Raw genomic sequence first — 60,948 nt, forward strand, 5'->3', positions numbered from 1 at the left:
AAGAAAGTAGTGGACTTGAGGCCACAGTGGAAGAGAGGGAGGGAGTTGGCCTCAGGCTACAGTAAGGACTGTGGATTTTATTCTAAAAGGAATAGCCTAAGGAGGCATTGAGAGCTTTAACTGAGAGCAGTATCAAAATCTGATTTATGTGTTTGTGTCCCAACTGCTGCTGTTTGGAGAAAGGATTGTAGAGGGAAGCCAGGCATCCACTGAGGTTGGGAGACTTCTGCTGTAATCCAGGGGAAAGTTGGTAGACTGCAAGCTCTAGGGGGTGGGGTGGGGATGGAGAGAAGTGAATTGTTCAAAAGACATTTTGGAGGCAGAAACAACAGGTTTCAGTGGTGGACTGGATGTGGTCAGTGAAGAAGGAATCAAGATATGCTGTGTGTTTTGAATTTGAGCCAAAAATGGAGGTGCCATTTACCAATGAAGACAGGAGAAAAAAAAACAGATTTATGTGGTATTGGAGAAGAATATTAAAAGCTCTCTTTGGGAGAAAGTGAGTTTAACATGCCTCTTAGGCATCTGTGTGGAGATATCATCAGAAGGACAAATGGAAATACAGTCTGAAGTTCAGGGGAGAAGGGCAAGCTGTCTCCATACAACACTGAGAATCAGCATGTAACTGATAAACCATGGGATTGGGAAAATAGAGGGGGGAAAGATAAATCCCCCCACTTCGAGAGGTTTGGTTGAGAAAAAGGAGACCTACAAGAAGCAGCCAATCTGTAGGAAGAAACGAGGGGAGTGTGTTGTTAAAGTTAAGAGAGTATTTCAAGGTGGATCACCTTTACCAGAGTTTCAATAAAACGAATGTCAACTGCCAGGAGAAGAAGCAATGCGAGTGAAGTCGTGCTCTGGAAGCTAGAAGGCCGTGAAACACCCTCTCAGCTCCTCTGCAAGACTGTCTTTTAAACTTAGGGCGGTAAAGGCGGGAGGGCAAAAGCAAAGAGAAAGGACTTAAAGGGGAAGGTATGGGAGGGACTGGCTCTTTTAAGTATCAAATGAGAAAACGCTGAAAATGCAATTAGTAAACCACCTAGTCCTGTGCTGATGTCGTTGTTAATTGTAATGAGCCGGGACTGGACTGAGACAACCAGTGATAGAAAGCAGATAAGACATATGGAAAGAGTTCTGGAGGAGGAAATTTCGTGGTGAAGAAAACCCGTTCCTCCTGAGAGCTTGCGTGAAAACCAGGCTTTGGGTTAGGCGAGGAGATCCCGCAGCGGTGTTGCGCTTCACTCGGATTTGACCCCAAGGCGGCAGCAGAGAGCAGGAAACCGGCGGATACGAAGACTGGCCAAAGCCGAGAGGGAGGAAGTCCGGCCCCAGATTGAGGAGTCCCTTGGGCTCCGCCTCCCTCCTCCACCGGCCAATCAGGATCCAGTTGGTGGCCGGCGGCGTTGGGGCGGGGAGGAGGGCGGAGTCTGGGGACCGTTAATCCACCTCGAGGTGGTATCTAGCTTTCCTTTTCCAACAAGGAGTCACTGCTAACCTCATACGCATACAACGACTGAAAAAACAGACTCATATAAACGAAATATAAGCTCCATGAGCCAGCAATTTCGCAGCTAGGTATTTATTCAAAAGAAATTAAAGCAAAAATCTCAGAAAGCCCAGATATCTATCAACAGGAAAATGGATAAACTGTAGTATTTCCATACAATAATATTCAGCATTAAAAATGAACCAACTGCTGGTTTGGGGAGAGGGAGGGAGGGAGGAGTGAATAGAGGGAGCACAAGGGATTTTTAGGGCAATGACATTATTCTGTATGATACTATAGTGGTGGCTACATGTCATTATGCATTTGTCAAAACCCATAGAATGTACAGCTTCAAGAATGAACCCTAATGTAAACTGTGGACTCTGGTTGATGATAATGTGCCCAAGTCGGTTCATCGATTGTACCAAATATGCCACACTGATGAGGGATGTTGAGGGTAGGGGAGTGTATATGTGTGGGTGGGAAGGGCTATGTGCGAACTCTCTGTATTTTCTGCTCAATTCGGTTGTGAACCTGAAACTGCTCTAAAAGAATAAAGTCTATTTTTTAAAAATGAACCAACTACTTATACACTCAGCAACATGGATGAATCTCAAAATCATACTGATGAAAGAAGCCAATACACGTAAGAATACATATTGTATAATTCCATCTAGAAGTTCTAGAACAAGTTAAATAATCTATAGTGAAAACAAAATCGGAACAGGGGTTGCCTGAGGGTTGAGGGTGATTAAGAAGGGTCGTGAGGGAGATTTTTAGGTGATGGTAATAGTCTTACAAGTTTGTGCAATGAAGAAAATGTCCTGCATCTGTTCTATATCCTAATAAGGGTTTAGACCTCACAGCTATATGCATTTGTCAAAACTCCTGTCACAATAAGCTTAATATTTGTGCATTTCACTACGTGTAAAATTTTCATCAAAAAGGTAAGCATAAACTCTAGTTAATGCAATGTACGTTGAAGTATTTAGATGTGAAATATACTGTGGTCTGCAACTTTGAAATGCATAACACAAGAGTCATTGATGAAAGGGAGGATGGTTAGATGGTTAGAAGTGATAAAACAAATACAGCAAAATACTAATTGTAGAATCTTGGTGGTAGGTATATGAATGTTCACCATAGAAGTCTTTTAATCTTTCTGTATATATTAGATTATTTTTGGAATAAAATGTTGGGGGTACCCGGGGCTGAGAGGAGGGAGGAATGTAGAGTTATTATCTAATGGGTACATAGTTTCTGTATGGGAATAATGAAATTTTTCTGGAAATAGTGGTGATGGTTATACAACATGTGAATGTACTTAATGGCAATGAATTGTACAGTTAAAAATTATCAAAATGGTGAATTTTATGTTATGTATATTTTATAATTAAAAAATGTTTGAATGCCAAAAGAAAAAAAAAATGTTGGGGGAAAATCCACGTAGAAGTCTCCATGCTTTCTCTAGAACCGGTCTGGGTTACTTACTACAGAGAGAAAGGAGAAGAGAGCAGGCTGCGTGAGTGTGCTAGGTCCACACTGAGCAGAGGGTCGTGGGAAGAAAGAGCACAGGCTTTGCAAATAGACAGATGTGGGTTCATAATCCCAGCTTTCACTTTCTAGCTGTATGACTGTATTTGTTTCTTATTGCAATAGCTGCTGTAACGAATTACCACAAATTTTGTGTCTCAAAACAACACAAATGTATTATCTTGCAGTTCTGGAGGCCTGAAATGTGTCTCACTGGACTAATATCAAGAGCTGTGTTCCTTATGGAGAATCTGGGGGAGGGGGAGACCACCTCCTTACTTTTCTAGCTCCTAGAAACTGCCTGTATTCTATGGCTTGCTCATGGCCCTTTCCTCCTTTTTCAAAAGCCAGCAGTAACATCTTCAAATCAATCTATCTCTGTGACACACACACACACACACACACGCCCCTCTGCTTCTTCATCATAACTTCTTTGATTCTCTAGCCTCCTTTTTAAGAGTCCACCCAGATAACCCAGAATAATCTCCCCCACTGCAGATCCTTAACTTTTCACATCTGCAAAGTCCCTTTTTGTCATGTAAGATACCATTTTCACAAAAGGAACTTGGGGTTAGGATGCACACATCTTGAGAGGGAGCCATTATTTTGCCTACCACAGTGACATTAAAATTTTGTCCTGTGCCACTAGCACTCACAAGTCAAGACGACACTGAAGAGGAAAAATATTTCTCAGGATTTTTTTCTAACAGTTTTATTGAGATATAATTCACATACCATACAATTTACTCATTTAAAACAAATAATTTGATGATTTTTAGTATAGTCACAAAGTTGTACAATCATTACATTTTCAAGTTTCTCCATTTTTAAATATGAGGAAACAAAGGCTTGAGACATTAATGAAACTTGCTTAGAATAACATCTAACTGGCAGGACTGGGCAATGCAGTGGCTATCAAGAGCTGAGATTCCAGTCCAGGCCTGGACTCCCTTCACTAAGTCAGACGGGTCACTTGAGAGCAGTGTGGTGTAGTAGTTAAACAAGCAGGCTTAGATTTGGGTTCAAGATTTTGTTTTTCTATCTACAATCTATGCAATATCTGATAGAAGCCTCGGTTTCCTCATTTGAAAAATGGGGGCAGTTCAATAAATAAGGCTTAGATTTGGGTTCAAGATTTTGTTTTTCTATCTACAATCTATGCAATATCTGATAGAAGCCTCGGTTTCCTCATTTGAAAAATGGGGGCTGACTGACATAGGATCCCTTCCAGCTATGTCATTCCAAGACTTTTAATGAGGAGGAAAAAGATAATTAAAAATAATTTCCCTAAGCATCCAGTGCGATGACAAGGTTACGAATTCCCTGAAGACAGAGGCTCACACACTTCCCTTGTACTCTGAGCACCTGGCCACAGGTCTCAGTTCCTCACTGAAGGGCCTCAGCCTGGTGGGAAAGGCAAATTCGTGTAACGATGCTTACAAATGGAAAGAGTTGGCGAGTGGGGCAGGGAGAGGCGCAGGCAGCTGGAGCGGCAGGCCGTGGGAGGGGTCTGCCCAAAAGTCGGCAAAGGTCCTGTGAGTGTAAACAGGGATAGGAGAGATCAGAGGCAATTCTTCCCCAAGGCCAAGTTCAGCCGCTGTGTTAGAGCTAGAGGGGAGGGAGAGTGTGTTGCAGGCATGGTTCTGAAAATTAATCTTCAGAGATTCCATGGGTGACAAGAAACCACGAGCCGCCCAGCTGCAGTCCCTACCCTCTCCCACCACGCCCACTCGTCCACCCGACTTGGTATGCTCCGCCACCACTATAAGCCTCCTTCCTTCGGTGCGCTATTGGTACTGCCCAAGCTCGGAGGGTTAAAACCCAGAGAAAGACACGCCCATTGTCACGCCCCTGTCTCTGACTGGCTGGAAAATTTAAAGATCCGGCCGGTGATAGGCTGATTTTCTACTCCCAGGATTTGAAAGTTCCTAGTGTATTACCTTCGGCTGCCGGTCGGCTCTGATCAGCTTGTTCGTCCGCGGGCCGGCGCAAGTGAGTGTCCACTCGATCCCAGAGGTGGGAGGCAGAGAGCCTGCTTCTTCAAGGGGCTAAAGTGCATACGAATGGGTCAGATGGAGGGAGAATGGCTTTCGGACTTCAGGATCCCTCCGCGATTTCTCTAGCCTAAGATTCTTACCCCAACTTGGAGATGGGAATCACACGAGCCCAGACTCCTACCAGCCGCCGTTGGCCTCTCTCAGCCTGTTTTCCACTTCTGTACACGGGGAATAGTGAGACCTGCTTGGCTGTATATAAACCAGTGGACCTGAAAAACGAAGGCGCTGATTACATGTCAGTCTCCTGCTCACCTCCTCACGTGAGAGTCCCTTGCTTCCTGGGGAGAGGACTCTGAGGATTCCCGTGCCTGTCCTGGGTCATTTTGAAGCAGACTTCTTTTCTATTCAGAGGATCCCTTCTTCTGTTACCCTAGTCGGAAAGCCGAGGTTCCCCAATCCCGGGTGCACTTGACGCTGCCTATCCACCACTCTGGAAAGTTTTGTGTAGGTGAGTAACTTCTAAGAGAATTTCCGGTTTGCCCCAGGGCCCTTTTATTGTCTCCGTGATCTCCTGTTACCAGTGACAGTCCCCGTGACCCTATGTGGACTTGACTGGGCTCCCCGTCAAGGCCTCTATACCGCCTATGATGTCCCCTGAGTCCCTGTGATCCCTGCGCTCTGGTCTTTTTGCAGACCTGCAGAGGCGGTGGCAATGCTGTCGGGCACCCAAGCAGTGGCAGCGGAATGCGAGGACGCGGAGCTGCAGTGCCGCGTGGCTGTGGAGGAGCTGAGCCCGGGCGGGCAGCCACGAAGGCGCCAGGCCTTACGCAGCGCGGAGCTGAGCCTGGGTCGGAACGAGCGCCGCGAGTTGATGCTGAGGCTGCAGGCGCCCGGGCCCGCGGGGCGGCCGCGCTGCTTCCCCCTGCGCGCCGCGCGCCTCTTCACCCGCTTCGCCGCGGCGGGGCGTAGCACTCTGCGGCTCCCCGCCGACAGCGCTCCCCGGGCCGGCGCCGTGCAGCTGCTGCTCTCCGACTGCCCCCCAGACCGCCTGCGCCGCTTCCTGCGCACGCTGCGCCTCAAGCTGGCCGCGGACCCCGGTCCCGGGCCGGCCTCCGCCCGCACGCAGCTGCTTGGCCCGCGGCCCCGCGACTTCGTCACCATCAGTCCCGTGCAGCCCGAGGAGCTGCGGCGCGCGGCGGCCACCCAGGTCACGGACACCACGCCAGTGAAGCGGCCCACGGAGCCCCGGTCAGAGACCAAGCCCAGCACCGTGAGGACAGGAACGGGGCGACGCCTAGGGGCGTGGGTGTGCCACTGAGATGGAAGAGACCGAGGAGGCCCCAGTTTGGGGGTGGGGGGAGATGGTGGCTGTATTTGAGATGGCTGCTGGTTGTCTCAGAGAAGATGCCCACTGGATTTATGAGTATTACAGGGATATGGGAACTGTGCCTGTGTTTCTCATAGTGCAAAGCCTGAGACGGGGCAAGCGATAATAGGAAAAGGGGACCCAGGCCACATTAAAAGAGAAAGCAGAGAAGGTGATTCAGAAGAAAAGTAGGAATATGGTCGCCCTGGAGGAGAGGAGCTTTCAGAGAGACCGAGAGGGTCAGCTCTGTCGGGGCAGATAACAGGTCCAATCAGATGGGGGGACAAAGTCTGGGGAGGCAGGGAGTTGACAGTGTTTGCGAACTGGAACAGATGGATCGCAGACCACGGGGGTTTGAGATTAAGCTGGTGAGAAGATGGAGATGGGGCCCTGGCTAAGCAAGGTTTTGCTTGGGTGTTTGGGGGTGAGAGAGAGGTTTGTGACAGGAAGAGTAGTGAAAAGGAAGGATGGGTAAGAGGACCAGGATAGTTAGGGAACCCAGGGGAGGGAGCTGAGGGAGAATCTGGACCCCCACACAGGGGTCTTCACGGCACCAGGGGTCAGTGGAGACCCAGAGACCCAGCCTTGGCCCCTTCCTCAAGGAGAGACTTGGACCCCTAAGGTTACTGGCAAGATCTCCAAATAAACCAAGGCTGCCCAAGGCCTCTACAGAGCGAAGCAAGCAGAGACACAAGGGTCTACCAGGCCAAGAATGGAGGGGACAATGCCTAGGGGATGTGGGGAGGCTCTGAGACAGCCCTGTCCCCTCAGGAATCCCCAAGGTGGCCCATGCCTGTGAAGAAGCTGAGCTTGCCCTCAACCAAACCACAGCTTTCCAAGGAACAAGCTGCTGTGCTGAGGGTCGTCCTGAAAGGCCAGAGCATTTTCTTCACAGGGAGTGCAGGTAGTTGGGACAGAGTGGGTGTGGGGAGAACGGCGGTGCGCTGGGATGGAGGAGAGGTGGCCCTGACTTTGCCCTCTGCCCAGGGACAGGGAAGTCTTATCTGTTGAAGCGTATCCTGGGCTCCCTGCCTCCCACAGGCACTGTGGCCACTGCCAGCACTGGAGTGGCAGCCTGCCACATCGGGGGTACTACCCTCCATGCCTTTGCAGGTAAGTGAGAGCCCCTTGGGCTTGAACAAGGAGCAAGCCAGGCTGGTGGGAAGGGAGAGGAGGTCAGTGTTGAGACAGGGCTGGGCTCTCAGCCCAGGCTGAATAGTGTTACTCACAGGCATTGGCTCGGGCCAGGCTCCTCTGGCCCAGTGTGTGGCCCTGGCCCAGCGGCCAGGTGTGCGGCAGGGTTGGCTGAACTGTCAGCGGCTAGTCATTGATGAGATCTCCATGGTGGAGGCAGATCTGTTTGACAAGCTGGAGGCCGTGGCCAGGTCAGTATGTGCCATGAGGGCTGGGTTCTGGTGGTCCAGATGGAACCCACCTGCCCCAACCCCTAAAGCACCCCGTGCTCCTCTTCAGAGCTGTCCGGCAGCAGAACAAGCCATTTGGAGGGATCCAGCTGATCATCTGTGGGGACTTCCTGCAGCTGCCGCCCGTAACCAAGGGATCCCAGCCCCCACAGTTCTGCTTCCAGGTACCACTCACCCTCTGGACCTAAGCCCCACAGGAGTTTGCTCTGTTCCCTGACACCCCCACCTTGCCCCCACCAGGCCAAGAGCTGGAGGAGGTGTGTCCCAGTGATCCTGGAGCTGACTGAGGTGTGGAGACAGGCAGACAAGACCTTCATCTCTCTGCTGCAAGCTGTGCGGCTGGGCAGGTGGGCCCTGGAGAATAGAGAAGGGGCCATAGGATGAAGATCCAAGCGTGGGTCAGAGAGGAGCACAGAGACCCAGAGAAGGAAGAGAAATGCTTCACTGCTCCTTAGGAGACAGTCACTCTGTGAGCGCTGGGACCCAGCCTCCCCCAGGGTTGGGTCCCTATCACCCAGCACAGGGCCTGGCACAGAGCACATCCCAGGGAAGTATGGGCACATGGAGACAAGACTTATTCAGAGATGTTAACACTCGCATTTCACAGATTCAGAAACTGGGGTTCAAAGAGGTGAAGTGACTTGCCAAAGTGGCTGAGCTGGAACTTGACCATAGGTCTGACTCTAAAACCCAAGTTCCTTCTACTTAGAGCCTGTGGTGGGGGTCACTTGGTGGGGAAAGGGAGTTTGCTGACATGATCCCACCCCAGCTGGGACAAAAGGTTGAAATGCTACAACTACTCTAACATCAGAGCGGAAAGGAAGGAGGAAGATACGGGCCAGAGCTGGGCATTGAGAGCCAGGTCAGGTTGGGATGAAATGAGGGGGGGGGTGATGAAGGGCTTTCTATGCCTGGGGACAGGAGGCAAGTAGGAAGGTGCACAGCACGCACCAGCAAGTGTGGGGGACAGGAGAAAGGCTGAGTGGCAGAGCAGTGAGAGGTGGTCCCAATCTTCCCCCTCCTCCCACTTGAATTACTGCAGCACCCAGGCTTCCCCTGGAGGAGGACTTGAATTGGGGGAAAATAGAAACGTAGGCTAGATTTTTTTTTCCCCTAAGGCAGTAGGCAAGGGGCTAGAAAATTGTAGCCTGGAGGCTAATCTGATTATAGGGTACCAGTATTACAGGGTTTCAACCCCAATGTCTCCTCTAGGTCTCTAAATTTCTAGCCTGTGCTTGCTCCTCATATCCAACTTCCTCAGGAGCCCTGGGGCTGGGACGGTGGCTAGCTCTGACCTGGAGCAGACACAGAGAAGGGTGCACACTCACGATCACAGCCAAGTGCCACCCCCATGCTCCAAGTGAGGAAGGAACAAGCCAGCCTGGGGAACCAGCAAATCCTGCCCTGGTGTCCACATCCAGTCCCCAGGCCTGACCCATGGCCACAGCCTGGGACGACCGCCCAAGTGCCCTGCCTTCCCTGGTGTTGAGGTATCACACCCTGATGGCCCAGTCTCCGCAGGTGCTCGGATGAGGTCACCCGCCAGCTCCGGGCCACAGCTGCCCACAAAGTGGGGCGAGATGGGATTGTGGCCACAAGGCTCTGCACCCACCAGGATGACGTGGCCCTTACCAACGAGAAGCGGCTGCAGGAGCTACCAGGTGAGCAAGGAGCTAGGTCTGGGCAAGACCAGCTGAGCCCAAGCAGCCTGGGCCCTTGGCAGCATTTGCATATCTAGGCCCCCAAACTCTGTGGCCATAAAGTCCCTTACGTTTACAGATGTAATTGTGACTTTGAGAGATGTGACTTTGCATGGGTCAAGATCACTCAGCCAGCAAACACTGCAAGTGACACTTGAAGCCAGGCCTCTGATTCCAAAGGCTCAGCTAGTCCTCACTACCTCTGCCATGCCCTGGGTCTGATACATGTTTTCAGAAATTGAGCCACTAGTCAGTGGCTTGTAATTAATCTGTTTGCCTGACTCTCTTTTCCCAGGTGAAATACACAGCTTTGAGGCCATGGACAGTGACCCTGAGCAGGCCCGGACCCTGGATGCCCAGTGTCCCGTTAGCCAGCTCCTTCAGCTAAAGCTGGGGGCGCAGGTGAGTGGGAAGCAGGGCCCAGATCCTGGGAGCTTGGGCCTCGCCGATCCTCGCCCCTCTGCACAGACCATTCCACAGGCGGAGGGCCCAGCTGGGACCACAGCAAACTCCTTCCCTCCTGTTACCACCCGCCTTCCTATCTTCCGCTTTCCACTGCCCTCCTCTTCCTACCCCAGGAGCTCTAAGCAGTGTTGCTTTAGACAAATCCCTTTCCTTTGCTGAAGCTTGGTTTCTTCATCTCTAAATCCATAGTAAGATACCTCCCGCACATGGTTGTCTTCTGTAGTGTGCCCTGTCCTGTGAGCATCCCCCTTCCTTCCACAATGGTGAGAGTGGCCAAATGGGAGCCTCTCCTCGGGTTCCAAAAGGCACCCAGGGGGAAATGGGAGGCACAGTGGTTGGAAGAGGGCTGTCCCTCAGGACTGTGGCCCATACACACACTTGTAACAGATGTCATTTTCAGAGTCCTGCAATGTCTGTCACCTTATTGTTCTTTACCCCCTCCTTCTGAGCAAACTGAGCAAATGTCATTCCCCTTTGACACAAGGGGAAACTGAGATCTAGGGAAATAAAACAGCTTGCTGCAGGGGTCCCAGCAGACTCAGCGCAGCTCCATGACATCCCCCAGCCTCCGAGAACGGCTGCAGTGACCCTGGAGCTGAGGCCAGGCGTAGGGATGCACTGCCCTCCACACCTCCAGTTTCCTTCCCCTTGCAGGTGATGCTGGTGAAGAACTTGGCAGTGTCTCGGGGCCTAGTGAATGGCGCCCGAGGGGTGGTAGTCGGGTTCGAGGCCGAGGGGAGAGGTAAGTGACGGGGGAGCAGTCCTACTGGCTGGGGTTGCAGCAGGGGCCCTGGTTAGTGTGAAGAGGAAAAGGCTAGCATGGGAGGGTGAGGCTGGTCCTCACCTCGGAGCCTTGAAGCAGAGCTGAAAGGTGGGACTTCACACCTCCCTCAGGGCTGCCCCAGGTGCTGTTCCTGTGTGGAGTCACCGAGGTCATCCGTGCTGACCGCTGGACGGTGCAGGCTACGGGGGGCCAGCTCCTCAGCCGGCAGCAGCTGCCCCTCCAGCTGGCCTGGGCGATATCCATCCACAAGAGCCAGGTGAGCAGCCAGTGAGGGGGAGGGGTCAGGACATGGCACAGGGGGACAGGATGGGCCTGGGACATGTTGAAGGGGGTGGGGAGGGGGGTCTTAAAGGCTTTGTGGGGATTGAACTTGCCCTGGATGGAAAGTTCCAGGCCAGCTGTAGAATAAACCTTTCGTGCATTTCCCATCCCGCTTCCTCTCTTTCCTGGATACGTACACTTTCCCTCTGTCATCTCCTGCCCTGCCATTTTCTGAGCCACTACCAGATATGTTCATTGGTATCCTTATGACAACTACATGAGGTATAGGTGACATAATCATTCCTATTTTACAGAAGAGGAAACCAAGGCTCAGAGAGGTTAAGTAACATGTCTAAGGTCACACAGCTAGTGTGAGAGAAAGTCAGGATTCATTTCCATGCCTGTCTGACTCAGACCTGAGCTCTTTCCTTTCATCCTTATGCCTCCAGTCTTATCCCAGATCTCTGTCTCCTGGGCCCCACGACCCCGACCCAGACACCAGTCGGCTGTCAGCCTGTCTCTCTGGCTTGAGGAAACTCTGGACTGGGCAAGGAGATCAGGGGCAACAGCTGGGCCAGTGGACATGGGACACAAATTAATGTTGAGCTGGTTCCAGCCCTGTCCTTCCATCCCCCAGGGCATGTCCCTGGACTGTGTGGAGATCTCTCTGAGCCGTGTGTTTGCCAGTGGCCAGGCCTACGTGGCCCTTTCTCGGGCCCGCAGCTTGCAGGGCCTGCGTGTGCTGGACTTTGACCCTATGGTAGTTCGCTGTGACCCCCGTGTGCTCAGCTTTTATGCTACCCTGCGGCAGGACAGGGGCCTCAGCCTGGTAAGAGGAGTCACCCAATGGTGGGCCATGTGGCCGTGGGCAGCTTGGGAGCTGGGATGGAGGGGAGCCCAAGGGACCCTGGGCTGGAGATGGCAGAGCCTCCTCTGGCTCCATTGCGGAGGGAGGGGCAAGAAGAAGGAAATGCTGGCCCCCAGGCTGTGGCTCTGGCTCTGGGGGACAGCACAAGCCCATGACTGAGTTTCTTTGGCTCTGGTCCAGGGGTCCCCAGATGACAGTGAGGCAGCCTCAGACCAGGAGAACGTGGACCCGAACCTCTGATCTGCAAAGAGAAGACAAAGGATGGTCTTCACTCCTGCTCCCTAGTGGGCTGGCCCCAGGGTGCACCTGGGGGAGGGTAGTCAGTGTCCCTGTCTCCCTTCATCAGGGGCTCTCAGCCTTCTGGCAGAGCTCAGGGGAGAGTGCTTCCCACTCATTTGCCAGCTGTGCCTCAGTTTCTCCCCTTGCCCTGGGGGAGATGCTTCCAGGGTCAGGAGTTGGGAATGGGCCTGTGGTGGGGACTGGCGTTCTAGGACAGAGCTCTCTGCGAGGTGTCTGCCTCGGGGCCACACGCTTGTGAATGGCGCTCCCTTTGGGCTGCAGGGGGGAGAGGTGGTGAAACAGGTGCTCCAAGAGCAGGAACAGACAGGCAGGGTCCTGGTGGAGGACTCAGGCAGAGTACAGGCCCCAAGCAGAGACGGGAACCTGGGGGCATCTTCACAGCTAGACCCAGCCCAGCACTAGTCAGAACGAACCCCCTCCAGACCCCAACCTGAGAACACGCACTGCCTCTACCTGAGGCTGCTCTTTTGGGGAAGAAATCATGTGTTGGGGTATTGAAATAGATGCTCTCAGACTGTATTTATTTAGGACAAATAAACTCATGAATTGTGTGAGGACTGCGAGTTGTCTTCTGCTCTCCAAGAACCCCTGCCTGGGACACTGGCTGACCCTTTCCAAGGAGGCCCCTGCCCCTACCCACATGCACAAGAGGTGTCTGTTACAATGGCCGAGCTCACAGTGTGCATCCTTATGTGAGGTTTTGTTAATATCACTTGTAATTTGGAAAAGCTGAGTTACCTGAGTGAGGCTGGTGACTCACAATGAAATGACAAGGTGAATCGCCACCACCCAAAGTCAAACAAGGACACACACTAGAGACTCTAGAGAATTCTCATGGTGGGAAATGGGCCTGTCACAGTGGCTAGATGCTGGGGTCCTCGGTTGAAACTTTCTCATTTCGTGCCTTGCTGGGGCTGCAGCTTGGATCAGCATAGCTTTGGTTCATCAAAAAGCCTGATGGAAACTGCTCAGGGGCCCTCATACGCTGGCAAAGACTATTAAGGGTCACTGCTTAAGAGTGAAAAGGTGTCAATCCTGGTTGGTAAATACGGGTTAAAGTGGAAGCACGCATTAGCAGCTTTAGAGAGCAAAGGCTATTTATTGATTTATTTATTTATTGAAGTATAGTTGATTTATAGTGTTTCAGGTGTAAGCAATACTATTTAAAAGTAAAACTGTCAATGGTGGAAGGAGTCAAGAAGGATGAAACCATGCTGGTTGCTGGGGTACATGAAATCTTGGATGCCTTGCCTTCCAAAAACCAGCGGAGGCCCCGGCGCACAGAGTGGGTGCTCAGGGAGTGTCTGGTTAAACGGGGGCTCAGTGCTATGGTGGTTCGGAGGGTCTGCAGGGCCTCAGAACTTCACTGTGGGCTTCATGGAGACATGGAGACACCGGAGACCCCGGAGACCCCACAGCAAACCAGAGCGACATGGCCCTGCCTCGGGATGCTCATGGTTACAGGAGGGAGACCGATTACAAACAAGCAAGCAAATAACCTCAAACTGTTAGTAAATGATCGACTAACAGAACTTGCAGGGGGGGGAGCGATCGCTTTGAGGATGGTCGGAGAAAAGGACTCTGGGGTGAATGCCTTCCCCTCACACCTCCCTGACTTCACTACGTGTTGGTAGTACATCTGAACTGCCCAGATTCACCCTTCATGACTTGTCCCGACGTCACCTCCTGTTTCCCAGCACTTAGCCCCGCCCCTCTCTAGGCTGAATGGTCGGTTCCTGTCTCTGAGCACATACATTGTGCTGTCCTTTGCTGTGGGCCTGTCTCCTGCACCAGAACATTCTCAGAACATGACTGAGTCTCCTGACTTGCAGTCCCAGGGGCCAGCTCAGCCCCTGGAATGGGGCAGGCAGATAGCAGAGAATAAAGGAATGAAAAGATGTGGAAAGCCTGCAGTTAGGGGACCAGGAAGGCCTGCCTGCAGCCTCCCTGAGGCTGCGGCCCTGATGATGAGGGTGTCTGTGCTGCTGCTAGTGGGGGACAATGGGGATGGAAACCCCATCAGTTTCCTTCCTGCTTGCCTAGTCGTGGGGACTTCCTACTCTCCCCTCCACTCCAGAAGGAAGACTGAAGATGAGTTTGTCAGGCGGACAAGTTGGAGAAAGGCTTTTAGGAAAAGAGAACTCTGTAGTATAAAAGTACAGAGGCGTGGAAGATGGATGGAGCTCACTGGTCCACTTTAAAGACTTTAAAGCAAGAGAAGATGGGAGTTGAGGGAGTAAGGCCTATCCCTGAGGGTGCTCAGCACGGGGTGAGAGCCCCTGGGGTTGGGGGAAGAGGGGTTCCTGTGGGTCCCACGTCCTGCTGGCCCCCATTTGTCTTGTCTCCCCTGCCTCAATGCTCCCTCAGTGCCTCTGTGAGTAGTTAGCAATTTCCATGTCTGTCTCCCCCTAGAATAAGGTGGATCTCTTGGTATTAAGAGACCTGGCTTAGATGTCTTTGTGAGCCAAAGCATTCAGCATGATGACTTTAGAAAGGAGACACTTCATAAAATCTTTGGCAAATTAAAGTGCCATCCTCTGATTTCACAGAGAGGGTAGCTGAGGCCCCGGGGGCTAGGCAGTGGTAGAACACTTGGTGTTCGTGGAGCTGTCCGAAGAGAGTATATGACGTGGGGCTGAGATGGCAGGACCACTGGAGTGCCTACTTTCACCCTACCCTCAGTCAGGAGGCCAGGGGAGGGCCTAGCTAGGCATGACCTCCTTTCTGAGGTCCTGGCATAATCTGCCAAACCCAGAAGGGCCAATGGTGGTTCTCAGACTTCATCCCAGAGTAGCCAGGCCCTCCTGCTCCCCAAGTACTACACACTATGCACCACTAGGTGGCAGCAAGTGGTCATTCAGTCTCTTCCCAGACACCTGGTGGGTCCTTTGTCTCCCAGTCTCTGTGCCTGGGAGGGCCACCCCAGGAGCTGGGCAGACAGTAGGCTTAGGGAAGGGTAGTTTCCTTTGCTGAGAAGCTTGTACTGGGTATCTTGGATCTGGAACCCAAGTCCCAGGGTCCTGGGTTTTTTGCAGTCAGCAGAGGGTCCTGAAGCCAGATATTGGCTCCACCACGTCCCATGTAACCTTGGACATGCTGCCTAAATCCTCAGCCCAAGTTTCATCATTAGCAATGGGGATACAACAGGTAAAGAGCTGGGGTGGGGACAGGCGTGTGGTAAACCCTCGTGGTTAGTTCCTATCGGCCTTTATTACACATACCTGAGGAGGCCACCCTGTAGCCTCCCTCCCCTGTCCCTCCCCCTCTCCCTGCCTCTCCAGTGGCCAGCGAATAACAAAGAGAACTAGCAGGAGCCCAGAGTAAAGGCTCTCTTTCAGTCTTCCTTCCCAGAGGACCTAGGTTGTGCCCAGCCTCTAAAGGCGAGGTGAGAATGAAGTTTTATCCCTTCTCCTTCCCACAGCAAACTGGAGTCCTAGCCCGGGTCGACGAGCGCGCCTTTTCCCACATGTGCCTGTCAGTGGGCGGGCAGGTGGGAGGCCAGGGCGCCCGGTAAAGGCTTGGGGCGGGCATCCTGGTGGAAACGAAAGTGGCTTCACGGCGCCTGCCTTTCCTAGCAGCACAGATGCGCCCGCTGGGCATTGACTTCTGTTCCAGGAGGGCGTTCTGTGGGAAGGGAGCTGCTGAGGGTGCGTGTGTGTATAACCGCCCCCCTCTTCTTGCCTCGGTCCACCTTCTTGTCTGAGCGTCTTTGACGACTTTATGAGGGGGATCTTTAGTTTACAAAGGAGATGCAGGCTCACAGAAGGCAGGCAGCTCAAGGTCACACGGCTGTAAATGGCAGAGCCAGGAGGGACATGGGTGTCTGAGGCCACACCTCAGAGTTCAAGGCCTTTGCACAAAGGAGGAAGCAGGCGTGCTTCCTTGCCCCTAGCTTTGTCCCTGAAACCTCACACTCTTGACTCCATTTCTTTAGGATTCCAAGAGCATCACCTGCTGAGACATAAATGGCTGGGAGGGGCTGAAATGGAAGGGGAGGAGCTTGGAAGGAGACCCTGAATAGGGTTGTAAACCCAGGTGCCAGGTCAGCCCCGCCGGGAGGAGGCTGACAGCCAGCCCACCTTCCGCTCCTCAATCTCGTATCCCCTTGGCTCCAGCTCCCTCCATCAGCCTCGCAGCCTCCCGGGGCACGCGTGCCCCAGGTGCCCCCTCACGGCCCTCCCCCAGCTGGTGTTGGGTTCAGTAAGCAGAGCCCCAGCTCACCTGGGAAGCTGCCGAGTGAGGAGGGCGTCCAGTTACAAGCTGGGGCTGGGAGGACAGGCAGGGGCAACCCAGGGGCAGGAGCCAGAGGCCTGGGACCTGGTGGTGGGGGTAGGTATCAGAGCGAGGCCCCAAGACCCCCCTCACCCCCGCAGAAGCCCCATCCCCGTTGTAGGAGGTCTTAGCTTCTGGGCCCCTTGCCTCCCGGAACACCTGCTCCCAGCTCCTAGGGGCTGCAGGAAAACGACCACGGCATCCGCCTCAGATGCCGTGTGGCAGCTAGCACACCCGTCAGCTCCCTGAGCTGGGCCTCAGTTTCCCCTGCCTCAGAATGGGTTAGGCTGGGAATAAGCCCTGTGTGACCAATCTACCGCAGCCAGGGACTGAGCTAGGTAAACGGTGAAGGGCTGTGCACACCCCTGGGGAGGGTGTTCTCTCCTTCAGCGCCACTCCCTTCTCTCCACCACCCAGGGTGGCCTCCTCCCCCGCCCCACACCCTGGGCCCTGGCACAGCACTCTATGCCTATTTAAGGCAAATCTCCTGATCTCCTTTTAAATAACATTCGCTCCCTGTTGTGAAGCAGGCAAGAAGGGCCAGAGCTTGGAAGAAAGGGAGGGAATCCCAGCTATCCCATCAGAGAGTGGGGGGAAGGGGAGCTATAGGGGTGAAGCAGGTGTGGGAAAGTCCTTGCACCGCCCCAGCCTCCCATTTAGCCCCTCACTGCACAGGATTGGCTTCAACCCCTCTAGAGGGGCTGAGGCACTCGGAGAAGGCTTCCCTGCAGCCCCTCGCATGCAGTGGGGTGGGAGGCTAAGGTACACTGCCACTCCCCGGGCCTGGGAAGGGTGTGCCTGGGTAAAGAAGTGTCACTTGAACAGCAAGGGGCATGTGAGATTCTTGGGTAAGATTGATACCTGATCTCAGCCTGCCCAGTAAGGATGAAACAACTGCTATTTGGTCCTAGAATCATCGGAGGCTCAGAGAGGCCAAGAAACCTGTCCAGGGGCACACAGCTAGTGAGTGGAAAGATCTGAAACCCAGGCCCAGCCTGGATCCACATAGAATGCTTTCTGCCCCTCCATGCCAGGTCTCCTCATGCCTGGGACTGTATGTGACAGCTGACAGTGACACATCAGGGACCAGGCACCATTCAAAGTCCCCTACACACACCCTTTGCCTGTATAGCCCCCATGCAGGGACCCTAACTCCTTCCCTTCTGCCTCCCTCCTCTTTTCTCCAGGCCGGCCCTCCACACCTCTCCTTCCCCTCCTCCTAGGTCCCTGGTCCAGGCCCCCTACTTCTGGCCTGGCCCCCAGAACAGCTCACCTTGACTTGGTTCATATGCTCAGAAACTTACAGCCAGAAAGTGGGTGTCCCACAGCCCTCCACAGGAGCGAGGCTGGGGCACCTGCCCACTGCCGGATCCCCGCAGGGCCCTTCCCAGCAGCTCAGCTCTTCCCCTTGAGGCTGGGAGACCCTCCTTCTCCTGTCACTTCTCTCCCTCTCCCCAGCCTTTCCTCCAGGTGCCCTGGCCGCCTCCCAGGCCTCCCATTTCAGCATAGCTAATCCCCCTGTGGTCCTCACATGATCAAGACGGCCCCTTCAGGGTTCAAAAGGAGAGGGTCAGGGATCCTTTACAGATCATGTTGCCTCCTCAGGACCAGACGCTCACTTCTCAGGCATGTGAGCCCCAGCAGGCCAGCCCCACTCACATGGCAGTGTCAGGCTGGACTGGGGGCTGGGAGACCAGAGTGAGGAAGAAGCATTAGCCTCATCTTCCTCCGGGCGCTTGGAGCAGAAAGGGGCCACAGCCGTCAGCTTGCCCAGTGGCCTCATTTCCCAGATGAGCAACTGTGGCGCAGGGAATGGGAGGGGAGGCCCTCAAGGCCCACAGTGAGACGGAAGCCGAGCTGGGTCTTCCTGGGACCCCTGGTAACCTCAGGGGGGGCTTGACCCCTGGGAGACAAGGATCTATCATAGGAAGAAACTTGGTTCTGTGTTTAATGGGGCTGTCCTTGAGCTTTTCAGGGTCTTTCTAGCTTGACTCTACCATTCACCTCTTGTGTGACCTTGAGCAAGCCCCTTTCCCTCTTTGGGCCTCAGTTTCCTTGTGTAAAACAGGTGAGTGGGGCTTTTATGATCCCTTCTTGTACCTCCCATCACCCCAGCCCCACCCCACCAGGCCTGTGCCCAGGCTCTCGTCCTAGCCCAGGCCTGACTCACAACCCCCCAGTATTGCCCTGACAGCCTCTACACTGTCTCTGGCCTTCACTCTCTTACCCTCTAATAAACAGCCCCGCACGTTGCCCAGGAAAACTCCCGGGGCTCAGGAACCCACGTGGCCCACTGTGCCCTCCTTCAGAACGATCCAGCTCATCACCTGGCATTCAGCACACCCCACCGCAGGCTCAGTTTCTTCATCTACCAGGCCCTAACAACCCCACACTCACGGGCCATGGTGCAGACACACAGTGGGACACAGGCGAGGAGCCTGGGAAAGGCTGGATGGCCTGAGTGGCCTTCTGGGCTTCTCTGTACTGGAAATGCTGCCCATCGCACCCCTACTCCTTCGTTCAAATTGGCAAGGTGCTCCAAGGCTGGTTCAAGTCCCTCCCTGTCCTAGACAGGCCAGGCTCCCTCGGCGGCCCTGTCGGAGGTGACCTCACCCTGGTGGAGTTCCTGCAGGGCTGGATTTCCTCACCTGCAGGCATCTGCAGCTCCCGCCATCCGGTGAGGAACACAGAACTGGAGGCTCCTGGAGAAGCAGCCCCAGGACACTTGCTGAGGGAACGGCTGGGTCTGTTGGCTCCTGCCCATCCCGCCTTTCCTTCCCCCAGCGCTGTGTTTTTAGCATGGGATCCTTCTTGGCCCTCGGAGACTTCCTCACTGCCAACTCCTCAAGCTCCCAGCTGGGCCTCAGGGCAGACTCTCAGCTGCAGGTCTTAGACCCTGCCTTGCTCTGATCCAGTGACTGGCCAAATGGACGCTCAGAAAACTTCCCCAAAGTTCCAGGAAGGAGTGGCTGGCAGGAAATACAGGTTATTATAGAAGAGACTGCTGAGGGAAGAGAAGACAGGACCTAGAAGCTTGGAGACTTCCCACCCTGGGGTCCAAATACTGCTTCAGCCACTTAGTAGTTGCAGGGCCTTGGGAAGGTTCCCTGGTGTCTGTGAGCCTCAGTTTCCTCATCAGGAGTAATAACAACTAGCTCATCCCACGATGAGAGAATTAGATGATGCATGCAAAGCGCTGAGCTCATGGCCTGGGCGCCTCAAAAAACGGTAGCTCTGATCCTTAATGAGGGGCATGGGTCAAGGCCCCCAGCTGCCAGCTGAGGGGGTGAGGGCTGTTGCTTGCTTAGCCCGAGGTAGGCAGCTGGTTAGTAGCTAGAATGAAAAACACAAAGTCCCAAGCCTGGTGCTAAGCAGTCTGCACACATTATCTCATTTAAACCTCAGCCTCCTCCTTGGTCAAAAGTAAGGGTTTAGAACAGAAACTTCCTAAAGGCCTTTCTAGTTCAAATCAAATGTTGTTCATATTCTTGGTGGGGAGGTAACTAGGTTTACTTATTTATTTTTTAATGGAGGTACTGGGGAATCAAACCCAGGACCTTGTGCATGCCAGGCATGTGCTCTACCACTAAGCTATACCCTTCCCTGGCCTTTCTGGTTCAGTGAGTACTTACAGAAGGTTTGCAGTTACAAAGTTCTATTTATATTACAGAGCCAACCTCTCATCCTGTGAGCGTTCTAATAGTTGTCAATTGTCACATGACCAGATCTGGGACTAGAACCAGGAGATGGCTCCATCTGTCCCCAGAGACTGGTGGCAGACTGCTGGGATGGGTGAGACCTAAAAGCCCCACCAAGGGCCTAGGGAGGGGCACAGCCCTTGAAGACGGCGGTGTTATGGAAGCTGGGCTGTGGCTCCTGCCGAGCATCCGGTTCTGCCAGGCTGTGCCGGGGCGGAGGCCCGGGTCTGGAACTCATCAGCCCCACCTGTCAGCCCTCCCCTGGCCAGAACGCGGGGGCCTTCGGTTATCGCTAAGGAGAGCGTGGCTGAGAGTGAGCTGAGGATGGCCTCACTTCAGGGGCCTGGGCTCCTTTCCCTGCTGGGGACCTTCGGGCAGGGAGCTGGGTTCCCTCAGCCAAGCACCTCCAAGTTGACCTAGCTCTGTTGTATGACAGGCACCATGAAATATGCAAAGACCTCACTTGTTCAATAAATATTTATTGAACACCAACAGTGTGCCTGGCCCTGAGCTGGCAGTGGCAAATTGGACAAAATTCCGACCTACGTTCTAGTAAAAGCCATAAAGGAGAGCAGAAGTATTATGGGAAATAAAAGAGAGTAATTTGCTTTACACAGGGTGGTCAGAGAAGGTCTCTCAGCTGAGGGAGGGAAGTACAGCTAGAAAGAGCATTCCAGACAGAGCAAAGGCGCTGTGATAGGAAAATCTGGGGTGTTTGGAGATCAGCTAGCCTGGTGTGAGGTGGGCACACAGCGAGCTCGCCCTCCATAAATGCCAGCTGAACAAAGGAACAAATAATCATGAGGATTTATGTGTCCAGCTGAGATGGAGCAATAGGGATGGGATTTATATCCCCACCTAAACAATTAAAATACCCCACGAAATACATGAAACAGTGGTTCTCAAGACACTGGATGCCAGACAATGAAAAATAGTGATTTCTGAAAGTCAGGAAACAAATGAGATGAGCCCAGTGAATGCCCCATCTCACTGCTTGAAGGCAGTCTCCAGACCAGAGTGCAGCCAGGGGAAGGCAGGTGAAGCCTGGCAGCCTCCCTGAACTGAAAGGACGAAGCTGGGAATGCGGGACACAAGGCAGAGAACTCCACGGCTCCATATGGGGTACCACTGTAAGTAATTCTGCTCTGTGCCTGCCTGTGAGGAAACCACCAGAAACCACGGTAAGAACCACCCTGAAGGATGAGAGAGAATAATCCTTGAGCTCACACAGTGCAGCAAACAGTGCTGGTTCCCACAAACCAGAGTGGAAACCGCACAATTAACGGTACATTGGGTAGAGCAGTCAGTGGAGTTTTTGGCTCAGGAGTGGGAGAAAACTAAATGCTGCTCTGGCTCCATCTAACAAAAGTAAGATCTGAAAGGACCAAATTGTTTTCAAGCAACTTTTGCACCTCAGAACAAAGCCCAAGAACATTTATGAGAGTACAAAGATATGCAGTACCAGGGAAGGGAGGGCATAGCTCAAGTGATAGAGTGTATGCTTAGCATGCATGAGGTCCTGGGTTCAATCCCCAGTACCTCCTCTAAAAATTAAATAAATAAATAAACCTAATTAAAATTTGACTGCCTTAAAAAAAAAATCCAGCAGCCAATAAAACAGAATTCTTAATGCCTGGCAACCAATAAAGATTAGCATGTATACAAAGAAACAGGAATATGACCCATAATGAAAAGAAAAACAGTCAACTGAAACCCACCTAGAAATTACCTAGATGACAGAATTAGGAGACACAGACATTAAAACAATTATTCTAACTATATTCCATGTATGCAAGAAGATAAAGGAAAGACTGGCCATGTTAAGTAGAGATACAGGAGATATTCTTTAAAAGACTCAAATTGAGTGGTGCAGCCACTATGGAAAACAGTATGGAGATCCCTTAAAAACCTAAAAATAGAGTTACCATATGATCCAGCAACCCTACTCCTGGGCATATACCTAGAGGAAACACCAATTCGAAAAGATACATGCACCCCAATGTTCATAGCAGCATTGTTTACAATAGCCAAGACATGGAAGCAACCTAAATGTTCACTGATGGACGACTGGATAAAGAAGCTGTGGAATTTATATATATGTTTATATAGCTATATATATAGTTGTGTATGTGTGTATACACACACACACAATGGAATACTACTCAGCCATAAAAAAGAATAAAATGTCATTTGCAGCAACATGGATAGACTTGGAGATAGTCATTCTAAGTGAAGTTAGCCACAAAGAGAAAGAAAAATACCATATGATATCACTTATATGTGGAACCTAAAAAAGATAACACATATAAACTTATTTATAAAACAGAAACAGACTGACAGACATAGAAAACAAACTTAAGGTTACCAGGGGGAAAAGGGTAGGAGGGGTGGAGGGATAAATTGGGAGTTCTGGATTTGCAGATACTAACTACTATATATAAAATAGATAAACAACAAGGTCGTACTGTATAGCACAGGGAACTACATTCAGTATCTTGTAATAGCCTATAATGAAAAATAATATGAAAAGAAATATATATAATATATATACAACTGAATCACTATGCTATACACCAGATATTAACACAATACTGTTAATCGACTATACTTCAATAATAAAAAAAAGTAACTCAAATAAATGCCAGACCTAAAGGTAAAACTCAAAACTACAGATACTCACTAGAATTTCTAAAGTTATAAAGACTGAAACCAAGTGTTTGGTGGGGATGTGAAGTAACTACAACTTTCATACTCTACTGGTGGGAGCGTAAAACAGTGTAAGAACTTTGGAAAACAGTTAGGCAGTTGTTTAAAAAGTAAAGCACAGCGTAACTTCCATATGACTACCCACCATATGACCAAGACATTCCACTCCTCGGTATGTCTGTAAAATAAATAAAAACACATAGCCATATGAAGACTTATACATAAATGTTCATAGCAGTTTTATTTGTAATAGTCAAAACCTGGAAACAACCCAAATGCTCAACAAGTGATGAACGGTGAACAGGTTGTTGAATACCCATGTAACTGATACTACTCAGCAACAAAACTGACCTATTAAGTTATGCAACATGGATGAATCTCAAAATAATTATGCCAACTGAAAGATGACAAAAAAGTATGTATGTACAACTCCATTTATATAAAATTCTGGAACATGGACAATAATCTACAGTGACTGAACGCAGTTCAGTGGTTCCCTGGGGTGAGGGTCGGGGAGGAGCTGGAAGGATTAAGAAGGGGCGGAAGGAAACGTCTGTGGGTGATGAAATGTTCATTACCTTGAATGTGATGCTGGTTTCACAAATGTAGACCTATGTTAAAGCTTATCAAATCGCACACTTTACATAGGTGCAGTTTATTGTATGCCAATCACACATCCACCAATCTGTTCAGAACATGGTTTTAAGGAGGTATATGTGATGTGGTGTCTCTACTGTTAACTCTTATGTGACTCCAGACATGCTGGTAAGCTTTTCTGTGACAAATTTCTTTTTCTATACAGGTCAGAAGGTAAGAGAACTCACGAGTGTTAGTTCAAGTCAGAAAGGGAATTTATCCAAAGGAAGCTTCAGAGAATGAAGGAACCCTGCAGGGTCCCAGGAAGCCTTCCCTGTTCATCCCTTGTCTTTGCTTCTCTGATCACAGGTCTCTGTTTCCTATTTATGTGGTAGGAAACGAAAGCTACCAGCTTCTGAGTTTCACATGGTACAGGTTTAATTACTCAGAGAGATGCTGAATTTCCTCCCTGTCAATCCTAGGCCCAAGAGTAAATCCTCAAGGAAAGACCTTACTGGCGCACTTGGGTCAAGGACTCCATCACGCACCAAGGCGTGTGGTCAGCGGGTAGGGCTACGTGGTGTGAACCTGGCTGGTCTTGCATTCTACAGATGGAGGGCAGGACAAGTGCTAGGAAAGTGCTTGGTGGGTAGACGAGAGGCATGTCAGGAAATACTATCAGGACACTGGCTAGAATTTAGGAGATCTGCCCTGTCCTGTACTCAGCCTCTAGATGGGGGACGCACTGCCACCTGGGCAATCTGGAAAGGCTTCATGGAAGAGGTGCCATTGGTATCAGGTCTGTGAGAAAAGTTATGTCCTGCATTTGTGTAGCCTTTGAAGTTTACTAAGTGTTTTCATATCCTCTCTTAAGAGTACAGACCTATCCTCTCAACTCCTCGTCTAGGGTTACATTATTATACACCCCTTTGCACATGGGGAAACTGCTGACTGGAGACACTGAATGGCTTGCCCAAATTCACACAGCTTGGCAGGACAGCAGGACAAGCTCCAGGGTTTTCACTCTAGAGCCCTGACTTGGTCACTATCCAAGGATGACTCCAATGGGGCGAAGGAGAGGCGGTTGGTCTGTGAGTGTTCAGCAGCGCGTGAAGAGGGAGAGCAGCTCAGGTAGCACCTTCGAGCTTCTGTGCATGCTGCATCCTCCAGAAAATGTCCCACCCCAACCCTGGCTCTGGATACCCAGAGACCTTTTTCCTGCGGACTCTCAAATCAAGAGTTTCCACTCTGGGCCTCTTTTTTGACTCCTAGTCCTGCAGCTCCAACAGGACTCAAAATGTGAACTCAGCAGAGTCCTGTAGGATGTTAAAGAAACCTCAGGTCCCATCCCAACCACCTGCTAACAACACAAATAATCAAAATCGTGTATATGGCGGCTACCATCTACATACACAGGCCTTGAGCTGAGTGTGTTACACATGGTAGTGCGTTTCATCTTCACATACACTATGACCATCATCATTTTACAATTTGGGAAAACTGAGGTTCAGACAGTTTATGCATTGTCCCAGGTCCCAGAGCTGATAAGCAGTGATCCAAGTCTATCTGGTAACAAATGAACCATCAGCATCCTGCAAAATCGTTTCCTCTTCTCAGCCTGCATGTTTCTCCCTCAGCAGCACCAGATCCCCAGGTCTGAGACTCTATCATTCCCTCCAGCTTCAATGTCTCACCAGCAACCCTAGGGGAGCTGGAGGCTTGGGGTGCAGGCAGGTGGTCCACACTGGGGCAGCGGGAGAAAAAGCAGGGCTTGGTTGCTCCATCTGCTAACCACAGATTTAATGATGCTACTAATTCTTTAATCCTGACTATTTAAGAGTTAAATTTCATTGTCGGGTTGTAAACCCTGGCGGTTAAGAGCAAGGAGTCTGAGGTGAGAGACACTTGGGTTCTAGTCCAGTCCAGGCTTCCCTACTTTTCTTGCTCTGTGATCTTGGGACAGCATCTAAACCTCTCTGAACTGACTGTAGCTTCCCCATCTGCAAAAGAGATAGAGTCCCAACTTCCTGGGTGAAAATGCTGTGAGGGGAGACAGTAGTGCTAGAGATGGACAAGCCTCAGGCCACACCTGATCCTGACCCAGCACACTTAATCCACCTATCCCTCAAACTGAGGCCAGTTTACTTCAAAACACACACGTGTGTGTGTGCGTCTGTGTAATATATGCATACATATATATATTTAACTTTGACAGATGGTTAAATCTTTTTCATGTCTGCTTAAGTTTATTTATTTGTCTGGAATGTTCTTCCAGGAAGTCTATGTGTAAGTCTCAGTGAGCCCCTAGACCCATATTGAATGGAGCTAAACCAGTCTCTTCTGCCCCACCTGCCTTCTTTCAGAGCCTTTCACATGCTAATTTGTAAACCTTCCAGAGACCACTGGGGGTGGGAGGGAGCAAGGGAGCCTCCCACACTTCCTGCAGCATCCACCAGCGCCCCTCTCTGCGAAGGCGGCCACTGCCTGCCAGTCACCTGGGGCAGTCTTTTCCGGAATCTCTCCCCAGTTCCAGCCTCCCATTTCCAACTGCTTGAGAAACAGACTTCCTAACAAATGTGACTTTCTACTCTGTCCTGCCCTAGGCCCCTAGTGTCACTGCCCCCCACCATTCCTCTCCCACAAAGCTCAGGGAGGCCCGGTGCATGCCCCTAAGGCCCTGCCATTGTCACCTCCCGATGACCATTGGTCTAGCTCCCCCCACCCCGCCCCAACCACCTGCGGATCCAATTTGCCTTCTTGCTTTGCTCCTGAGAGCTCCTCTCTGTTCACCAGAACCCCCAGTCAAGCAGGCCCTGCACGCCCTGAGTTTTCCCACACCCACGTGCCTCCCTCTGCCCGCAATGCCCTCAACTGCCCACCTTCAGAGTCCGGCTCCAGTGCTGGGGGTCCCAGGGGCCTTCCCAGCTGACCTGGCTGAAGACTGCAAGGGGCCTCTCCTCCCTCTTGGGCGCAGTTCTTTGTCCCTGAAGCTGCTTCATCACTGGTGGGGCCCAAGTATTCTTTTCTAATTGAGGTACAGTTGATGTACAACATTGCATAAGTTTCAGGTGTACAACACAGTGATTCACAATTTTCCAGTGTAGTCTTTGGTATGCAGAAGGTGCCCATAAATGTCTGTAGTGGGAAAGAATCAGTCTAATCCGATTCCTGCATTTTACTGGAGTCACAGAGCTGTGCTTGACCCACCGCCGCCACCAGGATTCAGGGCTGATGGGGTCTCCTGCAGGGCTCTGCCCCAAGCTAGGCTTTTTCTGCACTGACTTCGGGAAGGAAGTCCTCCAGGGGCCAAGTGGGCCACATTTTGGAGGGAGGAGACGACCATCTTGAGCTCACACTACAAACTCTGGAGGGAGGCTGGGTGGTCTCTTGTCAGCCAGCCCCTCAACCACTGTCTCAGACGGTGCCATCCATCCCAAAAGTCTCCGATTCCCTCTGCCTCTCAGGGCCTTCCCGCTGGCAGGCACTCCACAACTCCTAGCACCCGACCTGGTCAATATCTGAGGCAGAAGGGGCCTTACAGATTATCCATCCAGGAGGTCCACAAAGGCCTCAGAAGATCCCTAACCGCAGCTGTATGCACCACTGTGTCTGAGTGTGTGTAGACTTCTGGAGCAAACATCCAGAGACACCATCTGTGTCTCAAAGGGGGTCCAAGACCCAAATGAGATACAGAACAATGATTTGTTGAGCCTCTCTTATAAAGGTGCTAACGCATATAAGGTTCTTAGAATTGTACCTGGAGCATTTTAAGTGCTCCCTAAGGCATGGGTTGGCCCACAGCCTGCTTTTGTAAATAAAGTTTTATTGAAACATGGCCACGCCCATGTTTTCCCCCCGCATTGTCTGTGGCTGCTTTCCTACTACAGCTACAAGGACAAAGCTGCACACAGATGTTAACTGTGTGCCTCACAAAGTCCTCGACGTCCTCCACAACCCTCTAAGGGTTGGTTGCCATTAGGATGATGATCACATGAAAAACAGCAGGCCCTAAGCCACAGACTAGTAACCTGGGGCCTGAACGAATGTTTCTATTCAAGGATTCTGTAACACACCTTTCTGCCTCCTCTTCTTCATTCACTTTAACACAGTGCTCACTCATTCATTCAGCAAGGCTCAGGGAGCCCCTGCCATGTCCTCAGGGCTGAGCTATTAGGAGCAGGGGAGGGAGGGAGAAGCTGACCTTTTAGCATTGCAGAATGACCTCACTCTGCCTCCAGGGCCCTAAGTGACTATTAGCCCTGTGCACCTTTGCCACCTCGTTTGCTCCAGTCCCACTGGCCTTCTTCTTGTCTCTCAAATACACACATTTTCTTCCTACCTCAAGACCCTTGCATATGCAGGTTTAGTTGGCTCTTTTCTGTCATTCAGGTCCCAGCTGAGACATCACCATCCAGTTATGACATCCAGGTCTCAGTTGTCTCCTGCGTAAAACTATGTATGATGGAATGTGAAAGTTGGATAAGTCCCTAACCTTTTGGTTTGAACATTTTATGATTTGAAAGCACTAAGCCTGCGTATGCAAAGATCCCAGGGGCCGCCATTGGTAGATTTGGTGGTAACAGGTTATATATGTGAGCCTCAGTCCCAGCCCGAGGCTCTGGGGGCTGATGGGAAAATCTACTGAGAGATGAGGAAAGCGGGGGGGGGGGGGGGGGGGTGAGTAGGAGGAGGGGGATCCAGAATCAGGCAGGCAGGGAAGGCTCTGGGAGCTGCAGGCCAGGGGCCAGGGAGAAAGTGCCCCGACAAGGGAGGCAGATGAAGAAGGAGCAACTCCACCAGAGGTGTGGCATTGGGGTTGTGGGGAGGGCTTCTTCCATTTTTTGGACAATGAGCTTCAGAGTTGTTTGAAATTTATATAACAAGTATGCATTATTTTTGCAACTGGAACAATTAAAACGCACATGCCCCTTGACCCAGCAATTCCACTTGTAGGAATTTCTCCGCAGACAGAGGCACGTGTGAAATGACCCGTGTGTAAGGCTATTCACAGCAGCCTTGTTTGAAACAGCAAAAGACTGGAAACAATCTAAATGTCCATCAGAAGGGGACAGGTTAGACAAACCACAGCACGTCCACAACATGGGACAGTATAGAGACATTAAAAAGAAGGTGCTGATGTAGAATAATCTCCAAGATTTCTGCCAAGGGAAAGAAACAAGGTGACAGAACAATACACACAGGATGCTACCATTACCATAGCGAAAAACTGTACACACGAATGTTTATAAATACTCAATATCTCTGGAACTTGTACCAGTTGCTAGGGGATGCGGCTGGGGTTAATGCTCAATATTCTTTTTATAAAATCGAGGTAAAATTTACATAACATGAATTAATTTAACTATTTAAAAGTAAACAATTCAGTACATTCACAGTGTTGTCCCACCATCACCCAGATCTAGTTTCATATCATTTTCATCACCCCTAAAAGAAACCCCTGTGCCATTAGCAGTCACAGCCCATCTTCCCTCCCCGGCCCCTGGCAACCACTAATCTGCTTTCTGTCTCTACGGATTTGCCGATTCGAGATATTTCGTACAGACGGGATCATATAATGTGTGAGCGTTTGTGTCTGGCTTTTTTCACTTAGCATGTTTTGCAGTTTATCCATGTTGATACTGTTTATGGATTCTTATACTCCATTGAACAGATATAGCATGTTTTGCTTATCCATTCATCAGCTGATGGACATTTGGGTTGTCTCCACATTTTGGCTCTTGTGAATAGTGCTGCTATGAACACTCGTGTACAGCTTTTCGTTTGAATACCTGTTTTCAGTTCTTTTTGGGTACGTATCCAGGAGTGGAGTTGCTGGGTCATATGGTAGTTCTACATTTAATTTATTTAAGAACTGCAAACTGTTTTCAGTATTCTTTTGCATCTTGTGAATTTTAAACTATGAACATCATGTGCAAATATTAGCTCTTCCCAAGAAAAAGAAAAAAAAAGAAGGTGGACATTCATGGGGGGAAAAAGCGTACTGTAAATGCAAGGGATTATGGCTAGATAAGAAATTAGCAACTATCTATTTAGATGTCTCCTGGAAGAAAATTGCATTTTGGACTTGGATGTCAATTCAAATTCAACTCTTCTGTTCCATTCTGTCTAGTTCTACGAGTGGGGTGTAGGGAGGCTTAGGTTCAAATCCCAGTCCTGGCAGTTAGAGCTGTGCATTGTTGTCCAGGTTACTTAACCTCTCTGTACCTCAAATGTAAAATAAGGAAAATTATCTCCTCAGCCAGCTGTGAGAGGTGTGTGAGCTCAGGGACGTGTTATGTTCAGCCCAGTGCTCGGCACAGGGTTGGCAGCCTAGGTTTGCGGCTCTCCACTAGCAGGGTGGGGGAGCCACCCTCTTCTCCGCCTGTTTCTCTGCAGCCTTTTTCATATAAGCTGTTCTCATTCCCTGCATGCTCAAGGAACACCTGGAGACCTGGATCTGCTGAGCAGAGTCCCCTTCCCATAATATTTCATCATCCCTAGCACCAAACAGCCCAGAAGAGGGGCCAGCCAGGATGTGAGGGGTCAGACGGTGGGAAAGGGGCCGACTATCTATAAGGACTGCCCTAGGGCAGAGAGCTGTGAGCCCAGGGCCATATGTAGGGAGGAGTTGGGTGGAGGCACAGGGAGACAGATTTCAGTTTAACTGGAGGAACAATTTAAATTTTTAACTCACATGACATTATGCTAAGCACCATTCCACACAAGCTATCCCCATTTCACAGATGAGGAAACTGAGGCTCAGAGTCCTTAGTCACTTTGTCCAGAATCACAAAAACAAAGTGTAGCCTGTCCCAGCCTAGAATGTGGGAGCTTAGCCTCTGTACTAAGAGGTCAATGGTCAAGTACTCGACAAATGTGAGTGATCACTAATCATTATCTGATAGCAATACCGCTGTAAGTGGAGCTGGAGTTGTAGCTGTGGAATGAGTAGTTTGGGTGCAGGTGGAGTTGCTTCTCCCTAAATTCAGGCAGAGGTTAGATTAGTTTTTGGTGGAAATTTAAGTGCTTGATGCAGATGGTTAGATTCTGGTACTGGGGTTCTAGCTGCTGGGGTACAAGGAGCTTCCGAAGGTCTGCTTCCAGAGATTTGGATGTCGTTTCCAGACAGGCCTTAGGAATCTGTCTTTTTCAAAAGGGAATTCTGGTCTGCAACCAAGTGTGAGATCCACCGTCTTGGATAACCTCTGGAGTCCCTTCTAATAGATTCTGTATCTGCAGTGCCCTAACACCCACCACGGAGGCAGCATCCCTTTGGGTTAGGCATTGCTCTCTCCCCCTACTGTCTCCTTAAATCCCCAAGGCCTTAGAATGACTGCACCTGCACCTGCTCCTCCACCACCATGAACCATAAGCTTTTTAGAAGGCAGAAAAGACTGTCAAGTTGGAGACCACAGGAGCCTCACAACCACCTTCAGTGGTGAGGGTAGAGCCAGCTCATCTTCCCTCCTCGCCCTGCTCCACCCAACTCTGTGCAGAGCCCTGGTCCCTAAAAGACTGTCACTTGCCCCACTGGATCCAGGTCAAGTGCAACCACTACTACATTCAGCCCCAGTTTTTCTCGGACACTCTGCTCAGTGAGGCCAGCTTCCCAGGCATGCCAGGCAATTCTGCAGTTTTTCTGGCCTGGAGAGCCTTCTCCCAGGCTCCAGGAGACCAGCAACTCAGGCAGGGAAGCAGGCCCAGGGCCATTCTCAATGACCTTTGGCTTCCTGGGAAGGACGCAAAACCAGTAAAAGTTTATTTAGCAAGAGCTATTTAATCGTTGCCAGAACTTAACTTTAAAAAAAAAAAACCCAAAAAAAACCCACATAGACTTTCTGGGGAATAAAAGGTCATTTGAGGACTCCATACGAAAAGATCTTTCATTAGTTTTGTTTTTCTTAGAAAATTTCCAAGCCACCTGCTTGTAAAATTAAATAGGAAATATGAAATGAACTCAGCACCTTGTGTGTGACCTCAGTGGGTTGATTTTAGCTACTGAACCTCAGTTTCCCCATCTGCAAAGGCCACTGGTCCAGTGATCGAGTGGAAACTAGAGGTGGGGCAGGGGCTTTAGCTGCTGAGAGGGAGATGTAAGCTGCGAGCCCAGAGTCTAGGCCAGAAACCTTTGGCCTGTCTAGACACCCCTTTTGGGGCTTCTGACCATTGTTTTTTAATCTGCTTCCTTTTAAGGTTCCTGGTATCCCACTCTCTCTCCCATCTTGGGAGAGGGGAAATGCAGTCATTGACATGTTAGTATAAAAATACTTCTCTCAGAGATCTTTCCATGGTAACCCAAGTCTTTCATTCATTCAATATGTATTATGAACCCCCTCTACCAGGACCTGGGCTGGGCACAGAGGATTCAAAGATGAAAAAAGACGCCACTCCTGTCTTCTGGGTCCTCCCCTAATTTTCAGCCACGTGGGGACAGAAGAAATAACACCTTTTGGGGGAGTGGAAGGGGGTGGAGGGGAGATACTGACTCTTGGAAAGATTGGATTTGAAGTTCTTGGTTCTATTCCTTTGCTGATTTTATAATTGCCCCTTCTGTTACCCTAAAGCTTTGAAGTGTCTAAGAACTTTCAGAGCCAGGATCTCACTAAATAGTTGCAAAAACCTGGACAGCACTCCTGAGAGGCATCTCTAGTTTTACTATGAGAAAATAAAGGCTTACAGAAATTAAACCACCTGCCTAGGTCACACAGGTGGCCACAGTCATCTGGACTCAAACCTGGGTATTAAGGCACAGCTATTTTGGAAATATGTGTTTGCCTTGTATTTGAACCTGTGATTTTGGTAACTACATGGCCCAGAGTAAGGGAGGCAAGAGGAGGAAAGAGATCAGAACTCTGGGCTGAAATGACCCAGTCTCTGATCTTAACCTGCAACCACTCTGACCTTGACCTTCAAATTAGCAGAAGGACCATAAGCGGTAATCACAACCACTACGAGTTTATCCTGAACTCTTATCTCACATAACACATCCCTGAAGTTGTGCACTAGTATCTGCACTTCAGAGATGAACTGCTAATCCCGCAGGAGGGGTCTTTCATGCTTTTCCCATCATCCACACCATCCACCAGCAGCTAGGCAAGTTCCCTTAGTTCTTCTGAGCCTCAATTTTCTAAAATATAACTAGGGATAGTAGGAACAGTGGATTCTGGGAGAAGGCATATTACCTGCCTGAGAAGGAGTAGGTACTTCATAAACGCCAGCATCCTGCTCCCTTCCCTTTCTGAAACCTCTTGGTACTAAGGAAGTACCAAGAAAATACACCTCAGATCCACCCCAGCCTTTGGGCCTCAAGGTCACCCTCTCCACCTGCCTTCTTAGTGCCCAGACTTTCCTGCTGGCGGGGGAGCTGGGGTTAGAATGGAGGGGCCTGCCCTGAAGTAGCAAGGCACACCCTCAGGAGGCCAGGTCCCAGGGCAGCATCCCTCAGGAGTGAAGCCATCTTGATTTTTTTCCCTCACCCTAAGAATGAAACATCAAAGGACAAAGTATGTACTGGAAATCAAAGAAAAAGGGCCACAGGCACCAGATAACTCAGAGGCCCCAGGAATGGCTCACTGAACAACCGCAAATGCCCACCACCCACCAAGCTTTTTGCTGGAGGCTGGGGGGCTGCAGAGACTGAGGGGTGAGGCTCTCTTCACTAGCAGAGTTTGTCAGAGGTTATCCCATCTGGTAGGTGAGACAGCAAGACAAGGCACTCCCAGGCTCAAGAGAACAGAGAAGGCATTCTGAGAGCATTCGGAAAGGGGAGTGGCAGCCTGGGAAGGAGGCAGTTCTAGGCAAAGGGAACAGAAATGTGAGAAGCTCAGAGGTGACATGGATCTTGACAATAGGTGTGGGGGTGGGGGGCACTTAAAAAGGCTGCTAGACTCTCGGCTACTGGGTCACAAGTTGGGGACACAGATGCAATTTTCTACCCTCCAGGCAGTCTGCCAGAGTTGTACACCCGGAGCTCCTCTCTCCAGCCTCATTTGCATCAACCCCCAGTCGGCATGATGGGTACTCATGCTGGCCTGGGTGGAGGCTCTGTATTTATAAGATCTTCAAATCCCTTTGGGGTCAAGAGACTCTCCCGTCCCTGGGGCTGTGAAGGGTCCAGGGAGGAATGAGACAATTGCTGCCTTCAAAGTGCTGAAGGGCTGGTCACATATGGGAAGCTTCCTGAGGTATTAAGCATCCTCATATAAGGTGTTTCTTATGAAGGCAAAAAAGAAAAAACTGGAAATAATACAGATGTCCAACAACAAGAAATAAGTTAAATTATGGCACATTGAATGAGGATTAAGCAGTCATTAAAATGTATGACTCAAGATAAAAAGAAATGTTCATGATAAATTTGAGAAAAAAAGGAGTATTTAAAGTGTCCAGCAATTTTGTTTTTTAGAATATGCACAGATAAAAAGACTAGAAGGAAATATTAATAATCTCGTTTTCTCTATGGCAGATTTCTCTCTAAACTATTTTACGAGATTCCAACTAAACTATTTTACAAGCTTCCAACTATTTGACAGTATTCATCAGAGTGGCAGTAAATATTACTTTAAAAATAATCATTAGCTTCATGTCATGGAAAAAAAGTGATGGGAGTCAGCTATGGACCCCATATTACCTGCCATCTCTTTGGGCCTCAGCTTCCTCATTTATAAAATGTAGACCTAAAGGTCAAGATGAGAATTCCTTCCTCTTTGAAAAATTCAAGCTAACTTCTAGAGGATACCTGAGTTTCAAAAATGGACCAGGGTCCTCCTCCTGGAACCAGTGGGGCTGAAACAGAGTCTTCAGGGAGGGGAGGATCTGGATTGATGCGGCAGGGAGGAAGGGAGTGGGGGGTAAAGCTGGTAGAACATTGCTGGGCCACGTGTTGGGGACATGGCCCAATGGAAAAAAATCTAGTCTAGGGAAAGTAGTGGGGGTGGGGAAAAGAGCCAGATTGGACTGAGGCTTGTGAAGGATGGTCAGGATATTCAGGGGTTCACAAAGTTGGATCCATCTAGAGGTGCCAGAGGCTGGAGGTACCTAGAAAGCTCTGTGGAAAGTGAAGCACTATCACTTATGGCAACGTCTGATTTCTATAGGAGGCAATGTCCCTCATCCTAGGGCCTGGGCAAAGTGTTGGCAATACAGGTGGTGGGAAACCACGGTGTCCCTGGCCTGGCCGCAACAGTGATTGCTTGACAATTCTTTACTAAGTCAGTGTCATTGGGAGAGACATCATTTACATTTCTAGCCTCAGTTTACTCATCTGTGAAATGGCAGGTTAGGAAAAAGATAGGAAAGAGATGCTAACTTGTTGGGGAAAGTAAGTCACAGGAACACTCCATACCCTACCCCTGTAGGGTACTGCTGGCTCTGTTTAGAGGTAGGCACATTGAGGCTCTGAAAGGTTGAGTCCCTTGTCCAAGGTCTGGGATCCCAACTGGTCCATGACTGCAAACCCAGCTTGCCTCACTCCACCGACGCTGTGCATCACTTCCAACCTAAAAATCCATGTGCTAGTACCAGGTTTATTAGCGGGGAAAGTCGGAACAGAAACCAGGCGCCGGGTGACAGATCGCACCCGGATAAGGCTGATTGTGGGTAGGGGTCCCGCAGGACTCCCCTCACCTCTAGGCAGTGCTTTCTCAAGTCCCGACAGAGCCTTCGGCAGGGATGGCCCGGCTAGAGGTCCGGGGCGGGGGCGCACGGGAGGCGTCCAGCCCCAGCAGCCCCAGGTTGCTACGCTTCAAGCGCAACCCGAGGTGGACGCGGTTTTTACAAAGTGGCGTCAGGGGGCGCCCCTAGTCGGCGCGGGTTTTCAAAAATCAGAGGAAAACTGACCCGGGGACCGCGCCTGCGAGACCCGCGGAGGGGAGTCACCACAGCCCCGCCCAAGCCTCGGGCTCTGAATAGGAGGAGGGGAAAAGGTGTGTTTACGCGTCTGTGTGTAGGGTGGTATTTAAGCCGAGAGAGGAGAGGAGTGATCGGGCAGGGGGAAGGCGAATTAAGCCTTCTCGGTCATTCGAGGTACCTCCCCCCCCCTTCCGGGGCTAAAAACCATTTATTCTCAAGACTAGTCTCCCCGCTCTCGGTCCTATTCAGTGACTGCAGGTGGGAGGGAGTTTGAGATCTAAGTCCCACCCTCTGGGCTGGAAGCCTGAGGCCAGAGATGGGAAGTGATTTCCTCAAGGTCACGCAGCAAACTACGCCCAGCCGGGGCCAAAGCCCAGGTGTCTGGCCCACCCTCCAGCATCCCCAGAACCCGGAACCCCAATAGCCCTGCGCTGGGTGGGAGGCAGGAGAGAGAGGACGAGGACTGGGCGGCTGGATTTGGGGGTGAAAGTGCGTGGTACACCCTATAACCCCAGATGAGAGTGCAAGGGGAGACTTTTTCCTGAAGCCGAGGATCCAGGAGTCCCGCTTCGGGCGCCCCCTCGCGTGGGGCCCTCCGAGTGGGGATGATGAGGGACAAGGGACGAGGGTGTGCGGGGTGCCCGGCACCCAGTTCCGCCTCCCACGGGTTGGGACAGCGCAGTGCTCGCGGTCCCTTTAAGAAAGTTCGCTGGGCGAGTTCATCAAAGTTTAAAAACTCGTCGTGGAGAAGGGAAAGGGGAGAGAAGAGAGAGGGAGAGAAAGGACGAGGGAGAGAGGGGAAAAGCCCCGCCGGAGGCTGGCGCGCCGCGGCCCGGGCCGGGGCGAGCACGCAGTGGGCGGCGGGGATTGGCTGCGCGTTCCCCCGGAGACCGCGGAGAGGGAGGGGGAGGGGGCTGGCCGGGCCCCAGCTGAGGCCGGTTCCGGCCCCCGCCCCCCGCCGCCGCCGCCCGGCGCCCGCCCCCTCCCCCGGCGCCCGCCCCCCGCCGCCGCCGCCGCCGCGGGCGCACTCGCCGGTCGCAGTGAAAAGGCGGAGGCGGCGGCCGCTCCGGCTCCGCTCCGGTTCCCAGTGCCTCCCCTGCCGCACCCCCTCCCCGCCTCCCGCACCCGCCAAACTTGATGTGACCCCAGCCCGACGCGGCGGCTGCCCCTCTCACCGCCCCGCGCGCCCCCCACCGCCACCCCGCCCCGCACCCCCCGGAGCGCACCACTCACCGCGCCCCTTCCCACCTCCTCGCCGGGGCCGGGCGCCGCGCGCCGCGCTCGCCCTCCGCGTTCCCTTCCCCTCGCCACCCCCACCCCCACCCCACCCCCCGCACCATGAGCAACCTGAAGACGGACGGCGAGCACAGCACCAGCACGGGCACAGGCACGGGCTCGGGCTCCGGCGGCACCCTGGAGGAAGAGGTGGGTCTGCGCCCCCGGGACTTGTCGGGTGAAGTGCACGCGGAGGTGGGCGGGGGACCCGGCGCGCGGGACCCCCCGCGCGGTCTGGCAATTGCTCCCGGCGCCTTCCCGCCGCTGCCCTTCTGCTGGGGAGGAGCGGCCCGTGTCCGGCGGGCGGGGGCGTGCGGCCTGGACTGCCCCGCCGGGCGGGCATTGTCTCCCCGCCCTCCCGGGCTCGGGGCGGGCAGCGCGCCGGCCGCCGTCTGTGCGTCCCGCGGTGGGCGAGCGGCGCCGCGTCCGCCCCACGCCTGCTGCCCGCGCGTTCTTCGTTCTCCACTCTTCGCCGGGCTCGCTGCCTTCTTCCGAGGCGCTCCTCCCGCGTGGCCCGGACTCCCGCCTTGGCTGGGAGGAACTGAGCGGGATTAGCACGGCGGACGGGCGGCACCCTCACTCCCTTGCACTTTCCACCCTGACCCCTCCCCGTGACCTTGGAGGCCCGCGCGGGCCGCGCGGCACTTTAAGTCACTAGAGCTGTAGTCTAGGGGGTTGGACGGACTTTCTTCACGTCTCCAGAACCTGGGCTTTGGCAAAGAGGCAAGCTGGCGTTTAGTTAGAGTTGGGAAGGAGATGCCTAAAGACACTCAGTTCCCGGTTCTCCTCTTTTGGGTTTTTGCTCTGGCAGCCAAGCCAGGACCCCAAATCTGGCCCTGGTGGGATTCCGCGAGTGATGTCCACCGGCCATGTGCTTAAGAGGAGGGAGTATGAAGCGGCTTCGTGGGATCACAAGCAGCTGGGTGGTTAATTGGATGACAAAATCCTGGAGGATGTGGGGAGGGGGTGGGAGTGGATATAATAAGTCTTAAGGCTATCAGTGAATGGAGACCAGGAGCTGGGCTGCCCGAGACAAAAACTGGTGTGGAAAGGGAACAGGCTTCAGTTCTCTCTTAGGGGCCTCTAGCCTCTGCTGTGTCACTCTAGGACTAAAGAGACCCTTCCTGCCGCACCCTGACATGCTCTTGCCCAGGAAACCAAGGACCAGTTATCCACCCTGAGCTCCCTTCCCCCTGGTCTAGGGGAGAAACCGCAGAGCCCCTGGTGGGGGCTGGTGTTTCTGCCTCCATTGCAGTGGTGGGTGCTAGCCTGCCGTGCTACGGGTTTGGTGCAGAATGGCCGCTCTGGTCCACGGCTGGGCAGGGCTGGGCTGGGCTCCTCACTGTGGGAGGGATGGTGGGAGGGTCACACTGCCAGCTCCCACTCTTAGCAATTCAGAGGCCTGCTGCCAGCCCCCGTCTACCAATGGCATGACATCTTGAGAATCTAGGTCTAGATCATGCTTTTTGTTGGGGAGGAAAGGGGGAATATACAACCCTTCACTCTGAAGGGTGGCAGGGGAGGGCCTGACATCTGTCCACCAGCGTGGTGTGGGCTCCAGGGGGCTGGGATTCTTTTGGCTCCCGAAGGCCTTGTCCTTCTCAGACCTTGATGCCGACAGGCCCTTGGCTTTGGGGATCCCATCCTGACTCTACCTGGTTGTTTAGAAACTCGCCTGAGAGTTGGGGGAGGGTGACAGGGTTGCTGGCATGTGTGTGTGGTCTCTGCTGAAACTGGGGGAGGGAAGCTGTCTCCCGTGAAGCTGGGCAAGGACGCAGAACCACTTCTGCTAGAGGGTTGAGTTCAGCAGGGTCTTTACTTTCACCTAAGAGACTCTCAGATCCACCCCTTTGACGTGGGAAGGGTGAACCATGTGGCCAGTCTAAAGTCTTAGAGAAAGCATTGGAGATATTGGTCACTTTTTTCTAAGTGCTTTTTCTGAGAGAGGGCAGAATCCTCAGGAGGTGGAACCCCTGTCAACCCCCCTTGTGGGCAGAGGCAGGCTACAGCCCTGTATTTTTTGGGGAGTCAGTGCTGCTAGTGCTGGGAGGGTGGGGAGCCTGGGCTCCTGGTTACCAGAGGTATAAACTAAGTGTCCCAGCAATCTCCTGGAGCCTAGCGTATGACTGACCCAGGCTGGCTCTTCCCTTTTGGCTATTGGAGATGAGTTAGAGCAAACCTAGAAAACCGAGGAAGAAGTTAGAGGTCAGCACCCCCTGAGATGTGGCAGAGTAGGAGGCTGTCTGACCCGGAGGGATGGAAAAGGCATTCCAAGAAGAAGGAATTGCATGTATAAAAGTGGGGGGTGGATTGTGGAACCACATGGCTTGTTTGGGTGACTCCCAGGAATTGCTGTGTTGAAGTAATAATGGGGACCACATTATGAACAGCCTGAGATCATGCAGGCTTGGGAGGAAATTGGCATTTTTCTGCCGCTTGGGAAGGAGATGTGTAAAGAAGCTTTGAAAACATCTAACCCATTACCCTTTGAATGCTAAGGAGGACAGTCAGGAATTAAGGGGAGGAGCTAAATGTCCCTTTCAATCTAGAGGCTATACCCTCCCCCAGGTGTGTCCTGTCTTGGTGCCTGAGCTCCAGAAGGTGAAGCAGCACATGGACCCTGCTCAGGGCAGGTTTGCCTCTGATGCTGCCTAACCCCAGACCCAAGCGTGTCTTAGTGATTCTTGAGGAATGGCTTGATGGTTATAGTGTTTCTGCGGAGGGGTATATGTGGTTTGAAAGCATATTCTATTTTGAAAATGCAGACTTTACTTTTATAATGCAAGGTAATATTAAGTTACAGTAATTACTCATTGGGGGCCCCTGAGAAGAGGGTCATATTTGGAATCTTGGTGGGGGAGTTCGAGTTTCTAAAAGTTAAAGAAGTTTTGTGCCAGCCTAATGGTAAGCTGTAGGAAGGCAGGGATTAATGGCAGCTAAGGGAGCTACAGCCTGACTTGAAGGTCTTGTCTCCTACTGCCCTCCCAACCCCATCTTTGCTTGTCCATTGCATCCACCAAAGCTGGGCCAAGGTGGCTCCTTGCAAGCCTGGTACCTCAGGGTGCAACATGTATCCTCAGGGGTGTCTGAGGACCTAGCTAGGCCCCTGGCCCCTGGCAAAATGGGCCACAGTTAGCACTCAGGTGAGTGAAGGAATTCTAGCATCCAGTGTGTGCCTTGGACACCACCCCTTTTCTTTTCTCTGCCATCAAAAAGCATTTGTCAGAACCTGGGACATCTAGGTGCTCTGTCGGTAGGCTTTTTTTGGTAGAAGAAGAGGGAGGCATCTACACTTCTGGGCTTTTACCTGGAAGTAGGACCCAGGCAGGTCTGTCCAGCAGATTCTGGTAGGTCGGGCTCCCCTCCTCCCTGGGGGTTTTGTCTCCTCTGCTCAGATAACCTAACAGAGGGTCTGTACTAATCATAGGAAACCCATATATAGTCTTTGTGCCAGGCATTGTTTTGAGCACTTTAACTCATTTAGCTTTCACAACAGCACTATGAAGTACTTATTTTATTACCATTTTATAAATGAGGAAACCGAGACACAGAAAGGTTAAATAGCTTTCATGTAGCTGGTAAGTGGTAAGTTGGGGTTTGAACCCAGAGCCTGTTCTTAACAGCACCCTGTACTTGCTGTTCTGTTTCCTGTTGGGGGTTTTGATGAAACTTGGGGACAGTGAGGAGAAGAGGAACTGCGACTGAAGCTTTTTAGGGCTGAGCTTTAGGTGATGCCAGGGTCCCAAGTAGAAGCCCCGGGACTGGCTCTAGGCTAGTTCCCTTGGGGCTGGTGGCATCCCAAGACTGGGTGACGGGAGCTGTCAGCCCCTGCAGGAGGAGGATTTTATCATAGATACTGTTTAGAATTGTCATTGCATGGTGATAAAAACCAGAACAAGTCAATTCTCTACAGACATACACCCCCTTGTTGCCTGTACTGGGGCTGCCAGCCTTCGCACCCCACCTTGATTCCCTGCTGCTTTGGGCATTTTAACTAAAGCAATGGTACTTACTCTAAAGTTACTCTAAAGTGACTGCCTGTCATTGTGGGGGTGGGGGGCATTCTCCTGGGTCTCCTTATCTCCTCCTTCCCTGTATGTGGGCAGCCTGCTTAGTTCCCCCCAGTAAGAACCAGCTTCTAAATCCCACTCATCGTTTAGACATTCTGATTTGTCATCTCCATCTCTGGGATGGGGCAAGGGAGGAGGCTGGCAGGTGCTGTAAATAGAGGCCAGACGTGAACTGTGGGGTACTTCACTCTGCTCTCATGCTCTCTATCCATTTATCCCACTGGTTCTCCAGACAGTCCTGAGAGGTACAGGAGAGGAGTCCTCTCTCCTGCCCTGAGTGAGGACTGAGCTCCTGGCCCGAGACCACCCACCTCTGGTAGAGCTGAGCTGAGCTGAGCTAAGGTGCTAAGTTCTGGCACCACCCAGAGGCCCCCAGCCTCTTCTTAGCCACTGACTTCAGGCAGCAGCATCTGGTGCCTTGTTAGTTCCTCTGCCACCCCCTAACCATGGCTGCCTCGGAGGGGTCCTCACACCCCAGGCAAGGCCACTGGACATTTGGGCAGAGCCCATCTCTTTTACTTCAGAAACCACGTTGCTGCAGGGTGGCAACTGCAGGCAGCCCACAAAGCTTCATATGGCAGAATCTTGTCTCCTGCCTGCCCAGGGACCAGCATGGCCTCCTTGCTCTTTATTTCTTTCCATAGTCCATCCTTGAATGGAAAGAACAAGGTTACCTCTGAAATATGCCAAGGCTAGACAAGTGGCAGGACTGTTGAGTCCTTCTTTCGTGAAGAGTCCAGTTGTGGAACTATCCACGCCAGGCATGTGCAAAGTATAGCAGGGGCTGGGTGTAGTGGGAAGGTCTGCCGAGGCCCACCTGTCCGTCATTTACAGCTGACTGAGCAGAGGCTCTTGGCTGTCACAAGTCATCAAGGCCAGCTGTATAGTTCTCAACAAGCCTCAGACACTCAGGGAGAAAGAGCAGGGCCTGACCAGGACCAAGCCATAGTATGAGTGTCTGGGGCACCTACCTCCTCTTTGTGGTTAGCCAACCTCTCCTTCCCCAAGTGAGTTTAATTGAGGGAGATCAGGAGAAGATTCTGGACTAGGACCTGAGACTAGTTTTGGGCACTTTGTTGCTATGCAGGTTGTGGAAAACTTCCATCCAGACTGGTGTCTGTTCTTAGGTGTAGTTGTGGCCATAACTGGGCACCACTTGGGATCGAGGGGTCCTAATGTGTTTGTGACAGGGGAGTTCCAAACCAGAATGTGGGTCCCCGAAGCAGCTTCCATTCCTAAACAGACCGTCTCCCAGCAGGAGCAGCCCTTTAGGAAACATCTTTTCTAAGTCTTCACCTGCCTCAGGTGGTGCACAGGTGTGGTGGGCTCAGCGCTATGTGTTTATGGAGCACATGGTGCCATGTGGTCACACTGGATTAACATCGCATGGTTTAAGGGTTGGAGGTATTGGCTTTGGAGCTAGGGGAAGGGTGTGAGAATCCCCTAGGTCAACACCTTGAGTCTGTGGGGTGGGGTGTGGCAGTGGTGACAACTACAAACTGCCAGCCACAGGGAAGAGGCAGTAGATTGGTGCTGGCTGATCCCACAGCCCCAGGAGGGATGGGTGCAGTGGATGGCGCAGAGGGGAAGGGAGCCTTGCTCGGAAGCTACATGCTAGAGGCCCTGTGAGCCTGCTCCTCTGAGTTGCCTCTGAAAGCCTTGTCCCCTGGCTCTGTGTGGAGCCAAGTGGAAAGCAGGCCCCGCCCTCACCCGCCTCCAGCCAGCCCGGTAGCAGGGAGTCTGCACAGCACAGTTCGTGCCCTTTGGTCAAGCTCCCTACCTGTGGTGTGAAGCGGGGCTTGCAGCTGGCTTTGACTAAATGTGTCCCTGAGACATGAAGCCATCTGTTCCTGGGACTAGACGGAGCTTGGAGAATGTCGTCTGAAGCCTTATTTAACTCAGCTTGGTTCCTCCCACCCCTGCACACACACTGGAACTCTAGGACACATTGCAGGCCCTAGAGGGAGAGCCTCAACTTTCCAGGCAGCTTGGACTTGACCCTCAGCTCTGCTGCTGGCTGACTAGGCACCTAATTTCCGAGCTGGTTTCCTCATCCGTAGGATGGGCCCACGCTACTCTGCCTGTGACGTCAGAGGTCGGTCAGGCTCAGGTGCCCATGGAACTGCAGAGTACTGCCCAGGGTGGGGCCTTAGAGCCAAGCCCTGATACATGGGATTTGGGGCTGGAATTAGCAGGGGCAGTCAGACACTGTGCAACAGCCCCTGAGCCTGGACTTCTCCACACCAGGTCAGACTCTGATGACATTGGTGGTATCCTAGTGGGAGCTGACTGGAGGGCATCTGGGCGGTCCCAGCCTGGGAGCTGAGCAGCCCAGAGCCCCTTGGGGGACCCGGGAGGCACAGGGCTCTGGGAGCATGTGTGTTTGTATCTGCTTGCTGTACTGTCAGGCTGTATCTGCTTGCTCTTTCTCCCTGTGTCCTTGTTCAGCCCTTATAAGTCCTGGGTCTGCAGGCCATGTCACCACATTCCATCCACCTCTCGTCAAGTGGCCCCACTCAGAGGGACTTATTTCCCCAGGGAGGGGTAAGAGTGACCTGCCAGTGCCAAGCCTAAGCATGAGACCCAGGCAGAACCCAACCCCCACCCCACCCCCTACGTACATGCACAAAAGGAAACGCACGGACCACTGAGATCTTACAGGGGTAGAGTGATGGCCCTGAGGCTTCTGTTTGGCAGCCACACTGCTGCCCCAGCAGAGACCCCTCTCAAACCCCCAGACCCAACTCGGCCCGGGGCCTGGCTCCTGACATCCTGCTCTCTCATCCTCTCAGTCTGTCTCCTTCTTCACCACTTTCTTTGCCTTCCTGTGGGTAAGAGGAAAGCATCGGAGCTCTGAGCAGATGGAGGGCAGTGCCTGAGCCTTATCCTGAGACTCCATCACCTTCTCCCAATTCCCTGGTATCTTAGAAGTTCAGAGGGTGAAGGACCCAGAGTCTAGCCCACCCCTCCTCTTTAGAGCTGAGGCAGCGGGGAAGGCCATGAAGCCACCTGCCTGGTTGGCGGCAGGGCTGGGACTGCAACCCAGCCTCCCTGACAGTTGGTTTAAAATTCTTTTTTGTTTGTTTGCTTCCACATCTGGTTTGTTTGCAGAGCCTGAGTTCCACGTCTTGGTTCTCCATGTCAGGCTCACATGCCGATGGTAGGTATAAAGGAACTGGAATTACAGAGTACTGCCCAGGGCGGGGCCTTAGAGCCAAGCCCTGATACATGGGATTTGGGGCTGGAATTAGCAGGGGCAGTCAGACACTGTGGAGCAGCCCCTAAGCCTAGACTTTTCCACACTTGCCCTTGGAGAAGCCAGAGCTGAGCTGGGTGTGACGATGGCTGGTACAAGTTTAAAAAGGACCTTCAGTATCATTCTATCACAAAAGCTGCAAGTTTTCTATAATGCAGCCTGCAGCTTGTAAACTCCTGTGATCTGGCTGGTGGGGGGTGGCAGTGAGACACTGAGATGCAATGGCCCAGGCTTTTGTTTGGACTCAGGGCTTCTTGGGGCTGCAGGGGGCCCTGCTCTAGCCCCCTGCCCCGCAAGGCTGCTCCCACTCAGCTGCTGGGAGTTGGCTGTCTCCCAGGTCAAAGTCTTCCCTTTGACCTCCCTGTAACCAGTTGTTTAGGACTGACCGTAGGATCATCCAGTGGGACCCTGCAGCCCTGCTCCCAACCCCCAATCAGCCTTCTGCTGGGGACTGTTTCTGCCCTTTTGGCTCAGAAGCTGAAGGTCACTTGTTCTGGGCGCCTAAGGCTGACCCCATGGGGGTCTGAGTGGGTTGGTGTGAGATCAAAGTCTGCAAGAGCATTGACTTGGGAGCCAGTCACTTGGGGATACTGGGGATGCTTCTGGCATGCTCGGTGACTGCCAGCGACTCACTGGGCCCCTGGTCCTTGGTTTCTTCACCTAAAAATAAAGTTTCTTCCAACTCAGATATTCTGCATTTTGGTTGTTGCAGAGGGCTGGGAGTTGGGAAAGGATGTGGGAGGGGCTTATGAGAGGCTTATTTTTCCCTATTGGGATTTCCCTCTTCGGGAAGTGGTGTTTTCCATGCGGATGACACCACTAAGCGGCTGGTAGGCAGGGCTCAAAGCCAGCAGCTTCTTGAACATTTTGATGGAGTGGACAATTGAAATAGTTTCCTTTGCACATTGGATGCTAACTTTCAGAGATGCTAAAGGATTGCTTACAAAGAATCAATTTTCAAAAACCATTTTTATCTCTTTGGTATGATGTTTCCGTTGCCCAGAGTCAAGTTTCCCAGCCTTGTGAGGCAACGATTCACCTAGAAGCTAAGAGTCTGTCTTCTAGTGGGAAGTGTTCCTGGTGGACTGTGGGATTTATCTGGGGGTGGGGGAAGGGTGAAGGTGGCCCTAATGTTTTCCTACCGCAGCATCCTTTGTGGACAAAGGTCTGTCTCCCAGGAGGAAGGTCCCTGGAGTCCTGGGTGCTGTCCTGGAGAGTACAAGGCCAGGGGTTGGGAGGAAGCTGTGTTTGTCCTTTGGAGTTAAAGGGTAAGGGGGTTAATATCAATGGATATACCGCAGGTTTTGACAGCTGTATTTACCCTTTCTGTCTCTATTAAAAGTTGGTACCTATGGAGCCCATCCTCTCAGCCACAATATCCTACCGCCCCACTTAACTGAGAAGTTGAGTACTTACTGCTCGGTATGAAGGAAATCTTTTGTGTCAAGAAGGCTGGGGCAGGCAGAGCTACAGAGCCGTACAGAGGAGGGCACACACCTGGGGCAGGTGGAACGGCTGGGCCCCAGCCTGACCGGACTGAGTGTGGGGTCTCCTCCGCTACAGGAGGAAGGGCCCCATGGCGTGGCCCCATGGCCCCTATGCCCCAGTCCTGTCCCACAGAGGCTTTCCTCTGTGTAGAACACCCCCTGCCCTCTCCTCCGCCCGACAGCCCATTTCCCTTAACTCCTGCAGGGCCCCAGGGTGAGCTGGGCCCTGTATGGACCCAGGGGAGGACGGAGACCTCTGGGCAGCCACTGCCGAGGGAGCTGGCCTGGCCCGGGGGCACCAGAATTACAGGCGTGCCGGTGAGGGTGTCCAGGCTGAGAGAGTTGTCCACCTGGGCTGATAAAAAGAGGTTAAGTCCTGCCTGGAAGCCTCTTCTGCAGAAGCCTGGATCTGTGCTTTTAGGCTGATGCCTCAGGTGTCACTGTCACCTTGCTCCTGGAGGCTTTTGTTTGATTTCATTTTTTCTGAAGATCTGTAAACAACTGTCAGTTTGTCTGGAGGAAGAACATTACTGACACACAGGTAGGAATGAGTTTGTCAGAGCCCCTTTCTGCTTCTCTCTAGAAAGTCATCTTGCCCCTGGGCTGGGGAGGGCTGCAGCGGGAGGAGGAAGACTTGACAAGGGAAGGGCTGCGCAGCGCGGGGGCCTGGTCCTCTGTTGTGTTTGAAAATGTGCTGGAGGGGCTCCTTGAAGGGGCCGTTCCCTCCCCGGGGGCCTCAAGAATAAGGCTGAGGGTGGGGGCCACCGCTTCCTTTGAGGCTCAGGGGCCGCCCTTCTCTCCCCATGCCTGGAGCCCTGGAGTGAGATGGGGGAACTCTCGAGGAGGAGGCGAGGAGCCCCAGGCACTGGAGGTCCAGCACTGGCTGGAGGGCAAGGGCCCAAGAGCACACAGCAAAGACCTGGACAAGCCCAGGAAGTCTGTCCATGGTGAGAGCCTGCGGTCTGGATCCCCACCCCGCCCTCCCGGCAACCCCAGGGAAAGAGAGGCAGCTGGGCTTGCTTGAGGGAAGAGCAGCCTTGGGAGCCCCCAAAGCCGTGCTGGACGGTTGTGCCACAGGCCAGGTGATTTGCCCTAGGCGGGCCTGGCTCTGGCTGGGACCTCCAGCAAGGCCAAGGCTGCTCCTGACCATCATGAAGGCCACTCAGCATGCCTGTGATGCCTTGTGTGGGGACACCTGTCTGGCTAAGCTACTTGTCCGTGTTGAATTTGGTACCTCTGTTGGGTTCCTCAACATGTATCTTCTTTCACTGGCCTCTAAGGATTCTCCACCCTTTCTCTACCTCTCCCCAAAACCCTCTCTCTCTACCCTGTTCCAGACTTCCAACTATGCCAGGGATGTGGCCATGGTCCAGCCCCGTCTGCTGGTACTTGCCACGAAGGTGACCATTTTAACAGGACTGTGGTTGCTTTCCATGTTTCAGGAGAGGAGGGAGATAATCCCTTGGGTTATCTGGATGCTTCTGGAAAAGGGTGAATGTATGGAAGAAGGGCCCAGGTGCCTTCCAGCAGCCTGGGATGGTGTGAACCTCCCCTTACACTTCCTTCAAGTACCTTAAAACATTTTTGTGTTGAATTCTTGTGATAAACTTGTGGAGTAGGCAGGATGCGGGCTCTTTGGTTGATCTTTCTGCCTTGGCATCAACAGTGGATGGATTCTGAATCCTTGTCTGTACCCAGCCTCTTTGCTGAACGTTGTAGCTGACTGCCCTGGGGCTGCCCCGGCAAGGAGCGTGGGAGGAGTGGTCTCCAGTGCTGGTCTGGAACACAGGACTAGTTAGCTGGGCCTTGGAAAAGTAACTGTATGTCTCTGCCCCTCCCATCCCTAAGGATCCTGACTGTGCCACTAGCTTGCCTTGTCACCTCCTATTCTGAGCCTCAGTTTCCTCATCTGTAAAATGGGAGTGTTGAACTAGTTAATCTCCATGGTGCTTTCCATTTGGGACATGACCTCCCTGGGGAAGAGGGTCACTAAAGAATCCAGTGACTACCTTAGGTCTTCTCACCCACATTTCCAGCTCCAGGCTAGTCTGGACCCAATCCAGCCTCACTAGGCAACCTTTTATCTAAATGGCTTGCAGTGCCTGATAGGTGAAGTTTTTGCATGGGTGAATGCTGAGATTATAGAAACCCTAAGTGAGCAAGCATTTTGTGGAGCCTCTCCTGGGTGCTGGGCCTAGAGGAAAGTGTGCTCTTCATCCTGGAGGTAGATGGTATCCGTGTGGAACAGGTAAAGCAACTGAGATTCAGAGGGATGACACCGCTTTGCCAAGCCAAGCAGAAAGCCGGGGTGCAAACTCTGGTCTCACTAACTAAAGCCGTTCCCATTCATGGCATCTCTCTGCCAGGCTGGGCCACGTCTGTCTCTGCCCGTGAGTCCTCTCTTTGGAGGGCCTGAGGTGTCTGGGGATAGGGGAGGTTGAACATTGAGACGCTAGGCACCTCGGAGAGTAGGAGAGTTTTGAGACTAGCCTCCTGTCCGGGTGAGCTCAGACTGGTGGGAGCAGTATAAGACAAGGGTCCTGAGGGCCCGTAAGACTTGAGAGGAAGGAAGAGGGGGAGATGAAATAGAGGGACCTGAAGGATGGGTGCCCTTTTAAAGGAAGGTGGAAGGGGAGGGGGGAGGGGCAGCGTGAGCAGCTGCCTTGCAGCAGGCCTGTGGGGGTGCTTGTTGGGAGCCTGGAGTAGATGGGCTGGCAGGGTTGGGGTAGGGGGGACGACTCGAGCTTCTTGTCCTCTCAGCCTGTGGCTGGCCAGCCTGCTGAGCTCGTGCTTCCCATCCCTCCAGCTCTGCTGTCATCCTAAACAGGCACCCAGGGAAGGAACTGGCTACTGAAGAGATGTGCGGCATCATGGTCCCCATCCACGGGGCTGACGATGCTGCCCAGCTGCAGCTCCTTCTGTCCCCACAGCCATGTGGACAGCGCAGACAGCCTAGCCAGCGTTCCTGGGGCTCATCCAGCTCTGCTCCTTGCTGAAGCAAGCTGCATGAGCCCTTTCTGGGCCTCTGTTTCCCTGACTGCACAAGGGGATAGGCAGAGGGCATGTCACCTGCTGGGGTGTCCAGGGTCACGTAAGAAGCAAGGAGAGCTTTCAGGTCAGACTCCCTGTGACTTAGCCACCCAGCCAAGGGTCTGTGAGCTGGCGCTACAGACCCACCACCTAACCCGTAACTGCACTGAAGTCCGCTTGTTTCCTGGGGGGTGGCCGGGGTAAGATGAACCTTTACAACCTGAAAGGTGGAAAGCGGAGGAAAAGCGCCATCTCGCCCAGAGAGAAGGCTGGAAACAAGGGTCTGAGCTGGGAATGAGGGAAAGAGTCCCTGTGCTCACTGCCCTAAGCAGGAAACTTTGTGCTGAGAACTTTCTATTTAAGGGGGCCTCTGGGGAGGTCTGGCCAAAAAGGAGCCATCTGAGGAAGGGTTTAAAATTAGCCTGCGTGAAATGGGTGGCCACTGGGGAGAACCGAGGAGAGGTTTCTATGGGGCAGCGCTGGCTCCACGTCTTTGACCCAGAGCACGTCCCACCAGCCCAGGGAGGGGGAGGAGCGCAGATCCAGGCCCGTCCAGCGGGGCGCGGACTGGCTGGTACTCCATCCTCTCTGGTGGGCCGGGCACCCAAGTCCTGGCACCCAGAAGCAAGTGCCGTCTCTACCAGTCCAGGTGAGTAGTCAGGAGGGAGACCTGGGTTTTGAGTCCTAAGTCTGCTGCCTTTAAAAAAACAAGCTGTGTAACCTGAGCGGGTCACTTCTGTCTAGGGGCTTACATATAAAGTAAAGGCCTTCCTTCCAAGGACAGCTGGGTGTTTGTCTGGATTCCAGGAGCTCCAGAGCTCCTGAAGCCTGGGCTCCCCGGTTTCTCCCTGATGCTCTGAAACAGGGTAGCACTTGAGAGCTGTGCGTGTAGGGACACAGAGCTGCTGGGAGCAGAGGCGTGTCTGGCGAGGAAAGACATCACCAAAGCGGGGAGAGGCACCCTAACTGGCAAGGGGTTCTGCTGGGTTTGCTTCTTGGCAAAAATTCACATGAGGGAAGAAGCCGTCCTTGCCTGTTTGCTACCAGCTGCAGGCTGGGAGCCATTCCTTTGTGGGTCGGGGTGGCGACACTGGTTATGGGTGGCTCCAGGGCTGGTTTCCTTTGCCGTCTCTGGCTCTGTTGTTGACATGTGTATTGGTGTGTGTGTCTGTCTGTCAGGTGTAACTTTACCTGACTGCCCCGGGGTCCCTGATTTAAGCTATTATCCCCAAAAAGGCTATTGCCTGGGGCCCACTCGGCAGGCCATCACTAGAGTTTGGAGGAAGTTCTTTGCTGCCTCTGGAGAGGGATGTGGCCCACTGAAGGGCATCTAAATGCTTTCAGGAATGGCCATGGGATGAGTGGACTGCGGCCCGTGAACTTGTTAAACCAACAGTGATGAGTTGGTAAGACCCAAGTTTGGCTTTAGCGGTAGGAGATGTGACTTGAAACAGGAGTTCAGTGTATGGGGCTCTACTCTTTCCGATTTTTCCTTGCTCAGGAAAGCACAGTTTCAAGATGTATTTTTAATGGATCTGGACTATGGAGAATCCTCTCTCCCCCATTATAATTATTGGCTGATCTGGCCTCACTAGTTAGCATTGGGTGCCAGCAGCATTTAACCAACAGTGGGGAATTAGGGAGGTGTTGCTGCCAGCCCTCTCCTGGACCTTGGACCTCATCCACAGTTCAGGAGGTCAGGCTTGGCCGGAGTCACAGGCTGGACACCTGATGTCTTGTCGAGACCTGGTTTCACCACCAACTTGTAACCATGTTGAGGGCCAGGCTCATAACTTACAGCATCTTCTCTGTGCCTCTCTTGGAGCTGATGAGATCCTACTCATTGTTCAAAAGCTAGCATCATTGTTCCATCTCTGATTCCTTCCCCGGGTCCCATATTCAGTAAACGGTACCAGCACCATGCTAAGAGCTAGGCACAGAGGCAGGAATACAGTGCATTCCCGGCCACTGAAGAGCCTGCATCTAGTGCAGGAAGCAGGAGGAGCTGGACGTGACGGTGCTGGGCCCTCCGAATTCACTCCCGGGCACGAGTTCACAGCTTTGCCTCTCCCCCAGACCACACAGAGCCTCTCCACCAGGGGTCCGTGGGCATCTTCTGAAAAACAGTGTTCCTGTTTGTGCATTTCTTGGAGGTTAGACACCATGGCTTTCTTCAGGGCTCAGAGGGGTCCTTGGCCTGTGCACTTAGTTGTTCTGTTCGGCAGCAGAGAGTCTGCACAGAGATGCTCAGCGAGTTCACGTGGGCTTCTTGTGACACCTGCAGGATGAGCCAGAGAAAGGAGAGTGTGCAGAAAGGGCTCTGCAAAGTAACATGCTGTGAGACTCTGGGTGCTTGTTCGCTTCGGCCTCCAAAGGAGTCCCAGGAAATCCTGAATTCTTCCTTAAACTCTGGAAGGATTCCAGTTCCTTCTTGAAGGGAGAGCTGTCATCCTTGTTCTTCTGTCGGCCTGGCTCTGACCACTGTCGTCTGTGTCCCCAGGTCCGGACGCTGTTCGTCAGTGGCCTTCCTGTGGACATTAAACCCAGAGAACTCTACCTGCTCTTCAGGCCGTTCAAGGTGAGTCTGGACCCTGCCACCGAGCGCAGAGCTTAGGATGGGGGAGAAGTGTCCGCGGTAAATCTCAGACCTGGATTGGGTAGCAGGAAACTATCAGAAACTGATCGCAGACCTGGCTCTCTGTCCTGGTGCTGCTGATTCACACACTGCTTTCTATCAGTTGCTTAAAACCCTTCTGAGCCTCTGTTTTCTCATCTGTAAAGGAGACTCTCAGTAGGCTTTGCCATGTAAGAAATCTTCGAGATTCAGTGTAGCATTTCCAATTTGCAGATAAGAAAGCTTAAAAAGGTAAGGTCTGCTTCCAGATGACAGGCTAATGGAGCAAAGGGGAGTTTACGCGTGAGAGGATGGATGCTACCGCGTGATGCTCACCCGTGTGCTGGGCCGCGTGATGTGGGACGTGAGGGCCGCGGCGTTCAGCAGCAGTGGAGGTCAGGGAGGGTCGCCTTCGTGAGGGGAAGAGTGAGTGTGATACAGGCGAGCGCTGGGGAAAGGTGGGGCTGCTGTCAGGGGTCGGGGGGCCAGGGGAGCACAACAAAGGTTTCCGACCTTCCCTGTTAATGACCACCTCTCTTTGCAGGGGTATGAAGGGTCCCTGATCAAGCTCACATCAAGACAGGTAATTTCTCTCCAAGGTTTTCCTTCCTGCCAGCCCAGGTCGACTGCTGGGCTTGGAACCCAGCCTGTTGTCTTTTCCTCAATCTTGAGGCATCTGGCAGCTGAGACCTGTGCCCTATCACCCCGACTCTGTCCTGGGCTGACGAAAGGGTGGCCTCCATTGGTCCCTTCTCCTTACCAGTCAGCTCCTGGTCCTCATTCTCTGGCTCTTGAGAAACCACAACCTGGCCCCAAGGCTGCAGATCATAGAGGTGGTGACTGTGCTCTGGCTTCTGACACCAGAAGTCCTGGGCCTAGAGCCTTCAGGGGCCATTTCGGGTCTGGACTGAACTTTGGCAAATTGAAGTTGGAGAAGTTTTGAACCTGTTGCCCCTTGATTGACCTGCAGCCCTCCCATGTCCTTGATACATTGGTGTCCTTGTTCTTGCTGGAGAAGACACTGAAATCTACTCATAATTCTCTGCATGCATTTAAAAAATTTTTTTCTTACTGAAAGGGTGAAGTTTAATACAGTGGGAGGAAGCTTTTGGGGCATCATTTCCCACAGCGTGGTACCTGGGTGGGAGAGTTTTGGTGCCCGAGAACCTTCTTCTGTTCCAGCTGAACATAGGGAGGACATGGACAAGAATTACATATTTTTTGTACTTTATTGTTTGTGTGTTTGAGGGGGAGACGGATGTTGGGAGAGATGCAAGGGTATTCTCTCTTTTTCCTACTAGCCTGTTGGTTTTGTGATCTTTGACAGCCGGGCAGGAGCAGAAGCAGCCAAGAATGCACTGAACGTGAGTAGGTGGAGAGAACAGGCCCTTCTCTGATCCACAGACTTCTAGGGAGTGGGTGTCTTCTGCAAACCTTCCCCCACTCCACGCCCATGGGAAGGGCCCACGGCTGTACCTTCCCCAGCCATCCCAGGGCAGAGTCTCTGGCAGCCCCACCTGTGCCAAACGCCACTACTCGCAAGGCCCGAGCAGCGTGTCCTCTCTTGGCCCTCATGTGGGTGGGGCGTCCAGGCTGGATTATTTCTGAGGCCCTTTGGTACCCACTGCAGTGGATAGTGTGGGTCCCACAGAGTGAAGTCTTTCTCTTCCTTTCCTTCTCACATAGGGTATTCGCTTTGATCCTGAGAACCCGCAGACCCTGAGGCTAGAGTTTGCCAAAGCCAACACCAAGATGGCCAAGAACAAGCTAATGGCTACACCAAATCCCACCAACGCTCACCCCGCCCTAGGAGCACACTTCATCGCACGGGACCCCTGTGAGTGGCACTTAGAGCAGCCACCTGCGGCCCTTGAGCTGGCTGAGCTGTGGGCCCTAGTGGGTGGAGTTGCACATAGAGGGTGACGCTGGGGCTCTCACTGAGGGAATCAGTCCTGCCTGCCTGCCCCTTTTCCAGGAGGCTTCTTGCATCCATCATCCCTCATCCCTGCGGGGCCCACACTTCCTTCCTCCCCTGCAGCCTTTGCTGGACCTCAGACTGAGCTCCTGAGCTGTCAGCATTGCCCAGCTTCCCAGAAGCCTTCTCTGATCTCTCTTGGTTGAGATGAGCGGAGGCCTTTTGTGGGCTTCTTGAAGCAGACAGGATGTTCACCAAGCCTGGCCAAGTTAACATGGCTTCTTGCCCGGTCTTGGGGTCCTTGAGGGGAGCCTGGCCTGAGTAGGGAATTTGTGCTCAACCATAGTGCTGGGTCCCCTTCTCTGTTTGGAATGGAGTGGCAGAGGGAGGCACCAGTGGTCTGACGCTGGGGGCTGTCGTCTCTTTTACAGATGACCTCATGGGAGCTGCTCTGATCCCCGCATCCCCAGAGGCCTGGGCCCCCTACCCCCTCTACACCACAGAGCTGACCCCAGCCATCTCACACGCTGCGTTCACCTACCCAGCTGCCACTGCCGCCGCCGCCCTCCACACTCAGGTAAGCCCGTCTGGAGGAGAAGCAGGAAAGGGGACAATGAAGGCTCTAAGCTGGCCAGGGCCACCCATCTCCCCAGGGCTGCCGGGGAACTTCCAGGACAGTACTGTTAGGGTTTGGGATCTGACAGAGGAAGGAGAGGATAAGGCGTGAGACCCCATCGAGGATTCTTGGCAGGAGGCTGAGTGTGGAAAGACTCGGCGTGGCTGCACGGCCCCCAAACACCCACGGGCAGGCTGTGCCCCTTTCTGCCTGTGGTGACAGGGCTGTGATTCAGACCCCAACCAGAGTGTGGTCCCCGGAGCCAGGCCACCTGCCGCTGCCTCCTCCTGTCTTTATGAACTTTAGAATGCTCTGGAAGATTTCTGTGTGGAATTTTTTTTTAACTCATCTGGAAAAATAAGAATAGTATTATCTGCCTCAAGTTGTTGCTAAGATGTGTAAAGTGCTGGGATTGTGCCTGGAACATCTGGGGTGCCCGGTGAGTGTCTGCTCTTGTGTTCATGGAGAGTGGGTGCTGTCCACTGTGACATGAGCAGGTGGTCAGACACTGGCCCGTGCCTCTGTGACACAGTGACAGGGCACCGCCAGCAGCACAGGAGGGCCAGGGAGAGTGGTGAGTCCACCTCAGCCTCTCATCAGCCAAGTGACCAAGGGCTGAGGCTCAGGAAGAGCAGCCTGGTGGCCGGGCCAGGGTATGCTGTGCTGTTGAGAGGGAGGGGACAGGTCACCTGGCCAGGACAGTGGAAGACGATGAGAAATTAAAGGACATGAAAAGCCAGGAGGGAGAGTTGGCAGAAACTGGAAGCTGAAGTGGGAGGAATCGGGGGCTCTACCTGAGGGAGGGCCAAGTATGCGTCCATCCCAGGTCCTCTAAAGGGCTTAGTGACCTGGGATCGCCCAGTTCCAGGTGGAAAGTTCAGATTCCTGGCTGCTACCCTCTCGAACTGCTCCCCCCGCAGTGAAGTCCTTCCTGCCTTGGCAACTTGGGTGGTACCCGGGCAGATGCATGGGTCAGCTTGGCACTCGTCCCCAGTGGCGCACCGCATACAACGGGAACATTGATCGGGGGTAGGAAGCTGGGAAGGATCTTCCTCTCAAGAGGCAGTGTTTGGGTATTTACCGCAAGCCCGTTCTCCAGTGGGCACAGAACGGTGAGTGGAGACAGTCCTGGTCCTCTCTGACCTCGCGGAGTGTAGAAGGCAGATGATGCTCCCAGCCCAGCTGGGAGTTTAGCCCCAGAGGCCCTGCGAGGTGTTGCTGGACTCCTTGCCTCTGATCCCAGCTTTGTCACCAGTTAGCCTCCTGGTCTTCGGCAGGTAACTTCACCTCTGAGCCTCATGTGTATCCTCATCTGTAAAACGAGAGGGCAAGATCAGATCGGATGGGGAGGTCCTACCCCATCTGCTCTGAGATGCTGGGCCGTGACAATGATGAGGCAGAGGTTGGGAGCCAGGGACAGTCAGGGTGTCAGATTATTCAGGAGAGCTGCCGCCTCTGCCCTTTGTGGGGTGGCCCCCAGCTGGCTGGGAGTGGTGCATTGGTACCTGTCCCTCAGCTCCACGCCGCAGGGCTGTGTGCCCTCCTCTTGTCTTCCTTTCCGGCTTTTTCCCGCTACCCACGCCCCGTGGTTGTCCACGCCCAGTCCATCTGCCTCGGTCCAAATCCTGGCTCTTTTTCAACACCCGTGTGACCTTGGGCAAGTGACTTGACCTCTCTGTCTCGCTTTCTTTGTGGAATGATGATGATCATGGCTACTTTATGGGGCTGTTGGTAGCATGTTAGCATAGAGGGAGTGCTGTAGAAATGCTGAGTATCTTGGTTATTATTTAATATCATGATTTCCTAGGTCCCCCACTCCCCGCACCGGGTCCTCTCTGAGGCTAGAGGCCTCATTGTGCCTGAGTTCCTGTCTTCTGGCCTCCCTGGGAAGGAGAAGAGGGCACCTCAAAGGATACTGGCTTTTTCGCGGGGAGACAGGCTAATGACAGGCGATTGGATCAGGTGGTAACTAGTTCTGTCCTGAGTAGTGGCATGTTTTCTTTATCTTCTAAGAGCCCCTCCCTGCCTCCTGCTCCTCTAGCCCCAGAGGTGGAGGCTGTAGGTGCCTGAATGTGGGAAGTGGATACTGTTGATACTCGGGATTATTCTGAACCCAGGGGACAAGGAACACTGCTTTTTTCTGTGCCTGGGGGTAAGGAGGTGACTTAGAGAGAAGGCAGCAGCTAATGGACAAAGTAGGGTGAAAACTCATTCTTTCTGTACCCCAACATGCACACGCCGACCTCATGCCCTTTGCCGGGAGCTCAGCCTGAGCTGGAGCGTTGGCGTGTGACTGCAGGGACCAGACCTGCAGGAAGGGGCTGGGAGATGGTTCAGTCCTGCTGTGTCTTGGCATGAGGCCATCTTGCCGGACCCTCTGATCTGCAGAAGGAGTGGGTGGCAGGGGCACACTGGGGTCTGCCTGGCACATGAAGATGGTGGCCTGGCAGAAGGGGTTCTCCACGTCCCCTCGCACCCCAGGGTCCTCCCAGTCTGGACTTCTTTTTCCACTTCAACCCAAGGGTCTTTTCACTGCAGCCCTTTCCTCCCTCTTACACTGGCTCAGCCATTTATTGATGACCTTAAACTTACAGGAACTTCCCTGCCTCTGTTTTCTTCCCTGTAGGATGACAGCGATGACAGCATCGACATCACAGGGTTTTCCTGAGGTTTAAATGAACTTAGTACGTGAAAGCTGCTGAGAGCAGCGTGGGCGCCTGCCGAGTGCTCTCTGAGCATTAGCTGTTAGAGGTCTGCACTTACGGGAGGAAAAAGACAGGGGTTTTTTTCTCTCTTTTCCCTTTGCTTATCATCCTGCTCTCAGAATATCACTACTTTAGTCCTTAGACTTGGTCAGTAGTTGGGCACAAGTGTATAATGAAGTCCATAGGTATGAACCTTTTACAAAAATTACACATTTAATCTTTTAAAAACTTAAATATGAGGGTGTGACCCCATGTCAGTGCATGTGGCTCTGCACCGGGCTGCCTGGCTGGCCTCCCTCTGTGTGTGTGTGTCCAGCCCCCTGAAGATGGCAAATGAGGTTGTTTGCACGATGTTTTGCTCCCGACAGGCTGAGCGCCCACCTGCCCGTGTGCACACCTCCTTGGGCACCTGTCCTGCTCGTTTCCTTATCGCAGATTCCAGGAACTGTGCAGGTCAGAATGGAGACGTGCCAGTTGGGGTTAAGTGAGAATGGGCATCGTCTTAATTGACTTTGCGAGGAGTGAAGCTTGTGTATTTGTTGGCTGCACATATTTCTTCTCTTGTGGATTCATTCCTTTTGTCTCCTTGGTGTATCTCCTCAGTCGGTCCATCCTCAGGTCTGAGAGGACCAAGTTTGGGCCCCCCTTCTTTTTGTTTGGCTGCTGCCCCTCTTGGAGCCGTGGTCATTGGGTGCCTGTAGGCCTGTCCCTGTGGGGCGGCCTCTTAGGACTCCCGAGACCCCTGTGAACGACTGGAGGCCCTGAGAGGGGACTGGCCGCGTGCTCCCTGCTGGGGTCCCTGGGCCTGGGGTTTCTTGTCCTGGGCCAGGCCAGGAAGGGACCAGGCTTCTTTAAAGGACCCGGGCGGCTGGCCTCTGCCAGGCGGAAAGGAAGCCCCTTGAGTAAGCTCTGACCACTTCAGTGGCACGACCATCCCGAGCTCAGGAAGGAGGGCTTTCCTCTGCTTCCTCCCAAGGAGGCGGCAGGCCCATCTCGGGCTGGAGGGAAAGCCGCTGCTTCAGGGCCTGAGCCGCAGCACCTAGTGGCGGGAGTGGGCCGGATGGGACGGGCTTGCCGCGGGGGCCCCGTAGCAGCCAGGGGTGGGAGGGGGTGAGTCAGAGGCCTCCAGGGTCCCTCCCACTCTTGCCCAGTGCTCTCCCCTGCCTGGTCCACCCAGCCTGCCAGGCACTTCCTTGCTGGGGGGCTGCTCCAGCCGGAGGCCAGGTGAAGAGCGGTGGTCAGGGCCCACTGGGGCCTTCCCTGAGCTGGGCCAGCGCAGGCTCGTCTGGCGACAGCAGGGCTGGTTTCCTCGTCCTCCCTCTTGGGGAGTGAGCTCTGCTGTCCAGCGGGGCTTCTAGCCGACAGGGCAGCCCAGGGCTCAGCAAAGGGAAGGAGAGGCTTCCTCCCACTCAGCTGTCAGCCAGGAAAGAAGGGAACTGCCTCCAGAAGTTGGAGAGACAAGAGAGAAAATAAAGTGGCCTCTGAGACTGGACGTCTCAAAGGCGAGAAGAGGCTGTTGTGGTCCGGTCAGCAGTGGCACATCCTTGGAGCCCAGGGACAATCCCGGCAATGGTCAGGTGGCCTTGGACCTACCAGGTCCTGCTATGTGCCAAGTGTCCTGGCATCTCAGAGTAATCAGCCGCTGACTTCCTGCCGAGTATGGGATGGTCAGAGTCCTGTGCTTTACGGAACAGCACGTAGAATTTGGATGGGGCACGGGAGCAAGTTCTGAGGAAGCTTCGATCAATCCCCCAGTAGCCTGGCATTGCTCAAAATCTCTGCTTTCAGAGGCAGGGAATCCAGGCAGCTAACTGGGTAACTGGGTCCGACTGCTCCGATTTCAAGGAGGTCATCTATGTGCTCAGCTGCTGCTCAGTTTCCACATCAGCTCTCCTGTGCCTAAGGGGACCCCAGCTCTGATCTCTGGGTTCTCTTCCTGCCCCTTCACTCAAGGTCCTGTAATGCCCTGTCCCCACCCCTCCCAGGCAACCACGGGTCAGGCTGGGGCAGACGTGCTGTCTAACTGGGGCAGGCAGCCTCCATGCAGCCTTGGCTTGGCACCCAGCACAGCTCACCATCCATGAGGAAGGGGGTGCCTGTCGTTTCCTGGCCTGTCTCTGGGGATCCTGCTTTGGGGCTACTGCTCTGTGGGGCCTTCTGGCAAGTGGTGGGGTTGAAGTAGCTGCCAGGCCCCCACTGTGGGGGCTCAGCTGGTAGGTGACAAATCTCTAGACTTAGGAGGCTTGCAGTGGGGAAAAGAATGGGTGGAGAAGTCAGAATGGGGTAGGAACCCCAGAAGCGGGGTGAGGAACGTCAGCTGGCTTGCATCTGTGACTTCCTTGAATCAAAGACAGGACCAGCGTCTGGGCGTTGGACCCCTTGGAGACCACACTGACTTGGGTTTCTGATGTGTTTTTACATTCCATCGTGTCTGATCCTCGTGGATACGCTGAGACTCAGAGAAGCTGAGCGAAAATGGGTTAGAGTGATCCTCCTAATGTTAGGAATTCTGCACGCTCCCAGTCACGGGGGAAGGGCTGCCAGGACTCCACCCGGTACACGCGGTTTCAGTGGAGAGTAAACACTCTCTTAAGCATCCTCTCATTTGAACCTCCATCCTGCAGAGGAGGCAGGTCAGGTGGTGCTTTCCCATTTTCAGGAAGAAGAAACTGATGCCCAGAGGTGAGTAACAGGCCTGACCTCTGCCAGCAGTGACAGGACCAGGACGCCGACAGGGGTGCTGAAGGCCATGTTTTCCAGCCCCCTTGTCAAGCAAAAGGACTGCACAGCTAGCTCCTGACCTTGGCTTCTCTTGCAGGTGCGCTGGTACCCTTCCTCTGATCCCACCCAGCAAGGATGGAAATACCGGCAGTTCTGTTAGTTCTTCAGTAAGTGCTGGCCCAGAGGTCTGAGACAGAAGGTGTCCTAGAGCCTGGTGTCCTGCAGGGCCTTGGTTCCTCTGCCTGAGCAAGGAGCTTGCTGGCGCTACGCCCCCACCTGAGCTTGTGCCTGGGGCACCCCGACCCTGCCACCCCCCGCCCTCCGTCTTGCAGCCTCCAGACAAGGGGAAGGCCTGGGCTCAGCTCCAGTCCCATGCCTCTGCTCATGGCCACCTCTCTCCCCTCCCTCCAGGTCTTGTCACCACAGCTCGAAGCCCCCAGCCCGCGGGGGAGGAAGCCGCCCTGAGCTTCCACTGCCCTCAGTCGGCCTGTGCAGAGCGGCTGCTTCCCTCCAAAGACTGTGAATTTTAAGCCTGACTCAGTGGACTGCTTCCTGTCTCCTTTCTCTCCCCTTCCTCAGCCCTGTCCTGCCCCCAAAGCCCCTCTCCAAGGCCTCACAGTAGGATTCAGGGGCCTTCTTGCTGGGACCCCCAGACCCAGCTCGGAGGCCTCACTGGGACTGAGCAAGGCCTGACCTCCAGTCCAAATTTGCTTCTGAAACTCCACCTCAAAGAAACGAGGCGTTTAATTTTGCATGTTTTCTGGCATGAATTAAGACACTTAAACTTGTGTGTATGTGAGTGTACAGTTTGTTCTCACATTGTGTCGCCATAGCAACAGGTCCCGGCCACTAATGGCTCATCATTCCGGGTGCCTCTCCCCACACCCCTCCCAGCACCCACCCTGCTTCCCTGAGGACCAAGCCCTACAGCCGGTTCCGCTCGGCACCCCCCACCCGACCCCCCACACTTCCAGGCTGAACAGGAAGGACCACCCAGCCAAGGCAGAGTGTTTTCTTGGTCATTTCAAATCGGGGTCCTCCGCTTCCTCCTCCTCAGATGGGCCAACCGATCAGAAAACCCTCTCTCCCCCCGTCTTACTTACCTCTCCACGGCGCGCCCCACCCCTGCCATGGCCCCGCATTCTTTCCAAACTTCGAAACCAACCAAAAAGTGAAAGTATTTTTGTACCCTGTGTAACAAAATATTTATGCATCATAAAGGATTTTTTTTGTGTGCGTGTGCAATTAATTATTGAAGAGACCTTGTCCGCCCTGTCAGAGAAGTTTAACGTTTAGATTGAGGCGTGAAGAGGAAAAGGGTTTCCGTTCTCCAGCAGTGAGCCTCAGCGTCAGCCGTTAGTTTAAGGAAAATGAAGGAAAAATTGTGCAATTTTTTTTGTTTCATGAGCACGTCAGTGCTCTGCCTTTGGCCGCAGCCGTGGCCGTCTTGCTGTTTTCAGACGTGGGAGATGAGGTGGCTGTTGTAATTGCTGATCCTGTGAGAATGTGAAACTGGATAATATATGAAATGCAAAATAAAAAAAAAAAAATCACCCAAAGTAACTGCTCTCTGACCTCTGCTTCATGGGACGTAGACAGCCGCCCGGAGGTGTCGGGAGTTACAGGCAGGAGGAAGCGAGGTGGGCCCCACCTCAGAGCCCACGTTACCTCTCCCTCCTGCCCAGTTCTGTGCGTCTTGAGTCTGGAGGGGAGGTGACCCATCAGGGTCCATGCAGCCTGGGTTTAATTCATTCTTCGCTTTCTGTTCTGAGGGTAGGGGCGGGGGTCCCCTGCACTCAGAGTGAGCACTTGCTTGGGACTTTCTTTCTGTCCGGATGCGTTATCTAGTAGGCCTAATTCTTTCCATCTTATTCTTTGTTTTGTGGCCTTTCCAGGCCCTAGAGTAGAAGACTGGTTTGAGAGGTGGGGCTCCTCCATGTAGTGTCCTTGGTGTGTGTCACAAGAGGTTGTGCTGG

General features: G+C 52.9%; 2 protein-coding genes and 1 long non-coding RNA gene across 7 annotated transcripts; 2 read left to right on the top strand and 1 right to left on the bottom strand.

Annotated features, from left to right (window-relative positions):
- Window positions 1-3,845: 3,845 nt before the first annotated feature.
- On the bottom strand, window positions 3,846-37,261 carry LOC140696761 (uncharacterized). Its single transcript, XR_012073244.1, has 4 exons — window positions 36,631-37,261; window positions 5,157-5,285; window positions 4,960-5,067; window positions 3,846-4,552 (listed from the first exon to the last, which is right to left on the bottom strand). It is a non-coding gene; the product is annotated as an uncharacterized lncRNA (long non-coding RNA).
- PIF1 (PIF1 5'-to-3' DNA helicase) lies at window positions 4,965-12,735 on the top strand. Of its 5 annotated transcripts, none has more exons than XM_072962236.1 (14): window positions 4,965-5,011; window positions 5,451-5,524; window positions 5,710-6,286; window positions 7,154-7,286; window positions 7,370-7,495; window positions 7,614-7,767; window positions 7,856-7,970; window positions 8,047-8,153; window positions 9,319-9,467; window positions 9,802-9,908; window positions 10,626-10,713; window positions 10,866-11,011; window positions 11,633-11,845; window positions 12,065-12,735. In XM_072962236.1, exons 3-14 carry the CDS (start codon window positions 5,729-5,731, stop codon window positions 12,122-12,124), a joined length of 1,956 nt encoding a protein of 651 aa, XP_072818337.1. In that variant the 5' UTR covers window positions 4,965-5,011; window positions 5,451-5,524; window positions 5,710-5,728; the 3' UTR covers window positions 12,125-12,735. The 5 variants fall into 5 exon arrangements, with proteins under 5 accessions (XP_072818337.1, XP_072818333.1, XP_072818336.1 ...); XM_072962232.1 differs by lacking the exon at window positions 4,965-5,011 and adding an exon at window positions 5,169-5,336; XM_072962235.1 differs by lacking the exon at window positions 4,965-5,011 and adding an exon at window positions 5,169-5,336 and having other exon boundaries at window positions 11,654-11,845.
- On the top strand, window positions 36,590-59,760 carry RBPMS2 (RNA binding protein, mRNA processing factor 2). The gene is made up of 8 exons (XM_072962237.1): window positions 36,590-36,708; window positions 50,902-50,979; window positions 51,560-51,598; window positions 52,317-52,379; window positions 52,702-52,852; window positions 53,362-53,507; window positions 59,070-59,139; window positions 59,384-59,760. Exons 1-7 carry the CDS (start codon window positions 36,622-36,624, stop codon window positions 59,130-59,132), a joined length of 627 nt encoding a protein of 208 aa, XP_072818338.1. The 5' UTR covers window positions 36,590-36,621; the 3' UTR covers window positions 59,133-59,139; window positions 59,384-59,760.
- The last annotated feature ends 1,188 nt before the right edge of the window (window positions 59,761-60,948 follow it).

This window comes from Vicugna pacos, chromosome 6 (genome assembly GCF_048564905.1).
Source record: "Vicugna pacos chromosome 6, VicPac4, whole genome shotgun sequence".
Taxonomy (NCBI): Eukaryota; Metazoa; Chordata; class Mammalia; order Artiodactyla; family Camelidae; genus Vicugna; species Vicugna pacos.

What these genes read in the sequence shown, in the direction of transcription:
- RBPMS2 (XM_072962237.1), top strand. Translation starts at nt 36,622, where the DNA reads ATGAGCAACCTGAAGACGGACGGCGAGCACAGCACCAGCACGGGCACA. An exon ending in TCAAGCTCACATCAAGACAG is followed by an intron (nt 51,599 to 52,316) that starts GTAATTTCTCTC and finishes TTTTCCTACTAG; the next exon opens with CCTGTTGGTTTTGTGATCTT. An exon ending in CTTCATCGCACGGGACCCCT is followed by an intron (nt 52,853 to 53,361) that starts GTGAGTGGCACT and finishes TCTCTTTTACAG; the next exon opens with ATGACCTCATGGGAGCTGCT.
- PIF1 (XM_072962232.1), top strand. Translation starts at nt 5,169, where the DNA reads ATGGGAATCACACGAGCCCAGACTCCTACCAGCCGCCGTTGGCCTCTC. An exon ending in TCTCCTGCTCACCTCCTCAC is followed by an intron (nt 5,337 to 5,450) that starts GTGAGAGTCCCT and finishes CTGTTACCCTAG; the next exon opens with TCGGAAAGCCGAGGTTCCCC. An exon ending in AAGCTGGAGGCCGTGGCCAG is followed by an intron (nt 7,768 to 7,855) that starts GTCAGTATGTGC and finishes GCTCCTCTTCAG; the next exon opens with AGCTGTCCGGCAGCAGAACA.